Raw genomic sequence first — 72,089 nt, forward strand, 5'->3', positions numbered from 1 at the left:
TGAAAAATGAATTAGGAGCCAGATTTCCAGTCTTTCCTCACCCTAAGTGAAGGGAATATGGTTCAGATGGATGATGTGCTAAGAGTAGAAGGTGCTTAGTTTATGTTAAGAAGATGCTAAGAGGAAAATGGGGTGTGATTTAAGGGTTGAGGGAAATGGGTAAAATCCTGTGGTGAGACGAGCACCCCAAAAATATTTAGTAAGCCAAATAAAACAGTACTGAAAGTTTCTGCATTAATTGAGGTCAAAATATCCTTGGCCAAGTGTTACAGTAATGGGGATGAAATCCTGCCTCCATCGAAGTCAATGGCAAAACTCCTAGTGACTTCAATAGGGCTAGAATGTCGCACGAGGTGCCTAAGGTGGCATTAAACATTAAATAAAGTGGTCTGATTTTCAAAAGTGCTGAGCACCCAGCAACTCCTGTTGATTTCCAGCAGACCCACTGATTCTTGGCTGCTTGGCCTCTTTGGTCCACAGGCAGACAGCATAGATTACAGCAGCTGAAGAACAGTCTGGCGCCAGGGTTGGGGAAAGCATGAGGGTGACTTGAAGACATTTTCCCATCCTTCCTTCTAGTTGTGCTTAGTGTAGCTTGGTGCAATCCAGGATTTAGGCCAATTGTTTAAATTTTGCAAAAAAGTGCTAATTGCACACAAAAACAATTGTACTATATTGTTTGGAAATCAAAAGTGATTGAATGAATAGCTTTGTGTATGGCGAAATGTTACCATTTAACAAAGGCAATACAAAGATTGTTCTTAACACTTTCCTTTCAAATCTTCCTTAAAAACCTAAAATACATCATTATGCATAAAAAGCACTATGACAATCTTATTACAAGAGAGTTATTTTTGAATTGTGTGACTGGCTTGTAAAAAGCAGAATTACATCTGCAAGTACCATGATTGTTTAGGGCACTGGTTCCTAACCCTTTTCTGGTTCAAGTTCCCTATGCGACATATTGACACCTTCCTCTGTATCCACTCAGATGGCTACCACTACATCTGCTTTTTCTATCAATTTCCTTTCTCTCACGTCCTTTTCTGTCATTTCTATTTTCAGTCTTTTCCTATGGGCTTCCCCCCTTTATTTTTCTGCTTTCTATTATTTTATTTTGTTTTCTCCTCCACATTGGTGGTTCCTCATCCATTCCCTTATTGTCTAGAAGATGCCTGCAGTGCTGCTCATTGCTTTTCACAGTGCATGTCCTTTAATGGGAAAGTTTGTATGTTTCATTATTAATGGGACAATCTTAATCTTTCATTAGATAGCTGGATGGCTCAGACAGGGTTTCATGCCACCTGGAATGTCTTAGATTTCATTTATTCATTCAAATATTCAGGATTTTTATAACGGCAAGATGTATTATGCCCATGCAGAATGTTTTGTATATTTTTGTTTCATTCTTATCATGAAGAGAGTGTGTTTTGTGCCACCCAGCTGAACTACAGTGTAAGTCCTCTAGGAATGATAGAGATGCCACAGTTCCTGTACACTTTAGATGTAGTCTTTGTTTCTGCCTCCAGAAGGAAATGTGCACTAGAAAACCAAAGGCAGGCAGGACAGGGCAACGGTGCTGGAACAATTTTTATAGTGGAGGTGCTGAGAGTCATTGAACCGAACTGTAAACCCTGTGTGTAATGGAAACAACACCCTGCACTCCTAGTTCCAGCACCTATGGGAAAGGGTAGGTGCTGGCTGCTGCTACAGAATATGTGAAGTTTGTTGGCTCATTTCTGTACATAGCTCCTGTTCATAATAAAGGGTTCATCTTAGAATCATAGAGTTGGAAGGGGCCTCAGGAGGTCATCTAGTCCAACCCCCTGCTCAAAGCAGGACTAACCTCAGCTAAATAATCCCAGCGAGGGTTTTGTCAAGCTGCATCTTAAAAACCTCTAAAGATGGAAATTCCACCACCTCCCTAGGTAACCCATTCCAGTGCTTCACCACTCTCCTAGTGAAAATTTTTTTCCTAATGTCCAACCTAGACCTCCCCCCTGCAACTTGAGACCGTTGCTCCTTGTTCTGTCATCTGCCACCATTGAGAACAGCCTAGCTCCATCCTCCCTGGAACCCCCTTTCAGGTAGTTAAAGGCTGCTATCAAATCCCCCTCATTCTTCTCTTCTGCAGACTAAACAAGCCTACTTCCCTCAGCCTCTCCTCATAAGTCTTGTGCTCCAGCCTCCTAATCATTTTTGTTGCCCTCCGCGGGACTCTCTCCATCTTCTCCACATCCTTTTTGTAGTGGGGAGCCCAAAACTGGAGACAATACTCCAAATGCAGCCTCACCAATGCCAAATAGAGGGGAATAATCACTTCCCTCCATCTGCTGGCAATGCTCCTACTGATGCAGCCCAATATGCTATTAGCCTTCTCGGCAATCAGGGCACACTGCTGACTCATATCCAGCTTCTTATCCACTGTTACCCCCAAGTCCTTTTCTGCAGAACTGCTGTCTAGCTCATCGGTCCCCAGTCTGTAGCTGTGCACGGGATTCTTCCGTCCTAAGTGCAGGACTCTACACTTGTCCTTGTTGAAAACCAGTCTTAAAACCAGTCCGCTCATCATTAAGATACTACACCTACATCACCCTTAAAGGCCACTGGGACTGGGCTCCATGCACTTTTGCGATTCACCTGAGGCTACAGAACAGAGGGTGGGTCGGTAGGCTGAGTAATGGTCATGCACTAGAGTGCACTGAAGGAGGAGAAGGCAGATAAGTGTTATGGATCTGTCCCCAGTTTTGCCCATAGTTACAGACATGTGGCTGCAGGGTATTGGATGGGGGTGGATCTCAGTTTAAACAGCTTTCCCCATTTATACCATTTCTCTCTCCTGCAGTTGCATCTCCCTTGGACTAGGTTGTGTCTACAGTATCCTTAGTGCTCTGCCTGGGACAGTGCAGCACCATGTGGCCCATAGTTTTTTAATAACATGCTTACACATTCTCCAACACCACAGTAGAATCATACACCTCAAAGCTGGGCCCAACATTTTTTTAAAATGTCCCTTAAAAGTACAGTAGCATGCAGTAAGTTTTAGAACACCCGACAGTGAACTTAAGAGCATAGAATATCACTACTTGCACCTAAGTTCTGTTTCCACAGCTAAGACAGCTACTTGTTTCAGATATGTCTAAGGCAGGCTCTGCAGCTGAGTTATTTTAGCACTATTCTGCATGTTTATGGTCTGTCAGTGAGCATAGGCTAAGGCTCATTTCTACCCTCTGCTGAGCATCCTGGCCCTACTCTAGAAGAAAAACACCTTCCCACATACTTTAAGTTAATAACCTTGAAGTCAATGGCCCAGCATCTCAAAAAGGTAGTTAGGTGCCTAACTCCCATTGAAATCACAGGAAATTAGGTACATAAACACCTTCTGAGGATCAGGAGAACCATAACTACTCAGGTGCTCAAAGTTAAAGGCTTTTCTACATGGTAGGGTAATGTGCTGTATGGGAGGGATTTCTAAGAGTGTGAATCAGACCAGGTGGCATCTGCTGGTGTGCTTAAACAACGTGGTTTGAAACAGTTTCACGTTAAAGCACACTAGGGAACCCTTAGTGCACACCAGCAGGGCCCACACAGACCAATTACTACACAACATGATAGTGCGCTTTAGAAGTCATCACACCCTTGCAGAGCACATTACCCCCATCTGTAGACACGTGTTTAAGTATGTCACTGGATTGGGCCTAGCGTGTTCAACAGGACTGAATTGCTAGTGACTTTATCTGTTTGCTAAGCATTGGCTGTACTTTGTTCCTCCTTGACTGTATAAAAAAAAAAAGGCCTGAGCAGAAGACCGATTCATCAAAAGGACAGATAAAGAGAAAAATAGCTTACTCCAGGTTGTTTTTTTTAAGACTTTGTTATAGAAAAATCCTCTTTCATTTCTGAAAATTTGTTATAGTAGCAGGAATCTTGCTTTGCCCTTGATCATATTTCCTGAAAAGCATGTTTTTGTGCTGCTTTTATTTGTCTCCTTGTCATGGTAACAAATCTTGACAGCAGAAAACTCTCTGAAGGAAACTGATAGTGGTATTCATTCTCCACTTCAGTAATTTTTCTTCTACTGAGCAAAGGAGAGGGCACCTAACTGCTTTAGGCATGCAGATGGTATACATGCAATTTACCTTGCCTAGACTTGCCATATGGTTGAAGAATTCAAAGCACAAAGGAATTGAGCTATGCATTACTTTAAAAAAAAAGAAAGACTGCAATTAGGTTACACTTTCTAGAACTAAACATCCCTGTCACTCTATTTCATCCACAATTCATTTCTACTGAAAAGATGGATGGCATTTTAAGATGAATCTCCCACAAAAAATTCCAGCCCCTCTATCTGTTTCCATGCACAGAATTGAGAGAGGTTAAGAGAAAGCCAGAGGAAGAAAGAAAAGAGGCTTTGTCAAGGCAAGCTTTGTAGGGAAGATAATATAGCACGTATGTATTTTTCAGCACTTAGTAGCAGTATCAGCTGCCATCAGTATTCAGGTTGTCTGTACTGGCTGAAATCACTTATACAAAAGTCCTGCCCACTTTATGCTGCTAGAATCCTAAATTACATATTGTTCTAAATGTTAAATATTGGAGGCCCCAATGCATGCCTAAATTGCACGTACAAACTGGGTAAGTGTGCATAGAGACTGCTTCTTAGGAATCTTACTTACCGTATTTGCTGAGTTGCCTGTGGAATTGTGATGATGATTACACATGCAATCATAGGGGCATTTGTGAACTGGCTCACTATCTTTTTGGAAGGTACTTTAGTACTTTGTGCTATTCATGAATAAATTCAAACCATTTAAAAGTTTGATTCTCCTTATTTACTACTTTCCTGGAGCCATACCTTCTTGGTATTGCAGTCTCATCACAAGCTAAGCAGTTTCAGGGTGGGTCCTTGTTTGGATGGAAGATAAGTCAGTTCCCAGCTGATGTTCTATTATGCTGTTAGGGACCTCCACGCTGCTGGAGCTGTATTTTTCAGTGAGATTTAACACCAGGGTTTTGAATACTTGTGGTAATTAAAGAAGCTGTAACCTGTTTTGCAATAGGGCTATAAGCCCTAGCACCTTGGGCAAAATCCAGTTTGGGTTATAGCATTCTACTTAATTAATTTCCACTATAGTTTTAACTGGATACAGTAATATATTCAAGTGAAGCAGGACAGTGTATTGCTGCTGGGTACTGTTAAAAGAGCTACTATTTCACTGTAGAGGTGGCTGGTTCACTGGTTTGTATAGCAATACTTCTGTATAGCTTTGTTACCAAGTTACTGTGGAAGCTCTAAACCTGGAGCCAGCTTCCTAGCCCTTTCTATGGCTTCAAGTGCAACTCTAGAAGTGTAAAGGGTCAATAAAGACAGCTTAATGGGCTTTCTTTGGATTCCACTGGGTCAAATAGGAGTCTTGGCAAGTTCAAAGGAACAATGGTTGGAGTGACACTATGTTCATTGATTCCCAGCTGCTAGAATGACCACTCGGAGCCATAGGCAGCTGGGTGCTATTTAGGCTTCTGGCTATAAATTGCATTGGGAGTCACGACAGCCTCAAAAACGAAAGAAAACTACACACCACACACACAAAGCTCAAGGCTAGGGAGGCACAAAGATGGGACAGAGCCACCTTTGCCTGTCCATCTCTTGTCCAGTGTAGAATCCAGGTGGAACAGAGAATCTGGACCTTCCCTCTATGAGAGAGATTGTAACTGACCCTTATGCAGGTGCTTGGGGAGGGAAGCTGCAATACAGAGCAGTGTTTACTTTCTGCAATGTATTCTGATTTTACTAGATGGCACTGGAGAGCAGTTTTATTTTGGCCTAGGTAAAATGGGTGAGATCTGTTGTGTACAAGATATGGACTGGTTACAGATATTCCACCCCAGGCAGCGATACATGAAGATGTGTTCTCTTTAAGACACTTCAGTGCACTGCCAGCTATGTCTGTTCCTAGCTCATATGATGGGTGTTATGCCTGGTGCCACCTCATGGTTAACTAGAGTTCAGTTTAGCATACCATTAAACAGGGAGATATAAGTTTTACATTTCTACCAGTTACAGAATTTACACCATCATGCTATTTTTAAAGTTCAGAATGCATCAGTCTGTTAAATGTTGCTGAAGTGCACTGTTTTTCTAATTACACAACCCAAATGCATAACAACTTGGTCATCCCTTAGTTGCAACGACTAGAATCTTCTTCAGACTAGAATCTGGAATCTTCGAGTCATCTTGTTCTGAATCTGCCCTCTACAGAGTTTGCTCTGTTGACTGTTCTTTCTGTGGAACAAACTGAAAGGTCGGTGGTTTCTGGTGAACTCTCCACAATTGGTCTCAATGGCATATCATCCAGGCAATGAATTCTTTTTCTTTACAACAACTAGAGTTCTCCATCCTTTTTTCTAGAGCCAGCCATTCTCTGAGTGAGATATGTTATAGAAGTGTCTGTAAGTTTTTTACCTTTTTAAAGGTTCTGGCCACTGTCTTCATGTCTGGAGACTTTGGAGATAGAATTACAGTTCTGACTTTGGAAAAGAATCTGACTGTATCTAGTTGCTGCTGTTGCTCTTCTGAGCTACAGCTCTTCCTGCTGTAGGATTTTCTTGGCTGTCTGTACAGCTCTCTCAGCCTCTCCATTCACTTTTGGGTAATGTGGGCTTCTGATATATGATCAGAATCTTATTTTGTTTGGAATGACTTACTCTGTTGTGGTGAAATGTGGTCTGTAATCTGTCAGTTGTTCTGGAATATCTGAATGAGCAAAAATGCACTGCAGTTTCTTTATAACACTGCCACATGTTATGTCTTTTGAGTACATTATATCTATATACCTGGAAAAAATAGTCCATGACAGTCAGGTAATGATGGCTCTGAATTTGCATAAGTTTGCAGATAGTCTCTTTCAAGGTCTTCTATGTGGTTCAGAGTGGTCTCTTACGGCTATTTGTACTGGATCTTCTTTCAGAAGTCCAGTGTCAAATACTCAGTTCTTCCACCCCTTTCACTAGGCCCATCATGGGTGACATGCTGTAGCTAAGAAGGTTGTTGGTCTTTGATCACATGCATTCTGAGTGCAAAGCTTTTGTCTTTGAAAGTTGTTTCTGTGGTTAAACTGGCCCAGGCAGTTCAGAATACCCACAGGGCTAACCAAGGCTGTGTCAGGTGATTTCAGCTTTGCAGGTCAAAGGTGATTTTAAGTCCCTTCTGATACTGTAAGGGGAAATTTTGATGGACCAATAAAAGGGCTAGGGTATGTATAACACTGATAGTGTAATATTTATTATCATACTTGTTGTTAACAGCAGCCAAAATCGCTAGGTCTTTTTGCAGGCCTGAGCAGCCTCAGCATGACTAAGTCAGGAGTAGAGGGGAGCCTTTTGCTCAACCTTTTTCTGCATACCCTCTCCCAACCCCACCGATGAAGTATCTGGTGGATGTGCTGGGATCTGTGTTTCAGCAGAAAAGCAAGAAGCTTATCTATAGTTACTTTCTGGGAGATGTTTGTCAGGCTTTAAGGCACACGGATTTTGCATGAATACATCTGGCTAATTAGTGATCTGAGGAAACCTCTTGATTAACTTTTGAAACTGCTTGCCCAACAAGTTTTTTTTGAGCTGTCATTGTCTACTAATAAGGATAAATAAGGGGGGAGAGGTTTGGACTCTTGGGGGGATCTCTTTCTGGACACAGTTTGGGGTCCCCACTAGCAGCTGGCTAATCAGAAGGCTGCCACTGTACCACTTGAGAGCCACCCCAAATTTTGGTAATTGAGGGTTGGGGATGTTTTTCTAACCTGTTGTGAACATGGGTAAGGGCTTGAGACTAAATAAAGTCTAGCTTTTAAGTGAGACCACTCTTGTGTTACACTGTTTGTGCCAGTCCATCTATCCGCTGGACAGCCATATCTCTACTGATTTATTTCCTGACACCACGTTGCACGGAGTAAGGTTACCAAGAGCTTTGGTACAACTGTCTTGTCTGCTCCTGAGTCAATTTTAAACCCAATAGTCTTACCATGAATATTCAGTTTCACTCTCCAGGCAGGCTCTGTGTTATCTGTCAACTGTTTATAGCAATCAGGGAACAGATTACCTTTTTGCAGCTGCTTACTGCCATATGTCCATATTTTGTGCTTTTATGACATCTTTGTGCCTTTGTCTGCACATATCGTTCTTAAGCTATGAATTTTTTCAACTCTTGTCCATTTAGTCTGAAAGGTGTTGAAGTTAGCTTGGAAGCTTTCTCTTTGCCTCATGAGTTTTATGATGACTTTTAGCACGCATGCTGTGTCTGTTTACTGCTTCTAAGCTAGATTCTAGTTTTTTAGGTTTATTTTGCTGCTTCACAAATTCAGACTGCATTGCTATTTGGGTAGCAGCAGTGTGTAGGGTTAAGTGTTTTTAACTGTAGTTGCTGTGAAAGACTTATCTAATATTTTCATGTTTTACAGTTCCCTTTTTCCCCAACAAAATCAGTTTTCAGCCAATGCATGTAAATTTTTGATAAAAGATTCAACAGATTCCCCTGGTTCCTGAATTCATAAAAATGTCCTTTCACAAGCCACACTTAAAGTATAATATATGCATCAAACATAACTAGAATTCTATCATAGCTATCTTTGTGACTGTCACTAGAAAAGGCAAATGATTTAAATATACGCTCTGCCTTCTTCCCCATAACATAAATTAAAAATACCTGGATGTCTCCAGTTTTCTAATGGAGTTTAGTGGCAATGTGAACTCTTGCAAAATGCTGCATCCACTCTGTCTGTTCTGAAGGTCTGGAAAAGCTTGAGTTGTCTGGGACACTGAAGAGTGGCATATTGGTGAGATCCTGCAGTCTCTGTTGATTTTTTCTTCCTTCTATTTGCAACCTTTGTTGCTGCTTTCCTTCTGCTTCGGTTGTCCTCTGGCACCAGTTAGGCTTCTTTTTTCTTCTGACCCCACATCATACACCACATTTGTACTGATTTCAAAACTTCCAGCCTAGAGAGAGAGAGCTGAGGATGTGTCTTAATACACTTTAATGCACTGTTAGCTATAACTGTTCTCAGCTCAGATAACGTACAGTAGACCATCAAAGTTACAAATATCAGAGTTACTAACACAGTCAACCATACACCTAATCTGGAACTGGAAGTATGCAATCAGACAGCAGCAGAGATCAAAAAAAGAGCAAATATAGTACAGTACTATGTTAAATGTAAACTACTAAAAAAAGAGGTAAAGCAGCATTTTTCCTCTGTATAGTAAAGTTTCAAAGCTGTATTGAGTCAATGTTCAGTTGTAAACTTTGGAAAGAACAACCATAATGATTTGTCCAAAGTTACAAGCAACCTCCATTCCTGAGGTGTTTGTAACTCTGAGGTTCTACTGAATGTTACACATGGTGCCACCTAGTGGCTAAATATATTATACTACAGTTTAACCTTCCATTACAGGATCCATAAAAAAACGAGAGTCCTGTAGCACTTTAAAGACTAACAAATTTAATTTCTGCAGGCATAAGCTTTCATGGGCTGCAACCCACTTCGTCCGATGGAAGAAATAGAAATCACATAGGGGGTATATATATACACATCCAAGCGTAAGGAACAACAATGTGGATGGTAGGTGTTAGCAAAGTCAGTTCAGTTAGAGTAGATGAGGCCTATTCACAACCATTGATTAGAAGGTGAGAATGTGTGAACAGTGACAATTACTTCTTGTAATGAGAGAACCATTCCAAGTCCTTATTCAGACCCAGTTTGATTGGGTCAAGTTTGCATCTGAGTTTCAGCTCTGCAGTTTCTCGCTAAAGTCTGTTTTTGAAGTTTTTTGTAGAAGTATGGCAACTTTCAAGTCAGCTACAGAGTGTCCTGGGAGATTGAAGTGCTCTCCGACTGGTTTATGGATGTTACCATTTTTTATGTCTGATTTGTGTCTATTTATTCTTTTGCGTAGTGACAGTCCGGTTTGGCCAATGTACATGGCAGAGGGGCATTGCTGGCACATGATGGCATATATTACATTAGTAGATGTGCATGTGAATGAGCTCCTTATGGTATGGCTGATGTGGTTAGGACCTGTGATGGTGTCACTAGAGTTGATGTGCGGGCAGAGCTGGCAATGGGGTTTGTTGCAGGATAGGTTCCTGGGTTAGTGTTCTTATTGTATGGTGTATGGTTGCTGGTGAGTATTTGTTTCAGGTTGAGGGGCTGTCTGTAAGCAAGGATAGGTCTGCCTCCCATGGCTTGAGCCATGTCTCCAGTTTTCTAATGGAGTTTAGGGATCATCTGCTAGGATAGGCTGTAGATCCTTAATGATGTGTTGGAGAGATTTTAGCTGGGGGCTGTAGGTGATGGCCAATGATGTTCTGTTTTCTTTGTTGGGTCTATCCTGTAGTAGGTGACTTCTGGGTACCCGTCTGGCTCTGTCAATTTGTTTCTTCACCTCTCCAGGTGGGTATTGTAGTTTTAAGAATGTTTTATGGAGATCCTGTAGGTGTTTGTCTCTATCTGCGGGATCGGAGCAACATCGCTCTTGACCTTTAACCCTTTAACCCTTTTCCCTTCACATTGGTTTAGAGAGGTCATTTAAAAAAGCATCAAACCCAGCAAAATAGTCATATACTTAGATATTTTGTTACCATTTACCTGGACTCAGGCTAACTGCACTTATCTCCTCTCCCCCTAAGCCATCACCATTAATAGATTTTTATTCATATGTTTTATAGATATGTCTGAATTTCTAAACATGAGTAAAGACTTGCTTTTTCTGGGAATTTTCCGAAAATGAATGTTCTGGGTGATTTAAGGTCTCAGTCACAACTTATCTTCGAAGTACTCAATGGCCTGGGCTCATCATATCTACCAGATTATCCTAGAGTTTGGATAAAGACCCTGGCCAACAACTTTGCTCCTCTGGCCCAATGGGTAAAACTCATCTATGAGGGAGATAGAACTTTCAAAGGGGCTGGTCTGAGACTGAAACCAAATCCCACAAGAATTAGGGACCACCACAAAACCTCTCCATATTGTTCTCTAAGTGCAAGGTGAACTTCTTCAACCTGCCTTCTCTAATATTAACGCACAGCAACATGTACATAAACACCCTACTAAAACAAAAACCAACCAACCAAGAACACACTCCACTGCATACACAATTCTCCCTCTGGAGAAAGTACAAACTACACACGATGGACATTAGCCATGTTGTTTAATGCACTACTGAAAGGCACTCCAGCACAGATCAACAGAAGGACTTGGGAGGCAGCTGAGTAGGAGTTTTGAGGATCTTGGAACCTAATTCTGTAGGTTCCTAAATTTGTGTGTTAAAGTCCTCTAGGTGCTTAACGTTCTGCAAGCACATCATGCCTCAGTCTATGTCCCTGAGCACCTATCATTCCTAAACCCGAGTGGGATCATCAAATCAGGAAAAACTAGGCATTGCATCACCTATCTTGCCTGGAGGCCCCAACCCCATAGGTATGCTCAGAGCACACCTAGCTTCACACAAAGCCAGGAGAAAAGTTATGAAGGAGACCTTATTCACTCATTGATTGGGGAACTCAGCCAGGATTTGGGTCATCCTGTTTCAATTACCCCTCTGCCTAATGAGAAGGGATCTGAACAGCGATCTCCCAGGTGAGTGTCCTAACCACTGGACTATGGAGTAAATTTCTGGCCCAATGAATATTTATTTATATATAATGGAACAGCTTCAACAGGCAAGATTGAATATCCCATAATCCAGGAGTTAGATCATTCTCCTCTAGTCCCATGTGCAGAGGGCCAGTTGTGTGCATCAAAGAACGTATCCCTAAAAATGAGGCTATGAGATTTAGTTATACAAAAACCTGATCAATAGCACATTTTCAGCAGATACAGGCTGAGGCTGGCTTGTGAAAAAAAGCCTAGGTGTCAGTTTACACTTGCAGTTATGTGCTAAATACCTGCACAAGTGCAGATGCATGCAAATAATTTTAAAAAGGCTGTCTTCAGCCTCCACTTACTGAAAGTGTAGTTTGCAGAGATTCAAGTTAGCAGGTAGATATCAATTATCTGTCCCCAAAAACGCTAATTTTCTTCTAATTTATCATGTGGATGTCTGGCACAGTTCAGCAAGCAGTTATTCAGTAATCAGTAGTTGAAAGCTTGTGTAGTCACAGGGTGGAATTAAGTCGTGTGTGCAAAAAAAGCTGAGAATTTAATAATTGGACATTCACAGACTGAATCCCAGTGATGATTCAACCTGGTGATATTCTGAACAAAGCTCTCAGTCATGCTTGTAGCTTTCTTCATTACTTCACACAGATTCAAAAGACATTCTAGGCTTCAGAGCAACAGTCCAAGAACCGTGTTATATAGATGGAGAAATATTGATTATTATATGGGTGGAGAAATATTGAAGTATTGGCTTCCTGCTGAAGAACTACTATGGACTCTGAAAATCCTTCACAAATCCTGACAGCCAAAATAAGTGCTGGGAATTGTAGTTAGATATGTCCTCTCAACTCCATGTATGCATACACAAATGACTGAATTTGATTAGCCAAATAAAATCAGTCAATCAAATTGGGGCTCTACACCCCACCAATAAATAAGTTCTCTCTCCCAGCCTCCTCCTCCCCCAAAAGTCACCTGTAACTGCCACCACTACTCCTCTACTATTACTGAAAGTGAGCGGGTAGATGCAGTCTGCTCTGTTTAATTGGTGTGGTATATTCCCCCTTACCCCTCATTAGCAGCCACTACTGGCTACAATTTGAATAATTAAGCTTGCCCATGCATTTTACATTGCCTGTGCCAATCTGCATACCTCAACATCTGTTATGTTTTAAAGTTAGATGCACAGCTGTCATGAGAAGAGATGAAATACACAATTACGCATCCCAAAAACTTCAACCAAATTTACACATACAAATTCTTTTAGGTAGCTTTGAAAATCCAAACCATAGGCATTTGGATGCCCACTTTCCATGAATAGGAATTAGGTATTCCAATAGCCTATCTGGCTTTGAAAAAAGTTACAGCCTACTTACTTTTCTTACTGAAGAGTAGTTTTGTGCATGATTATTTCCCAATTCCCTTTCTTGCTTACTTTAAAAAATAAATAAATAAATAAACACAGTGCGTGGCAGGGGATTTGGATAATCTATTGAAGACAGTGTGATGTGAGGTCTCATATATAGAAGCAATATTGAAAAATCTGGATTATCCAAGGGGATGTTCAAATGACATTTAGAGGAAGCAGCACACTTAAAACTGGTGAGGACTAGAGTCACAAAGGGAACTTAAACTCAGCAGCCACAGTCTGTGTAATCTAGTGCTACAAGATGCCATTGATGACATGATCTTAGCAGGATTCAAAAGAGTTTGCACACTTATGACTAATGGGAATATCTAGAGTTTCATTAGAGAGGATTACAAACAAAGTCTGAACGGAATATAAAACCTCATGTTTTAGGGCATAAGGCAACCCCCAGCAGAGAGATGGGAAAGAGTCTTACCCTTGCGCAGGATTCTTGGTAGTAAAGGGATCATCTGTGTTATCCTGAGTATTAGGGGATGAAAAGATGATCTGGCCATCCCTATTTCTCAGTTGCTGGTAGGAGGTGTCCTCCCCGCCCCTTCCTGCCCATCATTCACACACCCTGATGCAGCCTAGTGACAAGGCTTTAAACTAGGTTCGCTGTGGGACAGGGACCTAAGTGGGGAAGTGGGGCACCAGGAGAAAGTGCAAGGAGGAGAGTGTAACAGGGGAGGCCTCCTGATTCGTACTGAGAAAGTAGGGCAATTGGCTAGTTATCTTAGATGCCTGTACGCGAATGCAAGAAGCCTAGGAAACAAGCAGGAAGAATTGGAAGTCCTGGAACAGTCAAGGAACTGTGATGTGATTGGAATAACCGAGACTTGGTGGGATAACTAACACAACTGGAGCACTGTCATGGATGGATGTAAACTGTTCAGAAAGGACAGGCAGGGAAGAAAAGGTAGAGGAGTTGCACTGTATGTAAGAGAGCACTATGACTGCTCAGACCCCGAGTATGAAACTGGAGAAAAGTCTGCTGAGTGTCTCTGGGTTAAGTTTGGAGCTGAGAGCAACAAGGGTGATGTCGTAGTGGGCGTCTGTTATAGACAACCAGACCAGGAGGATGAGGTAGATGGGGCTTTCTTCAGACAACTAGTGAAAGTTTCCAGGTCACAGAACCTGGTTCTCATGGGGGACTTCAATCACCCTGACATCTGCTGGGAGAGCAATACAGCAGAGCACAGACAACCCAGGAAGTTTCTGGAGAGTGTTGCGGACAATGTCCTGGTGCAAGTGTTGGAGGAACCTACTAGGGGCTGTGCTCCTTTTGACCTGCTGCTCACAAACAGGGAAGATTTGGTAGGGGAAGTAGAAGTGGGTGGCAACCTGGGCAGCAGTGACATGAGATGGTCGAGTTCAGGATCCTGACAAAAGGAAGGAAGGAGAACAGCAGGATACGGACCATGGACTTCAGAAAAGCAGACTTTTACTCCTTCAGGCAGTTGATGGACAGAATCCCCTGGGAGGCTAATATGAGGGGGAAAGGAGTCCGAGAGAGCTGGCTGTATTTTAAAGAAACCTTACTGAGGGTGCAGGAACAAACCATTCTGATGTGCAGAACGAATAGAAAATATTGCAAGTGACAGCTTGACTTAACAAAGAAATCTTTAGTGAGCTTAAACATAAAAAGGAAGCATACAAGAAGTGGAAGCTTGGTCAGATGACTAGGGAGGAGTATAAAAATACTGCTTGAGCATGCAGGAGTGAAATCAGGAAGGCCAAATCACTATTGGAATTGCAGCTAGCAAGGAATGTGAAGGGGAACAAGAAGGGTTTCCACAGGAATGTTAGTAACAAGAAGGTCAGGGAAAGTGTGAGTCCCTTACAGAATGGAGGAGGCAACCTAGTGACAGAGGATGTGGAGAAAACTGAAGTACTCAATGCCTTTTTTGCCTCTGTCTTCACAAACAAGGTCAGCTCCCAGACTACTGCATTGGGCAGCACAGAATGGGGAGGAGTTGAGCAGCCCTCAGTGATGAAAGAACAGGTTCTGTACTATTTAGAAAGACTGGACATGCACATGTGGTGGAATGCAATGCATCTGAGGGTGCTGAGGGAGTTGACTGATGTGATTGCAGAGCCATTGGACTTTATCTTTGAAATCTCGTGGCGATTGGGGGAGGTTCCAGATGATTAGAAAAAAGCAAATATAGTGCCCATCTTCAAAAAAGGGAAGGAGGAGGATCCAGGGAGACCGGTCAGCCTCAACTCAGTCCATGGAAAAATCATGGAGCAGGTCCTCAAGGAATCTATTTTGAGGCACTTGGAAGAGAGGAAGGTGATCAGAACAGTCAGTGTGGATTCACCAAGGGCAAGTCATGTCTGATCAACCTGATTGCCTTCTATGACGAGATGACTGGCTCTGTGGATGTGGGGAAAGTGGTGTACATGATATACCTTAACTTTAGCAAAGGTTTTGATACAGTCTCCCACAGTATTTTTATCAGCAAGTTAAAGAAGTATGGATTGGATGAATGGACTATAAGATGGATAGAAAGCTGGCTAGATTATCGGGCACAATGGGTAGTGATCAACAGCTTGATGTCTAGTTGGCAGTTGGTAACAAGCGGAGTGCCCCAGGGGTCGGTCCTTGAGCTGGTTTAGTTCAACATCTTCATTAATGATCTGGAGTATGGGGTGGATTGCACTCTCAGCAAGTTTGCAGATGACACTAAGCTGTGGGGAGTGGTAGATACATTTGAGGGCAAGGTTAGCATACAGAGTGACAGACAAATTGGAGGATTGGACTAAAAGAAATCTGATGAGGTTCAACAAGGACAAGTGCAGAATCCTGCACTTAGGATGGAAGAATCCCATGCACAGCTACAGACTGGGGACCGACTGGCTAGGCAGCAGTTTGGCAAAAAAGGACCTGGGGGTTACAGTGGATAAGAAGATGGATATGAGTCAACAGTGTGCCCTTACTGCCAAGAAGGCTAACAGCATATTTGGCTGCATTAGGAGAAGCATTGCCAGCAGATTGAGAGAAGTGATTATTCCCCTCTATTCGGCACTGGTGAGGCCTCATTTGGAGTACTTGTGTCCAGTTTTGGGCCTTCCACTACAGAAAGGATTTGGACAAATTGGAAAGAGTCCAATGGAGGGCAACAAAAATTATTAGGGAGTTGGAACACATGACTTATGAGGAGAGGCTGAGGGAACTGGGCTTGTTTAGTCTTCAGTAGAAAAGAATGAGTGGTGATTTGATAGCAGTCTTTAACTACCTGAAAGGGGGTTCCAGGGAGGATGGAACTAGGCTGTTCTCAGTGGTAGTAAATTGCAGAACTAGGAGAAATGGTCTCAAGTTGCATTGTGGGAGATCTAGGTTGGATATTAGGAATGGGTTACGTAGGGAGGTGCTATAGTCTCCATCCTTACAGGTTTTTAAGGTGCAGCATGACAAAGCTCTGGCTAGGATGGTTTAGTTGGGGTTGGTCCTGCTTTGAGCAGGACATTGGACTAGATGATCTCCTGAAGTCCCTTCCAATCCTAATCTTCTATGATTCTATGAATAAAGCAGCATGTTCCCAACCTGCAGTTCATTGAGGAGAGAGTTATGTTTGTTGCACTGAGTGGTTGCTTTACAAAAAGCCTGTAACTGCTTACTGTAGAATTTCTTCCACCTTCCTCTGAAGAATCTGTTACTGGCCTATGTCAGGCATGATACTGGACAGTGGGAACACAGGAATTGTGTTAAAAATGTGTAAGTTAAGCGTGAACAAAAAATACTAATGTACAATTCATGCATGTATAAATATGGTCTGGCTGAAGATATCTGGGTGCACAAATTATGATTGTGATTATATGATTTTCTATACTCCATTATACACATAGAAAAAACTAGATGCATGAGGGGAGCTACTGATTTTTAAGTCCAATTAAATCAAACTACTGGTTGAAATCAACTGTTCAAACAGCATGCAATAACCCACTGTCATGCTATGCAAATATTATATTTCTGACTGCAGGGGCAAGAATTTCTTAATAGGACTGGTTAAATAAAAGATGAATCATTCTATTTATGTGGCTCTCCAATTTAATCACAAAAGAGATCACAGACACAGATGGTACCTTGCTTCTAGCTGGACACTCATCCTGGTGCATTAATTACTGCCTCACCTAGCCCCTGGACAAAGTGAAAGTTAGAGTGATGCATGTACAACACAAAGAATACCTATAGAAAAGAATCACAATAAAAGATTAGTGAACTGGAGCTAAAGACTCTCTTTCTGTGTAAAGACTCAGCAGGCTTTGACGTCAGAAGATCAATTGCTGAGTAAAAAGCTTATAGTTATGGAAAGACTTTATTAGTCTCTGCTAGGTGACAGCAGACAAATCACAGCAACATCATTCTTTGAAAGGTAGAACTTGTCTTTAGATGAATGGTTATAATGAAACCATGGGTACTACAGTTCTCTGAAAATATCCATTCACATAGCAGGGCTCCTTTGTGGCTTGCTTGCTCATGCACAGACATGACTTATGTAGCACTCCTCATGACAAATACAATATCATAACTGATCAAGAGTCGGTCACAACATCTCACATAACTGGCTTCTACTATGCTAAAGGATTTTGATAAATAAATGAGTAGAAGTATTTGCAAAATCCTTTAAAATCAAAGCCTGGGTATATGAAGCAAGCAGGTTAAAGTCCATCTGAGAACCATAGAAGTGTTTACAAGGGATTTTATTAACATGTTTGCGTTCAGAAATTGTTCTCCTTGTCTCTAACCATAAACCTAGGCATTCATCTTGCAAACATTTGTAACCACACTATGGAAGTCAGAGGGACTGCTTACGTGCTAAAGTTAAGCTTATGCACATATGTCTGTAGGATCAACATCTTACTCTGTAAATTCCTTAAGGCAGGGAGGATCTTTGTTGTTAAACATATGTGCAGTATCGCCCTAGTCACTGACTGAGACCTCTGTTTTAGGTATTTATGCAGCTACTGTTACCATAGATGTGAGGGCTTCAACATTTAATATAATTTATTTATCCTCATAAATTACTTGTCAGGTAAAGTACTGCTATCCCCATATTACGGATGGGGGAACTGAGGCTCAGATTCTTGAATATATTTAAGCACCAAAGTGACTTGCACAAGGTCACAAAGGATGTCTAAGAAGCCAGGAACTGAACCTGTGTCTCAGGAATCCAAGGCTAGTACGCCAACCATTGGACTATTCTCTCCCTTGGTAAGACTGCCAGAGATCATAACACTACTTTGTAATACTCATTCAAAATTTCCAAATAAAATTAGCATGATGTATGTCACAATTTGCCAAAAATCACACACACCAAGTCACGCACAAGTAGAATATGAGTCATTAAATAAACCCTAAACATAAAGTTTTCCTCATCTGTTTTTTCTATAGATACCCATGGTAACAAACGGTAAGTACTCCTCCTTCCTGAAATGTTCACCTTTGGGGCTTTTTTCTGGATGAAGTTATTTGAGAGCTAATGAATAAAGTCCACATTTTTAGACTATACAAAGAATTTGATATGCCATTCTCTATAAAAATAATGGATAAGAATATTTCCTAGTGTAAGTGGTCCATTACGTTCAGAGGATTGATAATGGGATATAGAGCCATAGGCTATGGCTACAGCACCCAAGATTATGCTATGGCATATAAAGTAAGAATATTAAAAAACATTACAGAACCAATGAGCACAAGAGAAAGACTGTTCACAACAGGAAGACTCCATGCTTCAGTGTTCACAGATGGTAGATGTGACATTATCAGTGAGGAACCAGCTGAGAAAGCTCATTAGCAGGGATGCTGGCTAGTAACTGGGGGCAGATGTTATTTCATAGGCCAAAAGGAGCAAAGTGGTAAATTATTTTTGTGTGTATATCCTCCATTCTCCTTTGTTTGCCCCCCTCGCTTATTTTTTTTTTTTTTTTAGAGACAGCTGTAATCTTTCTGCCGCAATACCCCTCTCTCCCCCTCCTGGCAGATACACAAGAATGGAGCTGTGTCAGCCAAATTGTTCCTTAAATTTCAATGAGACTGAGAAAAATCTGCTCCCATATCAGACCATTCGGGGTGCACTGCATGGATGTTACTGTGAACCCTATCAGCATAGAAAGATATCAGGTAGAATAGAGACCGTGACCCTGCCCCAGCGAAGGAAGTCACAAATTGCCTAAATGAAGTATTCCATAACCATGATTAAGGGTAACAGGATGTACTGGTCTCTGTAAGCTTATGAGAAACATCCAAGGTTAACAGTACCACATTCCCCATGACATGGTGGGTGCAGTTGATGAGGGAGAGGAATGGGCCTTTGGGTGGTTGTATAGTAGAGAAATTCTGGCTGCTAACTCTGCTTAAGGCCCAAGACTGGGGTTACAAGTGCAGGATGGGCTGGAACTACTATCCCCCTTCAACCCGATGAGACTCCAGGGACATGTTGTTCAACAGCCAGCTGTATTCCTGGTATTCCAGAGGTAAGGTATGCTGGAAGAAGGTGTTCTATAAATCCGGTCTACTCCTAGATGAAGGAAAGACTTATAATCATAGAATCATAGAATATTAGAGTTGGAAGGGACCTCAGGAGGTCATCTGGTCCAACCCCCTGCTCAAAGCAGGACTAACCTCAGCTAAATCACCCAGCCAGGGCTTTGTCAAGCCGCAGCTTAAAAACCTCTAAAGGTGGAGATTCCGCCACCTCCCTAGGTAACCCATTCCAGTGCTTCATCACCCTCCTAGTGAAAAACTTTTTCCTAATATCCAACCTAGACCTCCCCCATTGCAACTTGAGACCATTGCTCCTTGTTCTGTCATCTACTACCACTGAGAACAGTCCAGTTCCATCCTCCCTGGAATCCCCTTTCAGGTAGTTAAAGGCTGATATCAAATCCCCCCCCTCATTCTTCTCTTCTGCAGACTAAACAAACCTAGTTCCCTCAGTCTCTCCTCACAAGTCTTGTGCTCCAGCCCCCTAATCATTTTTTTTGCCCTCCGTTGGACTCTCTCCAACTTCTCCACATCCTTTTTGTAGTGGGGGGCCCAAAACTGGAGACAATACTCCAAATGTGGTCTCAACAATGCCGAATAGAGGGGAATAATCACTTCCCTCGATCTGCTGGCAATGCTCCTACTAATGCAGCCCAATATGCTATTAGCCTTCTTGGCAAGCAGGGCACACTGCTGGCTCATATCCAGCTTCTCATCCACTGTTACCCCCAGGTCCTTTTCTGCAGAACTGCTGCCTAGCTCGTCGATCCCCAGTCTGTAGCTGTGCATCGGATTCTTCTGTCCTAAATTCTGTCCGTGCTTCTAATCTCCAAATCCCTCTGCCCTGACTGGTTTTACAACTCCTCCCACTTTAGCATTGTCTGTGCATTTCAGCATTTCCTCCCTCTTACAGATCATTAAGAAAGATATGTAATAAGACAAGACTTTACCGGCTCTTATTAGACCTCGTCAAAAAAAATAAAGAGTTTGTAAAATTTTCTGAAGTTCTCTTTTTCACAGTGGTTCTAAGTGGTCCTATTTTACCTTTTAAAAAATCCTTGGTTTTCAGTAAAAGCATACTCAAACACAGTTTCCATGAAGTTTTCAGTAAAAATTCCAATTAAAATGTGTGAATATTTTTTTTAAAATCCCAAACTATTTTGCATTACATCTTTTTTTTAAAAAAGACCTTTTTTGACAAAAGAATTCCAAGAGTTTTAGCCAGCTTTCATCCTCAATATCTTTCTAGATATCTGGCTTCAGCCTGAGGCATCAATTACAAATATCCTTTGTGAATGTGCCTTTAGATCAACAATTCTCAGATTGTAGTTCATGGGCAGCTTGTCATCTACAGAGAACTGAATGCTAAAAGGGTGCTGGCTCATTACTAGCAGCTGCTAATTAAAAGGCAGCTATCACATTCCTTTCCTAGTATCACTTTTTCTACATGAACAATGGCTGTACTTGCTCCAGCAAGGCTTTGCGATAGCTAGTGGGAAGATGGACAATCTTTCTATTAAGTTGTGTCCATGTTATAGAGATGTTTGAAATTGCCTTTTACCTACTTCTCAGTCTACAAAGCCTATTTCTAATCCAGGATTAATATTTCAAGTAAAATTTGGAGTCATAATAGAAATGACTTATTAAAATTTAAATAGAGGAAATTTGTTGCATTTTCTATGTTCTTTCAGTTTGTAATCTATTAAAGCAAAATGCAGTCAGATTTATCTATGAAGATTTATCCTGGATAAACTCATCTCAGGTACTTATATGGCCCCCATCACCATAGTATCTAAGCATTTCATAACGTTTAATGTATATAGGTAAGCTGAGGCAGGACCAAGTATGGGGAGATGGACTAGAGACCTTCTCAAGGTCCCTTCCACTTCTACATTTTTGTGATTTCTATTTATCCACACAACACTCCTGTCATGTAGTGAAGCATTTTACCCCTATTTTACTACTGGGCAACTGAGGCCCAGATCCTCAAAGTTATTTAGGCATCTAACTCCTATTGAAATCCCTGAGACTCTCCCAAGGTCACAAAGGAAGTCTGTAGTAGAGCAGGTAATTGAACCTGCGTCCTAGGCTAACATGCTAACCACTGATTAGATTATCCTTCTTCTCCTAGCTCCTGGTTCTGTTACCCTCCAGGTGCTTAGTTCTCTTTCTCAATATTTGTTCCATATTTCCCATAAATCACCCCTAGTGAAATTAGGTGCTTATGGGATTATAACTGACAAGTTACTTAAGTTCCTCTCTTTGAAAATTGATACTACATTTTGCCTTTTGCACTATTTGGTACCTCCTCAGTCATCCCAGGGCGTATTTATTCACAGATATATGCTATCACTTCAAAAGCCACTAGGGTGGAAGACAGCAACTTGCTAACAGTACACAGCAGCACTAATCATGAAATGCATAGTATCCAGCTGCAGATACAGTGGACATTTTGAGATATGCAAAATATAATTACTGGTTCTGGAACCAATTCTGGTTCAAGTACTCTGGAGAGGATGCCCACTGCACTGGTGGAGGGTGCCACATTAGGTGCCGAATGAGTAAACAATATCAGTTTTAATTCTCACCTGAAAGGAGGCCAATGTGATGAAGAAGGTGTGATCTATCTCCACACGAGGGCTCAGTTCTGTATTGATTCAGAGGCAAACAGATACTCACGCAATGGTTACAAGCACAATATAAAATCCTAGATGGGTAGACTGCCACTTATTGAAAAAAGATTCAGCACCACCATTCCCTGAGGCACCTACATGTATGTGTTTCTTAGAGCAGTGGTTTTCATCTTGTGGTCTGTGTACCCTTGAGGATCGGCAGACTATGTTTAAGATTTCCAAAGAGTTCTGCACCTCCATTCAAAATTTTTTAGGAGTCTGCAGATGAATAAAGGTTGAAAACCACTGCCCTAGAGGTTTCCCCATCCAATTTATGTTGGGAGAAATGGGGTCACAGCACAAAATGCTAGGACTGCAGGCCAAATATATAGTACCATCACATATATGCATATCAGTGCAACTCACTTTAGTGAAGCGTAGTGTCTATAGCTTCTAAATTTCACAGATGGGCAGACAGGAAAAACATGATTTAAGACTTCTGAGTTGGTGAATAAAACAAACTCTACTCTTCTGAACGTGACAACCAACATTGTATGGGAAGTATTGTCAAGGTAATTGTAGCTGGCAGGTGTGGCCTCCCTCTGAGATTGACGGAGAGGGAGAGTCAAACCCCTCCTCCCCCCCTGGGGGCGAGAACCCAGAAAGACAACACCTGTCCAGAAGCAGGTAGGTGGGGCTAGGCCTTTAAAACCCAGGCCTGCTTGCTCAGTCAGGGGCCAGCGGCCAAGGGAGAAGGACGCCTCTCCCTTGGTGCTTGAGCCTAGGGCTGTGCCCAGCGTCCACCCAGAGGAGAAGCTGCTGGATCTACCCATGGCGTGGGGCCCTGTGGATCTGGAGGAGTTGCCTGAACCGTACAACCCGGAGGAAGGCCTGCCTAAGCTGCCGACTGCATGGGACCCTGAAGACCTGCCCAAGCTACCTACTTCCTGGGGGCCTGAGGATTTAGAGGAACTGCTTTCCGCAGAGGACCCTGCACAGTTTCAGGACCTGCTGCCGATTGACGGTGAAGGACTCGTGGGACTCCCGCATGCCTTCTACCCCAGCGACCCAGAGGGAGACAACTAGCCCCAGGTACTGTAGGGAGAGGGTGGGAGGAAGGAGCCCAGGGAAGCCGAGTACGCTGCGGCTGAGCTGACCCTCGCTGTGAGTCAGTGCATTTTGGCCGGAGTCCTGCTGACCTAGTGATGGGACACCCCATCACTGACAGGGCCCTGGGCTGGGACTCAGTGGAGACGGGTGGGCTGCATCCCCCTTCCTCCTTCTCTCACTCTGACCTGGGGTCAATGCCGGCTGAGCGCCAGAACCTGTCCCTTACTGCCTACCCTGCCCCTTAATTTGGACTCCCCAAAGGGCGTAGGCGCCAGGAGGTGTGGCCTCCCTCTGAGATTGATGCAGAGGAAGAGCCACCGGCACCACCCCCCTACAGGGGATCTTCTACAGTAATATACTAACACCAATTCAAATCTATGTTAGTGCAATGAGGTTTTTTGATATGGTATATTAAAAGTAATTTTGCTTGGGTAAGTGCAGCAACAGATATTGCCTGAGTGAAATTACAGACACTGAATTGTAATGAAAAGGAAGTTTTAGCCATACTCTTTGGTGATGATTTGAGACTTACAAACTAAGTTGTGTGTCGTGTGTTCAAAGAAAGCTGGCTAAGCTGTGCTACATCCATGTTTATGGTTGACAGTCTCAGAAATTTAAAATGCTGGTTGTATTTCATGAGTGTTTTTTAACAACAGCGGGGGCTAATTCATGTGCCTAGTTTTATAGGACAGCCATTTACATAAGATTACTGGTAGCAATAACAAGAATAAAACAAAAATCAGTCTTTCTTCTGACTATGCTTTTGCCAGAAAGGACTATGGTGCCCCTGAGAATGTTAGAGAGAAAAAATGGAGCGAGAGATACTGTACAGTGGTAAATTTAGCTTTTATAACAAAAGCCAGAGCAACTGTTTAAAGGACTGACTAAAAATGATTGCTTAGTGGAGGTGATGTTCTAACAGAGATGGAATACATTTGTTTGGAGATTTTTAGAATAGGGAGGTTGCCTAATAATGATGGTGTTGTGGTAATCCATATAGTCCATCAAAATGAATACAGCACTGGTGTCTTACAGACATCAATATAGATCCTGTAGATTGAGTATAATCTGCAGAGATATATCAAGTGCCATAACCCTTTTATAGCCAAAAAAAGGCTAGAGGACAGGAAATTAAATTCATGAATCTCAGCTGTATAACACAGGCTTTGATGTTCCTGGCAAAGGCCAGGTGGTAGGGAAAAATGGTCTCAAGCGCAGAAAAATAGAAACCCAGATATAAAAATTCTGGATGAAATTTGCCTTTGTGCAGAAGTCCAGCACAAGTTTTCGGTACAGCTTCACTCCTTCTTAAACTCTGAAGGTTTAGCCAATGCATTATCCTGGTGCTGACCCTATGCATAGGTGTGAAATTTCATCCCCAGTGCAGGAATCTTTCCTCTTTTCATATTGTGGAGGGAAGTTGATTGAGAAAATGGCTACTCAGCCCTGCAATCCTGCTGTATCCTCACAACTATTTGGAGGAACTATTGGAGGAACAGTTAGGAGTGTGGATGGGCTCCCCAGTCATCTGTTCCCAGGCTCTGGATGAGGGATGGAATGCAAGCCATATGAGCAAAGGCTGAAGGAACTGGGTATGTTTCGTTTGGAAAAGAGGAGATTAAATGGGGACATAACAGTCTTCAAATACTTGAAAGGCTTCCATTAAAAAGGATGGAGAAGAGTTGTTCTCTCTTGCCACACAAGGGGGTCTATAAAGGCAGCCCTTCAATCAGGCAGTGGCACAGCTGCAGTGGCACAGGAGCCAGCAAACAGGGCTGAAAACGGGAGCGTTGGGGAGGTGTTGTGTCGCATTCTGGTATTGATGGGGTGCTTGTTGGGGATTGTTTCGGTGGGTTTTTTTGTTTTTGTGTCTCACTGACAGGAAATAGGGGAAAGGCTATGACAGATACAGAGGCAGTAGTGGTAGTCACTCAAGCAGTGGAAGAAACAATGAAGATGACTGGATGTGGAAGCTGCTGGATTTAAACAATCCTGGAGGTGGTACCTCAAAAGAGCTTCGTTTATATGAAGTACTGCCTCATAGAGCTGATGGAAGAGAAGATTTGAGGGTTGGAGATGCAGGTGGAAACTCTGGCTGAGTTTAGAAGGGGGTTTGAGCAGATGATGGAGCAAAGGAATGAGGAGGCTGAAGGGAAAACCCCAGACTTGCAGATGAAAGCAGGACCAATGAACTCTGAAGGCAGATTGAGGATGAGGAAAGTGGCCAGTGGAAGCATGTGACAGCGAGAATCCAGCAGAGGAAAAGACAGGCGAGTGAAAGAGAAATACTGCTCAGAAACAGGTTTGGGGAGTTGGAAAATGAAGAAGGGGCACGGCAGGTGGTTACTGAAGGTGAGAGGGCAAGAAAGAAGAGAAGAGCAGCTAGTCCTATACAAAGAGTGGATGAGCCAGTGGAGATACCTCCAAATAAGAGCCCCAGGAGGATACGGGAACGATTGCAGAGGATTGCAAAGGAGAATAGTGGACGAGATGACTTGCAGCCAGAAAGAACAGGGGATAGCTGGAGAATCGCGCCATTACCAGAAAAGGCAGGTCTACGTGATTGGGGACTCTCTCCTGAGAAGAACAAAAGTCCTGTAACCAGAGCTGATCCAGAGAACAGAAGGTGTGCTGTCTGCCCTGTGCTAAGATATGGGATGTGGACCTGAGGATGAAGAGGATCCTAACAGGAGTGGGAAAGAATCCACTGATTGTCCTTCATGTGCGTACAAATGATACAGCTAGATTCTTGCTGGAACGTATCAAAGGAGACTATACCAGGCTGGGGAAGACTCTTAAGGAAATGGAGGCTCAAGTGATCTTCAGTGGGATTCTGCCTGTTCCCATAGGAGGACAACAAAGGCGTGACAAGATTCTGATGATCAACAGATGGCTCAAGCAGTGGTGCTATAAGGAGGGATTTGGGATGTATGGTCACTGGGAGGCATTCATGGACAGAGGACCGTTCTCTTGGAATGGACTTCACCTGAGTAGGGAGGGAAATGCTCTTCTAGGATGGAGGCTGGAACAACTGATTAAGAGAGCTTTAAACTAGGGAGTTGGGGGAGATGGTTGGGAGATGCCCAGGTAATCTCCACGCCTGATTTTAGCATTGAGAGGGAGGAAAATGAAGTAAGAAAGGACACAGCAGTGGGGAGCAGCATGGACATTAAGAGGAAGTGTAGTGTGGATACCAGTCTAGTAGGTGATATTGGCAGTATAATGACTGTGCCAAATCAGGTAAGGAATGTGAGCGAAGCCAAACCGCAAAAATTAAGATGTTTATATACCAATGCAAGGAGCCTGGGTAACAAAATGGAGGAAATAGAGCTACTGGTAGAGGAAGTGGAACCAGATATTATAGGGATAACAAATATGGTGGAATAGTAGTCATGGCTGGTGTACAAGTATTGAAGGTATGTGCTGTTTAGGAAAAACAGATAAAGGCAAAGGTGATGGAGTAGCACTGTATATCAATAATGAGGTAGACTGTAAAGAAATTAGAAGTGACAGAGCCTGTCAAGGTAAAAATCACACTAGGGAAGAAAACTACTAGAGTTTCCCCTGGGATAGTGTTTGGAATGTACTACAGACCACCGGGATCTGATTTGGACATGAATAGAGACCTCTTTAAGCTTAAAAGCCTTAAAGAGTAAAGAGTAAAGAAGTAAAGTCTACTGGGAACTACGTGATTATGGGAGATTTTAATTTCCTAGATATAAACTAGAAGATTTAAGGCTGTATCTTCATAAATTCAGAATGAGTGGTAGTGAACCAGATCAGCGTGGTGAGTGAAAGTGCATTAGTATCTAACTAATCATGCTGCTCACAGCTGGCTTTTATCCACATACATTTCTTCTTTGTTCATGAGGAAACTCATCTTAATACCCACAGATGATAACTATACGTTATCAGTCAGAAGTTGAAAGGACGTATCTCTTTGATTTATCAATAAAATAATTAAAGAACCTGAGTAAGAGAGATTCTTTTCCCAGTTGCTCTTTCCATTTTCCTTTGTTTTGAATTTAAAAGGCCCTGCACAAATTTGTCTCCTCTAATGATTCATATTTTGATGTAGACGGACAGTTAATATTTTTTCATGAAGGTACAGAAGCCTTTTTTCTTCTTTGTTGTGTTGGTTCCTAGCTGTCATAAATGGTTCCATTTCCATTGCTTCCACTGATTATGGACTCTCATTGGGTGTAATTTATTTCTTTCATTTTCCCCTTTTGACCATGGACAGAGGCAGCAGGGAACTTTTTAAAAGATGGGGGTGTGAAAAAGAAATTTCACAAACTTCTGTGCAAATCTTAAAAGCAATCCAAATGCTTTTTTTTCAGGTTATGAAAAAGTTTGAATACATTTTAAAATGTTATCTTTCAATTCTGCGTTCGTGAGATCTATGTAGCTCTGACCTAGACATGACAGTGGTGAGTGCTCTAAAGATACATTAACCAGGGCTCAAATACAGATGCAGCAATACTACCTCTTTCAAGCTACCATCTTGTGACCGAGAACTCTTATTTAAAGAGACTCACAAATGTATTTAGTCTCTCAAATTCCATTGATTTCAATTTTTTAAAATATTTTTTCCCCCATCCCCTTCCTTTACTTGCAGGTACTCTACAAGAAAGAGCTCACAATGGGAGGAAAACATCATCAACACCATTGCTAGCTCTTCCTCTGCCTGCACCTGTGCGGGTCCTGACCAGACAGATATCCAGAGAAGTTTCCACCCGACCCTGGTTCTGACTTGCTGGGAATGTGCCCTACATGTCCCCACCAACAAAGGCCAGGTAGGGGGAATCACCTGGTATGAAAGGTGCCTAGTGGAGGTTGACAGGAAACAGATAAGAGAGCTGCAGGAGGAGGTGGCTCATCTGTGTAGCATCCAGGAGCATGAGGACTTCGACAGGATGCACATGGAGATGTCCGGGCTGGAGAATGCTAACAACTGCAGCTGCTACAGCAGTGCCAGAGGAGGAAGGAGAATTGGCTGCTCTTTGGGGAGGAGACTGGCTGCTGGCCACCTCAGGCAGTAGACCGTGCTCTACCCCAACCCAGGTTCCCTGTCCATTGTGGCCAAGAATGAGTATTCTGTACTGAAAATGGGATGTGAGGGGAAGGCCACAATGGCTGAAGAAAAGGAACCACCTGCTCCCAGGACTGGGAGGTTCATGATCACTGCACTCAAGAGGTGGCAGCATAGGGTGCTGATGGTCTGGGCTCCTGTCATGACTAGGATGTGGGCAATCAGACCTACTAGTTGGAGCAAGAGCTGAGAGTCAGGCCAAGTCAGGTAGCAGGAGGTCAGACTCTGAGACAGGCCAGAGGCAGACGAGAATCAGGCATCAGGAGGTAGGCAGGGTCAGATTACTGGAAGTTTGGGGTCAGGTGCCAGGCTACAGACAGCAATCAAATAGCAAAGTCAAGGCCAAACCAGGGCCAGAAACTGGAGTCTAGGATCTATCAAAAGTAGGGTCTGGAGCAGAGAGAGGCAGGCAGTTTGGGTTGTTGTTCAGACAGCTCCACTTCAGGCTTCCTGGTTTAAGTACTGGTACTGGCCAATCAGTGTGCTGTGATGAGCTGCCACTCAGCTCCTGATAGGTGGTTCTTCCTGCTAAGCCCAGGACCACTGACTTCTCCCATGGGAGTCCAGCCTAAGACTCCAATGACAATGTGAAAGCATCAGCATCCCCCCCTTTCATCTGCCTGCCGGCGCTAGCCCTGCAGGTTCTAACAGCTCCCTTCTGAGGGGAATGGAGGCATCCATCTGCCAAACTGACATGATGTCCCAAGATGTGTGCTGTCTGCATGGAGTCTACATCTGAGACTTAATGGAAGGGTTGCCAAATCTCATTCATCCCTCTGATCATTACTCTCGGTATGAACCTGAGGAGATCAGCAATCACTACGGGCTCTGGGAGGGAGGGTGAAGAAGGCAGGGAATGCAGGTTGTATTCTTGTCCATCTTCCAGGTTGAGGATAAAGGTCCAGGCAGGGACATGTGGATCCTGGAGATGAATGCAAGGCTGCATAGATGGTGTAGAAGGGAGGGTTTCAGCTTTCTTGACCAGGTGTTGTTCTGGGAAGATCTGCTGGGAAGATGTGGGGTCCAACTGACCAGCAATGGGAAGAGCATCTTCACTCACTCACTTGCCAAACTAGCAAGGGGGGCTTTAAATTAGGCACAAAGGGGGTAAGTGACAAAAGCTTGTATGTAGGTATAAAAAAGGCAACCTTAAAAGAGGACTAGGTGTTAGGTGGGAGGGTGGAGGGGAGATAGAAAATTATAACAGGGTCATAGGAGCAACAAGTGGGGGAATGTTCTCAACATGTTAGATGTCTATACACAAATACAAGGAGTATGGGGAATAAACAGGAAGAACTGGAAGTATTAGAACAGTGATTCTCAACCTTTCCAGAGTACTGTATCCCTTTCAGGAGTCTGATTTGTCTTTGCATACCCCCAAGTTTCATCTCACTTAAAAACTACTTGCTTACAAAATAAGACATAAAAATACAGAAGTGTCACAGTGCATTATCACTGAAAAGTTGCTTACTTTCTCATTTTGACCATATAATTATAAAAGAAATCAATTAGAATATCAATATTGTACTCACATTTCAGTGTCTGGTATATAGAGCAGTATAAGCAAGTCATTGTCTGCATGAAATTTTAGTTTGTACTGACTTTGCTGGTGCTTTTTATGTTGCCTGTCGTAAAACTAGGCAAATATCTAGATGAGTTGATATATGTCTTGGAAGATGTCTGCGTACCCCCAGGAGCACGCATATCCCTGGTTGAGAATCACTGTACTGGAACATAAGCTAAATTATTATTCAATGGGCATCACAGAGACTTGGTGGGATACATCTCATGAGTGGAATATTGATATAGAGGGACATCGCTTGTTTAGGGCAGAGAGGGGAGGGGAAAAAGGGAGGAGGTGTTGCATTATACATTAAGAATATACATATTTGTTCTGAGGTCCAGAAGGAGGTGAGAGGCAGACCAGTTCAGTGTCTCTGGGTAAAGATAAAAAGAGGAAAAAGTAGAGGTGACATTAAAGGGGTTTACTATAGATCACCAAATCAGGAAGAGGGGGTAGATGAGGCATTTCTAAAACAAACAAATAACAGAAATATTTCTAAAACAAACAAAACACAAAGCCTGGTAGTAATGTGGGACTTTAAATCAACAGGCATCTGTTGGAAAAGTAATACAACAAAAGAAAGACAAAGTGAAAGGAATAATGGGAAAGGTCAGTAAAGGAGTTGCCTTTCTAGTTAGAGGTTGGCGTTAATGCCAGCTATCAATCTAAATAGATACATGGCCTTTTCTCTTTTTTCATTAATATGAAGCCTACACAGATCTCAAAAGAATTGGGTAGGATTTTATTAAAAATGCAAAAATGCTGTAAAAATTAAAGTTCAGTTGATGGAATCTGCAGAGAGATACAGCAATGCCTAGATACTCATGAACTGTCAAGTCTCCTGGTAGAACCAATAATCCAAAAAGTAATCCTAAAGTTCAAGGATTAAAATGAGGCTTTGTGTCAGAGTTTTAGAAGAAGATCAATGTAACTGCACGTGTGACACAAGAACCTTATACTGCCAGCTGGAAAGAGGGTACTGAGGGGATATAGGAATCACCTGATCCTTGTATGTACATTCTGGCTCACCAAAGTAAGACAGAAGAAGTCTCAAATGAAAGCTGGTGTCGCACTGGTGATCAATAGCATTGTGAAATGTATACTATATGTATACTACATAAGCAGTTATGTACTGAAAATATGTTCTTAAAGTCTGTGTATGAGGGTTGGTTACCAGCAAAGGTCTTCTGTCAAATGAGATATTTAGCCATCTCTCTGTTTACATGTAAATTGAATATGGTGCTGTTCACAGTGGGTCTCCCATCACCAGTCTGAACTGAATTTGAATGAAGGATTGTGGAAAAGAACTTCAGACAGAAACTATCAGGACAAGAAACCCCAGTAAGGAGAAAGAACTTTATCCTGAGGTGCACTTCAAAGGTTTTCTCTGCTATATTTGGGGGGCAAAGAAGACATGCTGTTATCCTTCACCTAGGAAATAAATGGACAGCAGGTTTGCTTCATGAAAGTGGGATCTCAACCAGACTTGGTTGAAAATACTGAAGAGAACTTTGGATGAGATAAGCTTCTTTCCACAAGAAGTTATCCTATTCGTTAAACTCAGTATCTAGAAAGCATGTTGTTGTTTTGTTTTATATGTAACCATTTGTTTCCAATATTCTTACCTGAATTTCTATTCTTTGATAATACATGTATACTGTTTTTCACTATATCTATCTCACTGCTTGGTGTAAACCGAAGTGCTGGTGCTGAATAGACTCTTAACAAGTTGGTGTGTACTGTTCCTTTAGGAAGAGCACACCCGGTAATACTGTGAGTGCACAGAGAATAAGGGGCTGGACATTGCAGAGGTTTGTGTGCATAGAGAGAGAGCAAGGCCTGCAGTGCTTGTAGTGTCAGAGCCTGGTATTTTCAGGGAGCTGATCCATGGCAGACGCACACAAGACTGCTTCACATTAAGTGCAGGTGGTGGTGAGGTGCCTTGCAATCCTGGGCACTGGTGGGGAGTGTCGCAGCAGGAAAAATCTTCTTCACAAGAGAATTGGAAGAGTTGGAGTAGAAGTTCTGGCAGGTAGCTATGATGCTACGTAGGCAGTTAATTACAATTGCAACGTGACCCATTGAGAATTTATTCTAAACAAATATGGCTTATAGGACATAGCGTATAAGACCAGAAGAAGGATCATCTGACCTCCTGTATATCACAGGCCTCCAGCACCACCCAGCACCCATACGCTAAACCCAACAACTGAAATTAGATCAAAATATTACGGCATACAGGAGAATAGACGTATGTGCCACAGGCAGAAAATAGGAGGGACCGAGGTGCACCAATGCCTGAGGCCCCCACAATGGCATGAAAATGATTAAGTGAAATATACCCACATAATCCTGGAACATGACTCACACCCACATGCTGCAGAGGAAGTTGAAAAGCCAATCTGACTTGGGGGAAAACTTCTTCCTAACCCTACATATGGCGTTCAGTTAGACCCTGAGCATGTGAACAAGAAAGTCAGCCAAGCATCTGAGAGGGAGATTGCTCAGTGCCACCTCAGAGCCTAGCCCTCCCCGTCCAATATCCCGTTTCCATCTGTGGCCATCCCTGATGCTTCAGAGGAAGGAGATACCTCCTCCCCAGTCCCCAAATACTTTGGGGAGGGGGGAAATTCCTTTATACAAGAAACCCTAAAGCATGAGCTGATAAAATATGCATGGTAACACTGTGAAGTTATAAGATTCCCCTGTATGGTGTTATTAACATATGTTCCAAATCCCACAGCTCTGCAGAGGCAGAATTCAGGTCTGTCCTAAAAAAAAGGAAGGAATGTATGTTTGCCTTAATTTGTATTTAAGCAGTAAGCAGAATCATCAAGCTGAGAGGGAAACAAAGGAAATTCAAACAGGTGAAAAAACAAGCAGGGAATATCCTTCCACATAGACTTTGTGGCCTGGGTCTCAGCTGGAAATGTTTTTCAAGAGAAGGACTTGAACTATAAGAAGGAGGGACAAGCACTCTCCTCTCTCTTCCTGTCTATCGCATTCACTGCACCTGCAGAGACAAAGGAAGCAGCCATTAGCTTCGGGCATCCTGAGCTAGAGAGTTTATCAGTAAGACTGCTGAAAGCATGTGGTGAGAAGACCTTGCTTTGAATCTTAAGTAGTTTGTTAAGTTGGGCACCAGTAAGTGTTTTATCTTTATTTTTCTTGTAACTATTTCTGACTTTTATGCGTCATTACTTGTGCTCACTTAAAATCTCTCTTTGTACTTAATAAACTTGTTTTATTGTTTTATCTAATCCAGTGTGTTCAAGTTGAAGTGTCTGTGTAACTCCATGTGGGGTACCAATTTGGGTGCATATTATTTGCTTAAAAGAATAATGGATTTAACATATCCATCCAGGAGTGGACTGGGCAGTACAGGAATCCATTTCTGGGGGAAGATCTGGGACTGGGGTTGTGTTGGTGCCACCCCGCAGTATAACCAAGGCTGGTAAAAACCAAGGTGTGGCTGGCTGATTGAAGCATACACACAGATGTAGCTGGGTGTGATTTATGTGCTCGAGGCTGTTTTTGAACAGTCCAGGTTGGAGCCTCCAGTAGCAAGACATTGTGCCCAGTTTACAGGGCAGGGATGACACAGCTAGTCATTAGTCTGGATTGTACCCTGATCTGTCACAAGCGCTAGTTAACCTTCAAAGAAGTTTAAAATTCTTCTATAAATTGTTTATTAAAAATACTTTTTAAAATTAATTTTTATTTTAGAGACAGTTGTAGAATAGTAAGATTCATGAAGAAGCAACCTTCAATACCTTTCTTAGGCTATATGTCTAGGACATGAGCTAAATCAATTTTCCAGTGATACCTTCACAGGAGATTGGGATGTGCCTAGTGGTTGGAACAGGAATCTGTAGCCAGGAATAGGAGCCCAGGGCCAGACCTGAAGACCGAGGCTAGATGCCAGAGCCAGGAACTGGAGCCAAGCATCAGAGACAAAGTCACAAGTCAGGAATCAGAACTGAGGGTCAGAGCCAGATTACCTGGAATGAGGAGAGGCTAACTCCAAGTCAGAAGCAGGCCTAGCACAGGACCTATCACAGTCATGGGCAAATGCTTTGAGCAGCCACTGAACTACGACTGCTGCTGGGGTAAAGGGCTGGCCCACTGACTTGTCCAACCAATCAAGCAGGAAGTTCCAACAGGAAATCTGACTGATGTGGGCCACTGACAGCCTAACGAGCACAGGAGACTGAATGGGGCAGCTGCAGGGCCTTCTTCCTGACACACTATGACCTTCAAGATCATTTAATCGTAGCTCAGATCAGAATATTTTCCTGCAAATAATATTTTCACAGGACAAAAATAAAAGAGACACATCAGTCTCTTGTCATGAAAGTGAGTGAAGAAAACTTATGTAGTTGATGATTGTCACATTGCTTGACTCTTTGTTCTGTACAATGGTCTAATAAAGTCCAGGAAGGGTTTACAGTGGGGAGGAAGCAACTGTTCTTTGGAAAGATATTTATGATTCCTACCTTACCCTTTGGCTTCCTTTAATCAATATTCAGATTTCTCATGAACTTCTCTATTTTTCTAATGGGTAGAATCTACAGCTTGTATTGACATGAGTTACCCCACTGAGATCATTTGGAAGATTCATGTCAGAAGATAAATTTTAGCTGCAAGGTCAAACTGTAATACTTTCAGAAAATGCATAGCGGGTCATCGACAAAACTTGTATATAAGCACCTGAGTTATCCTACGTGATCAGTATAAATGTAAGCCAGTGGTTTAGTTTTGGTTATTCTATTCACACACTTTTCCCCACTTGAGTCCAAACCAAATGCAGACACTAAAGTAGTCTTCCATGCCTGTCCATTTGATCATATCTTTCTCTGCTTTACTGGCTCCCCATGTGCTATCCCATCAAATCTCTTTACTGACTCCCACCACAGGTAAGGTTGTCACCACCTTTGAAGTTCTTCATAACTCTGTCCCAGGCTCTGAGTCCAAACCAAATGCAGACACTGTGTACCGGAGGAAGTAGTCTTCCATGCCTGTCCATTTGATCATATGATTTCTCTGCTTGCCATTACTGGCTGGAGGAAGACCCCCCATATGCTATCCCATCAAATCCCTGTTTAGCATGTTGTGGCTGACTGACTCCATGGCAAACCACTTTGCCCACTCCACAGGTAAGGTTGTCACCAGTGCTTGGCTCCTCTGAACCTGCCTGAAGTTCTTCATAACTCTGCCTCCCTCTGCTCGAGCTACTGACTGCTTTGGCCTGCCCTGCCCTGCCCTGCTCGAGGGACGGGGGCTACTGACTACCTTTGCCTGCCCTGCCCTGCCTGAGGGCTGGGGGCATCAGACTGCTTGCTAGACTGCCTGTTGGAAGACTGGGGCTATAGATTCCTTATCAGCCCTGCCCTACGTGAGGGCTGGAGGGCTACAGACTGTGAGGGAAGCCCGCCCTGCTGGGGGCCAGGGCTAAAGATTTGTAATCGGCACCATTTATTGCCCTAAACCAACCTTTGACCTGAGGACCACCCTGGCTGGACCTTGCCACCAGCCTACACCCTCCATGCACACCTCTCTTGTCTGGCTTCACACCATCCCTTCTGTTCCATAAACAAATACTATATAGTTTATTAGTGCTCTATTATAGAGTCGCCATATAATTGTATGGAACAAGCGTAAGGAATGGAAACGGCGTCTGCTCTGACAATACCAGTAGTTCTGATCTGTAACAGAAGGAGGCGCCCTAAGGTTTACATGCAAAATTTTTGGTGACTTAGTAGCATAAGTTATGCTAGACAGGGCAGGTTAATTAATAAATGAGAGGGTATCTATTTTCAATTCAAATTGCTAAAATTATTTGGATTGTTGCTGAGATGAATATTTCTTGGAGGAGAGTTAGTTTATCAAATCTAGTAAGAACATAATTAATTTGTACATATTTATTAAATTGGAAATAGCAAATGTATCTTGTAGATAATTTGACACTTCTATGGAAATGATTCAGAAACTATAAACATACAGTACCACCAATATATAGCCACTGCCAGGGTAGAGAGCTGCTAATAAATGTACTATACAATAGTAGCATGATCAGAAATTTGGGATGAGATTGTAGAGGAAAAACATTACTTTTCTGAAAATGTGATAGGAGCCTTTATAGTTTCATATGGCACATGGGACCTCAGTTATTAAGATTTTATCTGAAAGATTACAGACAATATTTTTTTAACTACCTCAGAAGGTTGGCAAGGGAGGGGACAGTCAACTCTGCTGGGACTTGTAGCAATGGTTCGAGGTGGCCTATTAATTCCAAACCTGTTGCTTAGGGCACTAAGCTATGTCCTCTACCTCAGATCTCTAAGTGAGAATATAGAGCCTTTGATGATATGTCATTCAGAATACACGTCCTAAGGGATATATCCCTTAGATAACGGAAATCTTTACTCTGTCAGATTTTCCATAGCCTTTCATCCTTTCATATTAGTTTTGTAGATGGTTAATAAAAGGAAAACTGTGGCAGAGTCAGGTTCTGCAGCAAGAGAGCAAGTCTACAGAAATTCCAGGAAAAAGCAAAACAAAACTCTCCTTGGAGTTTCCAGTTTCTTCACAGGGTCTATTGTTCAACCAAATGAATAAAACCCCAGCAAAGTCTCTGCCCCCAGTAGCTGAACAATCCTCTTCCTTCATGTAAGAAGAGTACAGTCCTTTTAAAGAGGGTCTGAGTCCCAGTATGCTCAGCTGCACCTGACTGCTTCAGATTTGGGGAGGCACTCTCAGCTGACACACTGAACCCCTGCTGGGATTTAGGTCCTCCCATTGCTTTCTAGCTCAGTAGGCTCACTTGATTATGGGCAGTAGGGCTGCCAGTTTTGGTTGGACGTAGTCCTGGAGATTTCATTACATAATAATCTTTAAATTAATCTTTAATTTCTGGAAACTCCAGGACAATCCTGGAGGGCTAGCAACCCTAGTAGGCAGCATTGTGTTGGAGCAGTGGTTCTCAACCTTTGCAGACCACTGTCCCCCTTTCAGGATTCTGATTTCTCTTGTACACCCCAAGTTTCACCTCATTTAAAAGGTGCTTGCTGACAAAACCAGACATAAAAATACAAAAGTGTTGCAGTGTGCTATTACTGAAAAATTGCTTCCTTGCTCATTTTGTCTATATGAAATTTTAGTTTGTACTGACTTTGCTAGTGCTTTTTATGTAGCCTGTTGTAAAACTAGGCAGATATCTAGATGAGTTGATCTACTCCTTGGAAGACTTCTGTGTATCCCTAAGGGTACTCGTATCCCTTGTTGAGAACCACTGTGTTGGAGGAATGTCACGGCTCGTAACCCCCTGAAGAGGGCACCAAATGTCCTGTACTGCCTATTACAGGGACATTCAACACTCCACATAACAGCCAGCTTATGTTTTTTAAAATTTGTGCTCTGGGTTGAAGAGCTTTGGTGAAGGGTTTTGTGCTGTTATGGGCTTTAAAAAATGGCACTACAACCTATATCTGTAACAGAAGGTACAGCTCTGAGTGTGAGCAACAGAACCACCAGAAACTTCAGGGATTTGTTTCATATTCACTGGGCATATGTCTAAAAAGTCAGAACAGATGTTTAATATTTCACTATCTCTGATTCATTGCACATATTTTTAGGCTCTGTTCAGTTGTCACTAGATTACTGAGATTGGTGACATGATAGATATAATCTGACTGTTCCACTAATTGAAGGCGATAGGAGTCTTAGGCTGTCAGCATTACTCAAATCTTTTTTATCAGTTGTGCTTCAAGACTTTTTCTTCTGCTTTTATCATGTAAATGATGTGAAGGAACGTGATTTGAAAATAAAAAGAATGAGGGCTCGTCTAAAATCATACAGGGCCTGGCATTGCAATGAATGGCGTTTAGGGCTAGAATGACAAGGGGCTCTCTGGTGTTAAAATGTCTAACTTTTAGTTAGCCTGCATGATAGTGGAATTTGTTTTCCTGAGTTACGCACCTAAGATAGCCTGGAGCAAATTCGGAGGAGAAGGGTGTGATGCAGGCCCTACCCCTACAAGGTCATTCCCTACAAGGGAATGACTTGCCTATCTCCACTCAGGATTCACAGTTGTGAACCTTCTCCTGGAGTTAGGTGTGCAAACCAGCTCAGACCTTTATCAAGTAAAACAGTAACAGTAGCACTGCTGCAGCTTTTTCACCCAGCTGCCCAGAGCACTCCCCTGGGCTATGTGAGACCTGCATTTAAATCCCTTCTTTGCCTGAAGGGATTGAACACAGATCTCATGGAAGTGGCCTCATGCCGGGGCTATAGGGTATTTTGGAGTTAGTCTCTCCTGCTGAAGCACTTCCACTTTGTATGAAATACTGAATAGTCGTTGGGCTAGAGAGAGAGTGACTCTCTAGCTTGGTGGTTCATATACTCACCTGAGAGTGGGGATAACCAGATTCCAATTCCTGCTCCAATTAATATTTAGTTATTTCTATGAAGAAGAACACTTTCAACATGAGAGATTGGGATAGCCCTACCCCACTCTTATTTTATACAGAAAAGCTAAGTTCACATCCCGGCTCCATATCAGGCAGGGGAGGGATGTGAACCACATCCCAGGAGAGTAAACTAAAGGGGTGGTAGAGCTGCCATCACCTCCTATTCTAGACATAGTTTGTGTGGGAGTAGGAGTGGTCTGAACAGGTCAGGCTCCACAGATGAGATAGGTGAGGCAGTGCCTCATTTGTGTATCCCCCTGAAATTTAGGCATCGATCTGTGCTCTGGTGTTGGGACTCAGGCAGCTTTGGGCATGCCCAGCAGCAAAAATGTAGGCGCCTCAGGCATTTTACCTGTGGTAATTTGGAAATTCAGTTGCCTTTAGGGTTAGACAGCACTTAGCGAGGTAATTTCATGAATGTCAGTGACACCGAAAGAGGCTCTTAGGTGCCCAAATTCCCCCTTGTGAACGTAGCCATCAAAGTCTAATCATTTGCCTGGATTCAGGCAAAACTCCCACAGCAGTCATCAGCATTTATTCTGGACCTCTGCAAGATGTGCAGGATCTAGTCTCTATTGTGACTGAGGAAGGAGATGTGCGTACACACACACACACTTTGTCTGTACATGCATGTTTTTCAGAACACGTGTTTATGTGAAAAGCTTTTTCATTCTATTCTACAGAATCCTATTTTTCAGCATTTTTCATCCTATTCTACAGCATTTTAATTTAATTGATTTTAATGTCAGAGGTGGATAATTCCATCCATAATGCACATTGTTTATAAGACACATTACCCCATAAAATGCAAGCATAATGTAATCAACACCATTTATTGTCAGGTGAATTTGTTTTAAAATCACAGCATTACATAATAGGGCCTCATTCTGCAAGCTAATACCTGTGGTTTGACTCCTGCACTGAGCCTTATTGCATTGAATAGGGCTCTAGGTGGGTGCAGGGAGCTCACCCATATGTATGAGCTTACAGGATCAGAGCCTATTATATTACTTGTGCTTTACATACAGTAGTCTCCTGTATTGGCTTCAATCCCTTTAACTTCAGTTGGCTTTGCCAGTATAAAATGAGAGCACAATTTGGCCTTTTAATTCTGGGCCATATTATGTCAGTTTTCAAGCAGAATTTCCTTTTAAAATCAGAAGGGAGTTTTGCCTAAACCTGAAATGCCCCTTCATATCCTTCCCTTTTCATGCACTAAAGTATTTGTACCTGATTGCTTAATAGCTTTAAATCCAATACTATTTTATACTCATTACTGTGACAGGCATACTGACAACAGACTTAGTGGTATGAGAATGCACTAAAATTTCAGGAATAAGAAAAAAGGAAAACATAAAAAGAGCAATCAAAGGAAAGAAAGAGAAGCAACAAACAATAGCCAGCTACTAAATAATCATCTTAAAACTACAGCAGTCTCTCTCTGCCAAATTTAAAGTGCCAGCTCCAGAAAGGCATGCAGGGAAAAAAGTTCCTATAAAAGGGCAGCTTTAATGCGAGGAAAGTCAATGGGGCAAGTTAATGATCAAGAATCAGTCATAGGTTGTGGAAGGAAGGGGCTGGTATTCTGTAAGGAATTTTATTATTGCGGTATAGTATGTACTAGTCTTTCACTGGTGATAGGGGATATACACTATTGTAACCCTAAGCCATGTAAGGTGAGTGGATCCTGGAGGCAGGGCTCCCACTTGGGGAGGGGGAAGGGTATGCTTTACCGAGGCCCGGAGGCCCTGGGCGGACCGGCCTAGGCTGCAACCCCCATGGGTATGTGTGTGTGAGAGAGGGATCCTGTGTTACAAGTTTGTACTGGGCCTGAAAATATTATGCTTGGGCCCTGCCTGGAAGTAAAGTTCATTGTCTGACCAGCATTTCAGAGATAGGATGAATCCTACATAATACAAGAGCTAGGGCTTTCAGTAAAACAACAAATATCATAAGAGAGTGATATAATTATGAGAGGTGGCAGCATTATAATTAAATCTGAAATGTCCTCCAGAATGAATTTTTTTCCCCCCAAGGTCATGTGTTTTACATACATACAAGAACACGTTTTCAATCTGAATTACTATTTTACATAAAGGAAAAGGCATGCATTTCTGCCACCTGCGGTGCTAGAAACTTTAATATTATTAAAAGTAGAGATTCTTATAGAATCACTTGACTATAGGTGATAGGACTTCAAAAAAACTCAGCAAATATCACGAGACCTTTGATTAAATTACAAAAGTCGATTAACAATGCTATGAGACAGCACCATGTGTATGTGTCTTGCTCTGCAACAGGTTGAATCTGAACTGAAACTGCTTTGCCAATTTGCTGAGAAGTCCTCTATGTTGTAAACAGAATCCTTAGGGAATTAAAAATGCAGAAAGCAGGCATAACAGTTGTAGGACTACATGCATTACAGTACATATAGCTACTGATTAATGTTACTTCATATTAGATATGAGTGATAACTAAAACCTAGACACTTGTACTACAGGAAAAATTCAGATTCAGATTTAAATCCAGCCGTTGCAGGCTGCCCCTTCGCTTTATGTGATGAAGAGAAAACAAACACTTTCCAAATCCAAGAGAGATTGGATAAATTTGGATCTGAGTGTGAATCTGAGTGTGGATCTTTGTAGCTCAAGACCAGCTCTACTTCATACTAGTTTTGGGAAACCTTAAACAAATTTAGAGTTTCACTTCAGTTTGGACAAGTTCCTAAAAGTTTATCCAAACTTCGTGAGTCCGTAAAACTGAGCTAGAGATTTACTGGTAATAGGCTTTTCCACAAAATGTGGAATAGCTTACATAGCTCAAAAGCTTATACCTTCCATCAGCAGAAGTTGGTCCAATAAAAGACTTACCTTGTTACCCCAATAACTTCTTGGTCAATCAGGCCAGAAATATCAAAAAACAGTCTCTCATGGTATTTTGGCACTACTGCTTCAGGACAGAACCTAGAAATGCAGAGATGAGTTAAAAAAAAAAAAAAAAAAAAAAAAAAAAAAAGCTGCAGGACTGGACCTTTAAAATGACTACAGTGAAGAAAACCGATTTGCAAGTATGTTAATAACTGACAACTTGAATTTGATTTGCTGCTGTTTCTTTTGTGCAAATATTCATCTGACTGCTGGTACTCATGAAAACATTTGTGAATCCCCACAAACTTCAGGATTTCCCATCAGAAAGGCAATATTTTATTTGTTCATTATCAATAATGCCATATGACAAATGACATGCCAAAAATAACCAATAGCAAACAACTGGTAATCTGAAAACTAATGATTCAAACCATTATTTATGGTATTGCTCATGTCAAACAGTAGGAGTGAAGTACTTAAAAAAGGTATCAGGACTCTATTGTATCATACACTGAAATAGCACAAGGATAGTCCTTACCAGAGAGAGATTATGATCTAGGCTTTAGACAATACATAAACAGACAAAGTAGAGACCCCCAGACTTGAAGAAGAGTTCTGTGTAAGCTCGAAAGTTTGTCTCTCACAAGGTTGGCCCAATAAAATATTACCTCACCCACCCTGTCTCTTTAATATAGTGAGACTGACATGGCTATAATACTGCATAAATAAAAACAAGTAAATAACAGCAGTGAATAAAATGATTAAAAAGCCTCCTCTCATTTACATTTGTGTCATTAGATTATTACAAGATCCTATGGCTTCCTTTCCTCAAGCATGCAGAAGGGATTATTGTGGTCCAAAAAATTCTCAAGATTTCATAAACTTCTTTCCATATTGATACCACTATAAATAAGAAACCTCTAATTTTATTTTTCAAATTATCTCCATGAGTTACAATGTCTGAAGAAACATCTGGTTCCAGAACTAAAAGATTTTCTCCTCAGACCTTGGATTTTCTGAACATAAGTACAAGTTATGGACTTCATAGAATTCACTTGCATCATAGGTAAGAACAGTTCTCTCCGCTGCAGGAATGAATTACTGAGTGACATTCTATAGCCTGTGTTATACAGAATGTCAAATATTTAGCACAAAGGGGTCTGTTTCATGCCTGGGGATCCTAGCTGCAATGGTGATGATATGAAAGCAGCTAGAGTGGTGCTCAATACACTGAATTAAATTAATAGATTCATTAAACACATCTGGACTCCTTCAAACAATGAACTAAAACCTGTTGTCTTACTTGAGGGCAGTCATACACGAGCCAATTCTACTCACTGGTGTAAGCCATGAGCAACTTGATTGAACTCAATAGAGTTAAAATAGTGCAAAAGCAATGTGAAAGGAGAATCAGGCCCAGTGACTTAATTAGGACAACACAAGTGAGTAAAGGTTGCAGGATCAGCTCCCATGTCCTTAATTAAAATATACTCCATAAGCAGCAAACATTTTGCACAAGTGCTGTTATATGCATTGCCCTTTCATGTAATTTATGTTTTGTTACATAAACCATTTCTGTTGTATACTTTCTGGATTTATTTTTATTACATTTATAATCATAAGTTTAATTTAATTTTAAAAGAGCAAAAAAAGTGTAATGTTTTGTTGCGCCCTGTGGGAAACTGCAGATGTGCTGATCCTGCTAATAGAAAACAAATTGCCACAGGAAATCTCCACCCTGCTGACTTGGTTGCTGCTTTGCTTATACCAGCCCATTCTCTTTCTAACATCCTAATGGTGAGGTTACAGTGAAAGAAGTGATTGTGTTTAAACAGTCTTATCTGACTTATTGGAGTGACTAATGACCCAATTTTCCCCAAGCTGATTATTGTCAAACAGGAGTTTAGAAACCGAACATGGACTCATGAAGTTTCCATTTGAAGGGAGGAAGGATTTGAGACCCTTTTCCTTATACATGGAATGTGAAGGGTGTTTACTCCCCTGAAATCCATCCATCTCCCAAGATGTGCTAGAGGGCAGGATAATTTTTAAGAGGACTACTCCCTCTGTGTTACTGCCTCATCTTCTGCCCCTATGGTAGAATGGCTCCTGCAGGGCCTGTGCTTCCTGAATTGTTACTACTCCCATGCTCACCCTCCTCTCCCATTGTCAACAGGGTTGCTTGATTTTGCAAAGCAAGAAGCAGAGAAAGTCAACCTGGAGGGGATCAACTCTCACAGTCTTAGCACATAAACAAACAAACAAACAAAAGTGTGGTCTTTCAAAGTAAATTGGGTTCAGCCAAAACAGGTTGGGTGATGGGGAAGCTAGGATGGTAAACCAGACCTTTATCAGAAACATGTTGTTTGTCATTTGAGATCAAAGATGACCATGGCATCACTGATTGGTTTAGTTTCTGTGAATGCATCAGGGGCTGATCAGGCCAATTTGAGCTTTGAACTGTCTGTGGCACACTGAATAAGAAATGCTGCTGTGCATTACTTGATTAAGAGAGATTAACAGCTCTCCAGCCTTGGCAGTCCCTCACAATGCTTTGCCAGTGACAAGCAGCAAACCACTCCAGGTGCTGTTATCACTCGGCCACCTGCATGAAGAGCCACACCCAGCTAAATGCATGAATACTCTCATGAACTATCCACAGGGAAACACTAGCAGATCTCCCAATCCTCCAGCCTTGCAGCCCAGGAGTATACCGCCTTGCACTTCTCCAGGCCGTCTCTTGAGCAGTGCAAATGTATTAATTAATTAACCATTTCATAAAAGGAAAGTGGACATGCACCAGCCTTTGTAACCTGAGCAGATTCCCCAAATACGTCAGACAAACTCACTGGTTAAGATAAAACATTAACTACAGAAAGTTAGATTTTTTTAAGAGGTAGGCATAAAAAGATCAGAGATAGTTACCAAAGAAAATAAGTAGTAAGCACTCAGTCTAAGGGTATGTCTATATTGACAGCGGCAAAATCGCTGCCGTCAATTGACCTATCTGGATCGATTAAGCAGTCAGTGAAAACCCGCTCAACCAATTCAGAAGTCGATGCTGGTAAACCATCTCCTCAAGTGGTGCAGTGCAGTGAAGATGCCGCACAGAAGGAAAGCACAGCGGTTGTGTGACTGCCGCCGAATCGCCAAGTAAGTGTAGACCAGGGCTAAATCCCAAACCTTATTAGACTTACCAGTATTTGGATCAAGCAGTTTCTCTCACCCCACTGGATGTTGCAGCTAGGTTACAGTCTGTAATACACAGGCTTTCCCTTTATGCCTGCGGCCAGTCTCCTCAGTTCAAGTCTTTGTTTTCCCATATTTTGACAGAACAATGGATTTCAGCAGATCATAACCTTTCATATGATATCTTACATAGTATGCTCTGTATGAGATATCACAGCCATATATGAATGATAAATATGGGGGTTCTGGGGCACTACTTTAAGGTACAGTGTGTCACAACTTCCCTCATGTTTCTCTATCTTATACAGATATTATTCTTATGTTACAGTAATGCTTAAAGGGCCCCAATTAAGATCATAGCACTGCTGTTTTTAAATTGGGTTTTGCTCCATTATTGTAGACTAAAACTCTGAATCCTCCTCCTATATGAGTAATTTTGCATGCTGCCCATGAAATGCCACAATGCCCCTTCATTATCATTTTACTTTATTTCCTTTTATGCCTGGAGGAAATAGACCAGATTCTAATCTGATCTACATCATTGTGAATTTAAATAACTCCATTTAACTGAGTGGGATTACCCTGAATTTTCACTGTTGTACATGAGAGCAGACACTGGACCAAACTGTCCATAGAACATGAAGTCCACTCTTAAAATACTTTAACCCCCCAAGTCTAAATCAATGTGGAACATTAGCTACAATAAAATACATCAGACTAAAATCCATAAAGTGTCTGTCTCAAAATATTGTACTTAAAAGAATGTAGTGCAAGCCCATAAAAATAACTTTAAACTATTGTAAAATGATATGGAAAATAAATCAACCCAAACCCTCTATGGAAAACCCTTTTACTGAAATACAGCAAATGGCTAAATAAATTGGTTGCTACTAAAAAGGTTTGACTTGAATTGAGGACACTGAACTACTCCAGCTCATGGATGAGGGTTTAGCTGGGGATGTAGTAAAAACCCACCAAGACAGTAAATGAGATATTCACAAAGCATATTGAAAAAAAAAAGAAATTCATCAATACTAGCAATTGAAATGCAGCAGCTTTGATTAGCGCATCTTCCATCAGAAGACTGTCTTGGCCATTATTTCGGATAACAAGCATTTATTTTGGTCACCTTGGATGCAAAGTAATGTTAGGAAAGTATGGAGCATTGAATTTCAATTCCCACAGCAAGAAAGAGTTGCCCTTCTCTTCCATTGAACCAATGTCGCTTAGAGATTACATTGAACTTTTGCGTGTAGCAAACACATCTCCATCTTTGAAAGTGTGAAATTGTTCACCTCCTTGTCATTTTGAAACCAATGTATTCCTTAAAAGTATTGCTTAAAATAATTCTCTCAAAAATGAATCCAGATGGAAACAGATAATACACTTCCAAAGACATAGGTTATTGCATAGCAGTAACCATTTCATATCATCTAGCAATATAAACTGATGAAAATCTCATACATACGGTACATACAATTCTACATGTATAAAAGTATGAACTCCTGTGATAACTTATTGTACCACAAGAAAGGTGAAAGTGGTTTGTCTGGTCCTTTTAGTAGCTATAACTCTTATAGTACAGTATATACCAAAGAAGATTACACAATTTAGACACATTTACATCCCCCCAGAGTTAGCTATTTAGTAATGCACCCAAATTGTCACATTGTTATATTCAGTACAGCTTTTTTGTGAGTGAAAAGGAGAATCCAGCAAAGTATTTAAAACGTGCATATGCATACACACATGTTCGCACACACACAGAAAAAGCCTCCAAAACAAACATTACCCCCCACAAAAAACAAACTGCTGTAGCCTTTGATTAAATTAGAGAGCAAATTGCATAAATCAATAATAACAGGTGGCTACATAAGATTATTATTAAAGTTGAGATTGCTGAGTCACACAAAGAGATGGGACTTTATGCAATACTCAGATACGAGCAAGAAAATATAATTGCAGTAATAGGAAAGCAAGAAAATATAACAGAACTATCCACTGCATTGTTCATACTCAGTCTTATGGAGATTATCAGAAGTGAAGAAGGAAAACACAGTAAGCAGAGAACTTCATAAGAGGGAAGTGAGGATGCAGTTTACAGCATCCTGTCTTCCTGATGTGCCCAACTAGGAGTTGAACACACCATTCTTTTATGCATCTTAACCGTATGCCTCCTCATATCTGGAATGATATCTGCTCTGATCTCGGCCCTTTGTCCATGTTCGTTATTCTGGGAGGCTATACTTAAGGTTCCTACTATTATCGTAAGCTGTTTGCATCAATACATTTCGCAATGGTTTTGATACATTAATTCGGTTATGCTCCAAGCTTAAAATACCAAAAGCCCCTAAAACTTCGTTATTCAGGCATAAACTGTTCTTTTGCCATTTATTTGTCTCTCATAAAATTCATCTTGCTAAATCTTATAATGTAAGTCAAACACTCATGCTAGGTACCAGGCCCCATAGGCCTCAGTCTTATTGCAAAGCCTATTTATACCTAAGTGTACTAAAAATACTGATGAAAATAGGCTAGGACAGCTCTTGAATGCAGGGTATTCTCCAAATCTTAAAGCAGATTAGAATCCAATAAATTTCAAAATTCAAGAAATATCAAGATTTTAGTTAAATATTCTGAGGAATGTAGGCTTCTTGCAGATCCATTGTTGTGTTTCCCCACCTCTGAGATATAGGCTGGAAATAGAACTAGAGAATCTGCTCCTAGTTATAAATAGTCAGATTTCATAAAGAAATTTTCATTGATGAGCAAAGCAACACTTGGGAAAATACGGATTTTTGATCGCTAAATGCCAACATGATCTTCCAAACCAAATTAAGCTTGTGTTCTTCAGACCTACAGATAGTATGCTGGGAGCCATGTAAGTACCTAGATAGATAATTTATTCTATATTATATGAAATAAGATGTGTGTGCTTTTTTGTGATGTTGAAGAGCAAATTGAACATCTACATATTTAAAGATCATTTGAAAGGCTTTTAATAAGTGTGACCCAAGAACTTCTTAATGCCAGATGGCCAGGAGGGGCGGAGAAGTCACAGGATACTCATCAGTCTGATATATACATTCTACCTCACTGGAATATGTCACGAGGTCTCATATGAAAGCCAGTGTCAAGCTAGTCATCAATATCACTGTGAAATGCATATATGGATGTTGTGTAAGGATTTACGTGCATGTGCTGAAAATATGTTCTTGACGGCTGTATCAAGATATTTGTCATGAGCAAAGGTGAAAAACAAGTTTTCCATCAGACAAAAGATGTTTATCCAGCTATCTGTTTACATGTAACTTGAGTTTTGTCTTGATCACAATGGGTCTCCTATCACCAGTCTGAACTAGGGGAGGTGGCCTGTTCCTCCCTGCCAGTCTCAAAGGGAGACCATGCCCCCTCTCGGCCACGCCTCTGGCCAGGCAGGGCAGGCCAGCAGTCTATCGTCCCGTGAAGCTTTACAGGCTGGGTGAAGCTGTCATCTCAGGGGTGAGGTGGCATGGGGGGGAGAGGTTTGTGGGCCCTCCTGATTCCCCCGAATCACAGCCAAGTGCCCCAACAGAGGCAGTGTGTTCTGTCACTGAGTCAGTGGGACTCCAGCCAAAACTCACTGACAGGTGCTCAAGCGTGAGCCCAATCAGACTTAGGTTGGCTATCCCTGAGCTACTTCCTCTACACCTGTGCCCACGTACCTGTGGCCAGGGTCATCATCCACCTCCTCGGGATACATTGCTAGTGGCAGACCAAGCAAGCCCTCGCTGTTGGGGTTGTCCCACTGCTCAGGCAGGTCAGGCGAGTCTTCAAAGCAGCTGAAGTTCTCACCAGTTTCTCCCTCCAGCTGTGGGCAGGGGACATCCTCCTTCTCCAGCAGCTGGGCCCTGAATTAGTTGTAAGGCCTGTCCTTTATACTTCCTGTTCCTGTTCTGGCTCCGCCCTTCTGCTTCTGGCATGGTGTGCATGGCTTCCCTGGCTCCGCCTGCCAGGGGTTCAGTGGCAGTCCTTCCCTGTCAGTTTTGGGGGGAGGCCATTCCCCCTCACTACAGCAGGTGAAGGATTATGAGGACTTCGGAAAAAAAAACTAAAAGGAAGAGAAAAGCAGCAGAGGGGGACCCTATTTGAAGGTGTACATCAAAGGTTTGTTTAAATATATTGGAGCGGGGGGAGGAAGAGGAGATGCCTGGGCACCCTTCACTGAGGAAGTAAATGGACAGCAATTTTGTTTAATGAAAAAGGCATCTCAGCCAGGATTGGCTGAAAATTCTGGAGAGAACTTTGGTGAGATACACTTCTTTAGATAAGAGAGTAATTTGTTAATTAAGGTCAGACTTTAGAGCATGTTATGATTTTATTTTATATATAACCATTTGTTTCCAATATTTTTATTCATTCTCACTTGAATTTGTATTCTTTGTTAATAAATGGTTTCATTATAAATATATCTCAGTGCTGTGGTGTTAAGCAAAGTGCTGGTTCTGAGTTGAATCTCATAAGCTGGTGTGTACTTTTCCTTTAGGAACAGCAGGCCTGGAAATACTGTAAGTGCTCAGTGAATAAGGGGCTGGACACTGCAGGGAATGCTCCAACCATCTGGAGTTTGGTGTGTACCTAATTCTACCTATTCAGAGAAAGCAAGGACTGTGGTGGCCTGGAAAGCAGTGCTTGTGCTGCCAGGGGCTGGTGGGTTGAGGGAGCTGATCCACAGCAGGCACACAGAAGACTGTTTCACACAAAGCTAGGATGACCAGATGGTGAGTGTGAAAAATTGGGAAAAGAGGTGGGGGCAGTAGGCACCTATATAAGACAAAGACCTGAATTTCGTGACTGTCTGTAGGAAGGCGCAGTGGCCTTCCTCGGAGCCGGGGCCCGCGGAAGGGCCGCAGGCACCCAAACAGACTCTAGACTTGCCGGCAGCCCAGTCTGCCCGGCAACCAGGCCGCTGGGCCCCGATAGGTCCTGCCGGGCGGCCAACCCGACAACAGGGGGGCGGAGCTTTAGGGAGGGCGGCAGCCATAAAGAGCAGGCCCTGCAGCTGCCAGAAGCAAGAAGGCTTGGAGGCAGGCACTGCCTCAGCGGCTGCGGATCCACAGCTAAGGCAGGTCTCCACAGGCCCACAGCGGCTGGGAGCCACCTGAACCAGAGAGCTGGGAATTCCGCCCAGAAGCTGGTCCGGACCTGGAAGAACTGCCAGACGCCCAACCCCAGGAGGCGGGATCCGACCTGGAGGAGTTGCCGGAGGCTGTACCCCCAACCCAGCGATCTGGAGGAGCTGGCTGAGGAGCTTCCCAGTCTACCCCCCGTGGACGCCGAAGGACTGACTGGCCTACCCCGGGCGGTGTACCCCGATGACCCCGAGGAGCCGACGGACACAGGTACCGGGGAACCTGGGGAGGAAGGAGCCCAGGGACAGCCAGAGGCGTGGCTGTAGGTAACACCCAGTCGGCGTGTTGTATGAGTACCCGTGCCACTGCTAGGGCCCTGGGCTGGGACGCAGTGGAGTTGGGTGGGCCTGCATCCCCCTCCCCTCCCCCTGATCCTTGCCAATGAATTAGCCTCTGCTGCTAAACTCGAGCCACGGCTCCTTGCTTGCCCGCCCTGCCCTACTCCTTGCTTGCCCGCCCTGCCGGAAAACTCCTTGCTCGCCCGCCCTTGAGACATTCCCCTGTGTTGTAGGAAGGCACAGTGGCCTTCCTCTGTGTCCTACACCTATAAAATTGAGACATCTGGTCACCCTCCACTAAGGACAGGTGGTGATGTATACCCCTGGGCTGTACCACATTAAGATGTAAAGGAGGATCAAATTTCTCATTTAAGTAAAGAGAAAGAACTATCATGATTTGCTGCCCCTTTCTATAAGACTCAGAATTGTCAGGTGGTAGTTTCTGGAAAGTTTTCGAAAGTCTGGACTTCTCCATGAAATACATTACAGTCTTTGCTCAAACTCCTGTGAAAGTTTTATTCTTCTCCAGCTCATTCTACAAACCTAACATGTTATCACAAACTTTCTTGGCATAAGTATATAGCTGTTCTATTTTTTCCTTGATAGCAAAAGACAAGTCATCTTTTCTTAGTTCATAATGGCACCAAAGATATTGTATTGATTACAAGAAATGGTCAAGGAATAGTGTGGATCTGAATTACATTTTAATTAGGTATTAGCTCAAATTAATACCTGAAGCTCTTCTGTAGAAGATCCTGCTTCTGTAATTGTAGAACTAGATAATATAGCCAGTTATAATGATAAAATAAAGATATTTCCACAAAAAGTAAATTTAGAACAAAAATTCTGTTATTTAGGCTCTGTTCTCCTGCTGAATTACAAATAGTTCATGAATTAACATTTCTCCAATAAGCCTGCTTCTTCAGTTTTGGAATGAATTTAAGATCTATCCTATGTTTGTCTTTGTGGAGATAGGGGTAAAGGGGGAAGATCAATAAGGTCCAATTGAAAAGATCAGTAAGGTCCAATTGAAAGTGAATTAAGAGAACTCTCAATAGATAGAAACCCAAAATATATTCATTGAGGCCTAAGAAAACTTAGGGCTTGTCTACACTTAAAATGCTGCAACTGCACCAGTGCAGTTGCATCACTGTAGCTCTTCAGTGAAGATGATACCTATGCCAAATGGGATCAATTCTCCCATTGACAAAGGTACTTCACCTACTCGAGAGGTGGTAGCTAGGTTGACAGTAGAATTCTCCCATTGACCTAATGCTGTCTACAGAGGGGTGGGGGATTAGATAGGTTGAACTGTGTCGTTCAGCTATGTGGATTTTTTCGCATCCCTGAGCAACATAGTAATACCAGATTAATTTCCTAGTGTAGACCAGGCCTTAGTGTGTGTAATCAATAGGCTCAGCCTTGACAAGTTGCCTCTGCACCTATACTCGGCTTACTCACTGGGAAGAATTCACAGTACTTCACTCCCTGGCAGATACAGACATCAAGGAGATACTTGAGGTTTATTTTGTCAGTAGGAAGCTTATTTCATTTTTTAAAAGAAGTATTACAGAATTCTAGGGTAGCACAGCTTCTTACAACAGCAAAACCATGAGTACCAGGGTGCAATTTGTTCTAAAGCCTTTTCAAGAAGACATAGCAGATGACTTTCCTTCAACTATCCTTTTTTTGCCTAGTTTGAAACTTTTTATCTGCAATCTGCTCTGGACACCATAACAAGCCTGAGATGCAGCTATCACGTACTCAGACTTTCACTCTTCATGGATGAACATCCAACCAATTTGAAAACTCATCCAAGTCTGAAAATGCACAGTGTGGAATTCCAAATAAAATGAAAACTTTTTTTAAAAATGTTGTTTATTGCTATTTAGGTAGGAAGGTCTGATTCTGCAAGATGCTGACCTCCTCCACTTCCCCTGAGTTCAGTCAGAGTTTAGAATGCTCAGCACCTTACTGGAAGCATCAACAGCAAAAAGTCCATCAGCTGGAAACTCCTTGTATGGCTCAATCGCATGACTGGTTTAGTATCTGCTACTCACAGATAAGCAAGAATGAATTTTGTTAAAAGTCCAGCCACTAGCACAAAGACTTGAGGTCTGGTTTAAATGAATAATAATATTGCTAAGGGGCTGCTGCTCTGATTCACAGATGGCTCTGCCCAGCACTTCCTGAGAGCTGGAGGAGATCTATATAGCCATGTATCCCTTTTTGAAAAACTTAGTTGCACTGTTCCTTTTACCAATCTACCTGAGATTTCATCTCCGAGTCCAGATATTCCAGAGAGGGGAAGTGGTGATGAATAAATGCAGATCTCCCTTCTTGAAGTGCATAGAACTTACAGCTTCTGCTATGAGTTCAATGGTTCCATGTCCATTCTGGTGCCATTCCTAACCTCCATCAGGAGACATGGCCCAGGAATCTCCCAGGGAGTATCTTGTCTGGTTTAAGGGGTCTGGAAAGTCTCACTGTTCACTGAGCCGTGCCCATTGTCACAGGCATACATATTTTAGTGGACCTGTAACCATTGACCATGGGCATTATCACTGTGCTTCGTTGGCAATGAACCTGACTGGGTTCCTTTGCTACTGAACTTGAGTCTGCGGTATTACTGGGAGGTTCAATCAAGATCAGCTGTGCTGGCTATCTGGCCAGAACCAAGCAGTCAACACCTGACACCAGGAGTCACTGGGTGATTCCTACTATATTTAATGTTTTTTGTTTGATTTGTTTTTGTTTTAAAAGTCAACATGTATAATAAAAGCATTAAGCAGCCCAGGTATCTGCCCTGAACTCAGCATGTCTGATGAATGCCTGACTCATCCAGCTTGTTTGCAGTGTCACGGTACAGGTGGATATCCTGGCTGCTCTGACCAAAAACATGCAGGATGCTGCACTCTGGCCAGACATTGATTAAAACACTTGTGTACTCCCCTGCTCTCAGAGCTGTAGTCGTTTCCACCAATATAACTCAACTGTCCACATGGCAGAAGAATGCTGGCGAGACGTGGCCAGTGTAACAGACTACTACTGTTGCATACATGGGGAAATGGACCTTTATAAATTACGCAAGAGTCAGTGTAGGCTGGCGGATCAATCCAGCAGGGGCGTTGCAGCCCTTCCTCAAGCCCAGGCTCCAAGGAAGGCCACACCTCCTTGCTACAGGGGGAAAGTAGTGGGTTCGGTCGTAGCTCAAGCCTGGGCCGGGTCCCCCGATGGGGTGGGGCTGGCAAAGGGAGTCCATGGCCCCCAGGCGGGGCCGGGCTGGCAAAGGGAGTCCATAGACCCCGGCCCCCGGGCAGGGCTGGCAAAGGGAGTCCATAGCCCCCGGCCCCCGAGTGGGGCAGGGCTGGAAAAGGAGTCTGTATCCCCTGCAGCAGCAGGCCAGCAGGAGCCCAGCACTCTGAGGGTGGCTAGGCAAGGGAGGGGGAGGGGGATGCAGGCTGTACTCCACCAAGACGGAGGGTTCGTGCTTTGAGATCCTGGTAGCGAGAAAAGAGCAGTCGGGCGAGCCAGTGCCCACAAGATTTGTTTATTTAAGCTGCTAGCAATACAATTCAGGTGCTTACCAAAATGAGAGAGGGAAGCCCCATTTTCCCTTAAGTGTGCTGCCCCAGGAGCGGACCTGCCACATGGCACCCTCACAGGCCGTGGGTCCACGGAGAGCTTCACAGCAGTGTGTCATTCCTTACCTTGATATAACCCTTTCCCCCATCCTGACAATTGGCCTATTGGTTACTTTTTAATGTGTTAAGGGATTGGTTGGTGGCACCTGTTGTTCTTTTTACTATTGGTGTTTTTTTCAGTGCCCAATCTGCTATAAGCTGTGCATACTTGTTTATGTCTTTAGCTGCTTCAAACCAGTTTTGTGGTTAGCATACTTCTGCTTTATCTTGAGCTCATATCTAGGTCATCTGGCCCTAGCCTTGCCACTTATGCTGTATTCACGTCACAATGTCTTCCAGGCCCTACACAGCCCACCCGACTCCAATGTGTCCCAGCCCAGGGCCCTACCAGTGGCAAAGGGTTCTGCCACTGTGTCAGCGGGGCTCCAGCCGCAACGTGCTGACATTGGTCCAAGTGCAAGCTCAGCCAGACCTTAGTCAGCTGCCCCTGGAATACTTCCTCCCACTGTGCCCCTGGGTACCTGGAGCCTGGGGTTGCTCTCAGCTTCCCTGGGATATGTGGCTAGTGGGAGTCTTGCCAGTCCCTCACCATCATCTGGCACCATCATCCTCGGGACTGTCAGCGGATGGCAGCTCCTCCAGGTTACAAGGCCCTGGTAGTCCTTCTGGCCCCCAGGGCTCAGGCCACTCTGGTGGGTCCCAGGCAACAGGCAGCTCTTCTAGGTCATTGCTGGCATCTGGGAGCCTTCCTCAGTCAGCAGTCTCCGGAAGCCCTTCCCAGTCACTAAGGCCTGGTAGGTTCTCAAGGCTCCGGCCAGTGGAGGGCTCGCGCTGCCCTGCTGCAGGGCCAGTGTTGGGCTCAGGCCGCCACCCAGGTGAAAGAGTGTCCTTCTGTGGCAGCCACTTTCCCCCGACTGAGCTGCTGGGTGGGCCTTTTATATTCCCGCCTCCTGCTTGGGCCTGCCTTCTGTTTCCGGAGTCTGAGCCCTGCAGTTCCTGGATTTGTCCAGCAGTGGTGTTGCGGCCCTTCCTTGGGCCCAGGAAGGCAACACCTCCTTGCTACAGTCGGGAAGAAGTGGGTATAGTGCATTGTGGGAATGGGAGTTGAGGGCTATTGGACTTAAAGTTCTGGTACCTTCTCTTTATCCCCATCAACACTGTAAGATGGGCCAGTTATGGGGCTGTACCACACCTAACACAAGCACCTATCCGTATCCCTCAGGTCAGCTAGTTATTATGGCATCTACTTACCCTGAGACACGTGCTTCAGGGGTTTGAGTGTGGACAATAGGAGGGTTTGTGCCTGGACATGTATAGAGATCCTAATATAGACAGACCCCTGAGGAAGAGAAGGCGGCCCAATGGAGATTTAAGAGATGACAGACTCAAAAGTTACCTCCTACTAACTGCAGCATGAATGCATTTTAATAGTTTCTCCTATTTTGCTTGACTAGAACTAGTGTACTAATTGTCCTCCATTCCAATAGGGTGGAGGTTTGTGTGTGTACTTACTTCATAAAAACAGGCTTTTTCTTCCTAGTCTAGGCAAACAGAAGCTTTATTGGGAGTCTTAGAGGCTTAGTAGATTTTATCTTTTTAGGCAGGAGGTGGATTAATTTTTTTTTCTTTTGTTTGTTCATATGGGTCAAAAGTGGAGAAAGATGCAAAATAAACCACTAGAACTTATTCTGAGATTTAACTTTATTAACAAAGAAGTGCATTTCTCATTAGAGTTCTTCCATAGAGATGCCAAAATCTCCTTTACATCTTGTTGCTTATCTTTCTGTGAATTCTTTAAGGGCAGATATGTCTACAGAGATTATTATTTTTACTGTGTCCCACAATAAGCTAGGCACTTGACACAACAAGATTTAGTTCCACCTTCTGTGAGTTCATAATCCAATTTGAGAAGTGACACAATGAGTAAAGGTAAGAAAGAAAGATGAAGGCCAAGGAAGGACAAAACTGATTTCTCTGAGTATTGTTTTAATAGCCATAAGAAGAATGGAGGAGGGGTCTAAATTCAAGTTAGAAATGGGAAACAATATTTTGTGTTTCATTCTCCCCCATGACTGTCTGGCAGCCTCTCCATCTTCAGCAGATAATGCTGCACTTCATCCTTCTCCTCATGTTGGTGCTCCTTTCTAGTCTCTCATACTGCTGCTCCAACTCTGCTCTCTTTTGCTCCCAGCCTGCAAGCTGCTAGGTTCACATATACTCTGTCTCTCTCCAGCTGCAGCCTCTCCTGCTCCATTTGTTGGGCTGACCCAAACTCTATTGCTGTGATATACTCAGTCTAGACAGAACATTTTGCGGTCTGTCAGCCTCTTCTTGGTTTCCAGGAGGTTGGTTCCAAGATTCAACCCATCTGTTGCACCTTCTTCCAACAGGCTGAAGTTTCTCTGGACCATCATTTCTTGACTGCTCATTAGAATACAGCATATTGATTAGCTGTGTCTTTGTTCGATCCTCGGTGTTGAATTGTCAGGAATCAGGGCCTGCAGAAAAGCCAGTCTCTGGACAACCTAATGAGTGCAGCTGGTCTGCAGTAGTAGCTCCTGTTTGTTCCTAGTCTTGCTCACACCTTATTCCAGTCCCACTTCTTCCTGGCTCTTGCATTGGACCCAGCCCTGTTCCTGCCTTGAACCCAGCCTTGCCTCACTCCAGGTAACCAAGTTCTGACCTTCAGCTCTGATTCCTGACTTTAAAATCTTTCCCAGATTAGACAAACTGACAAATTACCAAAGTGTTCTGTATCCATTTCTTTGTAAAGCCTACATTTCTTTTTAGGTGTCTCTGTTGGATATCCTGGCTCATCACATTTCCTACACAGCCTTGCATGTCAGCAAAAATATAAATATCCTCTCTTACTCCCCCAGCATAAAGTTTGCTAGCAGAGGACAGAAGCCTTCAGAACCAATTCTAAATTTGGTTCATTAGTCTCTCTCCATTCCAGATTTTATCAACACCTTACATCGACCCTTGCTGTACAGCAATAAGATATCTAAGTACAGGAATTACTACACTTGGCCATAGCATTAAATGTTCATCATTCAGATTGGATTGAAATGTGCTGTGGTACTAATTACTCAATATTTCCTTCACATGAGTATTGTACTTCAAATCTGCCTGAAAGGGCCTGAATCCATCAGCAACTTACACATAAACTAGACCGTACCGAGTGATTTATTAGCATCTTAATTTACATCCAATGTTAAATAATATATAATTTCTTGAAGACAATATAAATGGTAGGCCAGCTCATGTAATCACTTTCAGGAAATAGGCTGCCAATCAGCAGACATTAAGTTCTTTTAAAGCATGCATATTTTAAAAAACTCGGACCAGTTCCCCAACAGAACTCTCCAATCAGAGCCCAAATAGTAATCTCCACCTAACATGCCAGAGTACACCCAACACAGCACTCCAATCGCCATCAACCCAGTACCTCTGCCCAGTGCCACTCACTATAGTCTGTACCCAGCACTCTCACCATTTATCAAATGTGCACCCATCATGGGAAGAGAGTTTCACAAGCGCTCAATGTTTGTTGAATGTTGCCCCCATTCTAGTCAATGGTATAACTCCCATTGATTTCAGTGGGAACAGCAGTAGGCCAATGACGAGCGCTTTTAAAAAACCCACCCATAATTTCTCTATACATTGATTATCTTTAATTCTGTTATGATTTTTAAATGTAAGCAGCCACAAAAGTATATGGGGACCAGCTGCAAGAGCATAGAATGCGCTGTCTGTCTTTAGCACCGTGCTTATTCTGCTCCTATTTATTCTGTGGTTGGAGGAAAAAACCTAACACCAATCTCCTAGCAGCAAGAGAATAAGTTTTCTGAATAAGAATACATTTTTAAGGCCTGATAGCACATCCATATCAGTGGGTTTTGCAGGTTGCTTAATGAGGAGGGAAAACCTTCCCTGCTGCTGAAAAATGAGTAGCAGAGTGAGAGAGTAGTAAGTTTACTGGCTAGTAAATTAGAGTGAACAGAGAGAAAAGGGTTTGTGAATTCAAACCTGAAGGTAAGGTTGACATCCTTCATTTGTAGGCATATTCAACTAAATATTGATGCAGAAAACCATTCTCCACAGAATTTTAGGCAAGGAAAAGGAAGACGACCCCAAACTCCCACGTTAGGAGATCCAATGTCAGGGCTTCTTTCATAGATGAATATCCCTGAGCAGAACACTTTTTACCACCCCATTTAAATATTAAAAGAAACAACCCACCAGATGATCATGCAGTAGATATAGCCTCATACTAGCTTGTCAGAGTGCTGCACATTTACAACAGTCAAGACTTGAACCAGGCCCCTTGTTCAGCTGTTCTTCCAGTCAAGCCAAAAGAAATCCTTTGCTTGGCTGCATCATCAGGAAATGTGCTTAGCTTATCACATCTGTAAAGCACACTCTCCATATCTTACAAATGGGCAGGTGGAGTAGCTGCAACAGGGTGTTCTACTCAGTGCTCCGCAGCGCCTTCTTGTGGCTCATCTGGGGAATTACCTCTGCTACTTCCTCTGACACCTTCTCCTGTAGTTACTCAGCCCATCATGCCCCTCACCTACTCCATGGCCACTCACGCGCCAGGAGCTGCAGCAGTTTCCTCTTCATAGCTTAGCCCTCTATCTAAGTCACATTAAAGTTCTATTCCTGAGAAGTCATCAAAGTCTGCTTCCAGACTGTTCCAACTGGTTTCACATGGGTTGTCCCCAGTGTGTCACTCCAGCAGTGATTTGGAGGGTAACCAAGGGCCACCCTCTATACCTGGTTCCAGTCCAGGGACTCTCAGCTCAGCAGCTCTGGGTTTTCAGTCTCCCAGCCCCTGCTGCGCCTTCCCTGGATTGCTTCCTACTCTGTCTTTACAGCTTCCTGCTCTTCCCTCCATGTATCAAGGAATATAACTACAGGAAGCCCCCTTGCAGCCAGCCAACTCTCTTTATAGATCAGATCCAGCTCCTCCCCCAGCTGGACTTAATCAGCAATTAGGCCCTAGCACTCCCTGGGTTTCCCACAGGTGCAGCCTAAGATTAATTGACCTAATTTACCCCTTCACATTTTGTGGACACCCCATCACCGGTAACTGAAAAATGAGGACAAGTCCTTCTTACAGTTTTTAAAAATGAGGACAAAACTTAACTAAATGCTTAATTGAAAGCATGCACAAACCTTAACTTATTGTCTGCATCTTGTATTTTTTCCCCTGCCTGGCAACCTCTAACAGCTTTTTGTTGCTGAGGAATTCTGAAAACATGTCCTTGCACTCAGCATTTTCAAAACTGCAGCAAATCTGTAGTTTGGCTTTTATTGTGTCCACTTCCAATCAATTTCTTTCACTTTGCCATGTGGAATTCATTAATGAAAATACTTTTTCAGTATATGCGTTGTTACATGGGATGGAAAATATGTATATGTATCTATTTTTTCCAAATTCTTGAAGTTTCCATTTCCACTTGGATTTGTCATCTTGAAAATCTCATGGTATTTGTTTAACACATATGCAGTCTTGAAATTCAGGAGATGAAATTACTTTTTTGATTTGACAAAATTCTTCATCTAACTCAATATATTTATCAATATTGCTTCTATAAATGCATCAAAAGACCACTGTTTTGTCAATGATAAGACAGATAGTTTCTTGTGCACATTATTTTCAGTAAAATCATATCTGTTTTGTAAATATGCTTGAGTTTGCTGATAAAAAAAGCAGAAAATCTGTTTCACACTTTCTTCATTTATTTTCACTGAGATTCTTCAGTTTGGAGCTCACAGTGTAACCATAACATTTGTCATTTATTCTGCATTCTAGTTTTTTTTCTAAGTTGGACATCAATTTGAACAATGAAGTAACAGTGAACAAGTCTGACTCCGGAGCTTCAGTACTGTCTGTGAATATTTTTAGATCTTAACTCAAGAAGAAACAGTACAATTCAGCAATTTCATTCTTGTTTTCTTCACCTCCAAAACTACCCCATATTACTTATCTTCCCCCAAAGATTGGATGTGATTTATAAGACCTTCCCAACACATTGCTAGATGGTAAATAGCAGGTAAAGTGATGGCCAATGTGTGACTATATGACATAGAATGTTACTGTATTCTACTCTTGCAAACTTGTAAAACTCTTTAAGTTGTTGAACTCTCAGTGAGTGAATGCTAAAATGTCTGTAAACTTTTAAAAGTAGATTTTCTATCTCAATGTTTAGTGTAGTCATACCAAATCTTGTGCTATTGTGTATGACGTGAGCTAAACAATTGGCAGCAAGAAGGTCATTCTCTCAATTTTTGGAAAACTCTTAAATTTAGAATAATTAACATTCTCATTGTCTCCTGTGTATGCTGACACGTTCAATAATTTTAGATGAATTTAATTAAAAAATTCATTAATCTTATTGACTGTGTTGGTAGTGATTGCTTGAGAAATTTCATAATAGTCTTCGTAAAAGTCTAAGAAGAAATATAGAATGCCTGTAACACAATGGAAATACCTTTAAAAATTGGGAGCATTTCATGGAACATTTGGAGGCATCTGTGGCTATTGAATAGTAAACTTTATTCTCTTTAGGGCAATCTGTATGCTTAGGAACAGAATAGGGGACTAGCACATTTGTACAAAGTTCTTTTGATTTACATTTTCCATAGGATACAAGTTCAGCAATTGCAGAATCACTGAAAATAGGTCAATCAACTTTTACTTCAATCAGAGTGGTGGTGTTTAACAGCATGAAATATTTTCATGAGTTGTGCTGCAGTAACTCTGTTGTCAAGGACGGTACATGAACTTTTGAAAAAAACTTTGAATGTTTGAACATTTTGTAACATCTCTTGCATTTGATTTATAGTCGGCAGTTTCAGAGTGATGTATTATATTACCTTTACCACAAATTGAAACATCAGTGTCACACTTACAGTAGCTGCAAAATGCTGTTATCTCCTTTCCTGCTTCTTTTAATTAATTTAAATTTATCTTCTCACGTGACTGAGAAACCTAGTTTTTCTTTTCAGCATGGTGATTGCTGTGAAAATCATAATTTTTACATCTAACTGTCCTTCCTGTTACTTGTTGCAAGAACAAGATTCATGGAATGATGGGATCATGAGAATACTGGCAGGAACCACATCAAATGCATGGGGATTGTGAACAGTGACACCACATCCTGAAGTACAAAATATACTTGGTATGTACTTGGTATAAAACTGACAGTGTCCACTAAATTTTTATATGTGGAACTCCCATGGAGTTCCCAGCTCTTGCAGCCCTCATGGGAAGTTCAAGTACAGTGGGTCCCACTGGCATTGCCCAACAATCTCAGGGAGCTCAAGTGTGGTGGCCACCATAGCACAATAGATCCAGCTGGGTTGAACATAAAGAAGGAAATAGAAGGGACTGGGAGCCCTTGAAGCGTAGGGCCAATGAGCAAGGCTTCTGGTTGGAGTGATGGGAAAGGAGCCAATGTCTGACTAGGACTGCTCCTCCCCGAGCAGGAGGGGATGGGGAGTGAGAGAGAAACCTAGAGTCAGAATGACCCTGAGCTGGGGAGAGAGAGAAGGTCTAGCCAGACACCCCTGAGCTGGAAAAAAAAAGACTATTCCCTCGCTGGAGTAGAAAGGAGGCACCAGGCACTATTCATAGAAGAACCCAGGGCCCTAGTTCCAGTGAGGGAAGGGCTTAGCCATCTTCAGGGGAGAGGTTGATTATGGTTTGGGTTTTTTTTGAGTTTTTATTAATCATTTTCTAAATTACAAAATCAAAAGTATCAAAAAGAGAATGTTAAAGCATCTTCCTCAATATGCGAGGACAGAGGACCAGTATGTCAAAAGAAGGACTGTCATGGTCAATTATTCTCAGCAAACAGATGATGAGAAGCAGATAAGACATCTGGGTGGACAAATGGAAGCACGCTGGGGTTCAGGAAGAACTATCTAGAGCAGTGGTTCCCAAACATTTTGGCTTGAGGGCTACAAATATCATTTTTACAACCCTGAAGGGCCACCAAACTCATAAAAAAGCATATTGACGGATACACCATTAAGGACTACAAACCACTACTGATTTAAAGTAAACACTTTGATGCTACTGTGCTCATTTTTACATTCACTATTTTACACCTACAGATTACCCACACTATGTCACACACTCACAGACAAAGCACGAGTGTAGATGAGTGACTGTCACTACACACTGAAGCACATGGCCTGGCAGCTAAGTCACGGTGGGTGGCCTAAGTGCAGGCCAAACCAGAAGGGACGGATTTTTAAGAGTCCTGCCCCTCCTCAAGCATGGTGGGTCCTGACTGCAGCCCTCCTCCATTTCCCCACAGCAGCCAGACAGAAGGAGTTCAGTGAGGAGGCTGCATCATTGCTGATCTCCCATCCCTCTGGCTGCAGCAGGAAAACCACGTGTCCTGTAGCCCTGTGCACGCCACCTGGGTCCCTAGGCAGTGGCTCCTTTCTGCAGCCAGGGGGATGGGAGATCACTGCTCCTCTCCCTCTGGCTCCAGCAGGGACCCCAGCACCTATGGACCCAGGAGGAGCTCTTTGCCATGCTTCCTGCTACAGCGAGGGGGAAGGGAGTGCTGATCTCCCATCCCCTTGGCTGTAGCAAGGAGCCTGCACCAGTCTTTTAGCCAAGGGCAACGCGCTGCGCCTGGGTCCTTAGGCAGCGGCTCCCTTCTGCAGCCAGCGGGAGGGGAGCAGCCAGCCATTTTGAAAGACCCCCGGGCCGCAGGTTGGGAACCACTGATCTAGAGGCAAGATCAGTGTAAGAGGACTGTTGGCCCATACATGGGTTTTTTTGGTTGGCCCTCTCCCAGTACCAAGAGAAAGGGGAAGGTCTATAGAGAAGTCAGGATATTGGGACTGACAAGGCCTCTGGCCATTCAGAGAGCTTCAGACCAGAAGCTTTGGGAAGTAGCCAGCACGCCCAGTTAGTCTGATTGACCAGACAGCTGGGCCGGTCAGGGATCCCTAGCTCAGGTCTCAGCCGCTGTGTATGCTGGGGGAAGGAAAGAGCAGCTTCAGGTAGGGTGAGGAGCTGTGATTGGGAGCCTGGAGGAGAAGAGCAGCATTGGAGACCGGAGGGGAGCTTGTAAAGACCCAGTGACTTGTAAGAGAGCCAGTGAGCAGAGCAGCAGGGAGGATCAGTGAGGAGACATTTTCAGGTAAAAGAACCAGCAGGGAGGGGGACATGCTGTGGGAGTCCAGTGATAGCCCCCACCATACTGCCATGAGACCAGCCGTGCAGGGAAGCCATAACTAGCACCAGCCTGGAGCAGTTCCTAGCAGTCCCTGAATCCAGGGAGAAGATGGCAAGTCCTATCTTCAGCTGCTTCTGCAGAGGCTTTTTTGGTCCTGACCTGTGTGAGCCGTACACAGCTCCGGACAAAGGTGGCTCCACCTTGCAGTAGCAGAGACGTCCAGAGCTCATAAGAAAAGGATTTTTTTCTTTCTCTCCTTTTGCGCTGACCCTGAACTATGGGGCTAGGAGGTGAGCAGGCTGCTCTCTCTGGTGTGTATTTGGCCAGTGTATTAACCCACTTGGGAGGTGGGTCTTCTTCATTCACTAAAGCCTTCTGGGGAACAACATTTTGTGACCTTTCAAATCAGGGTCTCTGTTGTAGAGGAAGATTTTGGGCTACTACCCCATTTAGGGGTATTTTACTTATTGGGAATCTCTCTATTACCTCGGTGGGAGCGCTTCACCTCAAAAATAGAGGGTGCTTCTCAGGTAAGAGGAGCAACCAGGGAGGAGATACACTGATGAGAGGGTGAAGCGATTTGCAAGCTCCTTCACCATAGTCTTCATTGTTCAGGCTCAGTCCTGGGGTCTCACGAGCAGCTGTGATGTCCCTCCAGAAGAAGGATAATTGGGATGCAGCCTGAAACCCAATCCCAGAGTGTTCTGGGCACCCAGTAAGCAAGGCCCTGCTGATTTAGACTCGCTAGATAGATCAGGGGAAGAAAGTACCCTAGAGTTACTAGTGTCCCACCCCTTCCTACAGGTGGGCAACCACACCTCAGCCTGTTCTTCTGGGTATTGCCATGGACAGTGAGAGACAGGTTGCTTCTTGTCCCAGTGAGATAACTTAGGGTGGGATAGGGGCCCATTTTACAATTTCGCTACCCCTAACCCTGGTTCAGCAGAAAGACCTAAAAGGATTGAGAATAAAGATCTAGACTTAATCCTGAGCAATGCTGAATTTTGCTCAGGATTTAGCTCCAGAACTTTTGTGGTTTCAATAAAACCTTTCTGAAATGTTCATCTTTCTCTAACATTAGTTCATCCATCCCTAATATTTACGTGCTTTCTAACTCTCCACACCATTGTGCTAGCAACTTAATTTTGAAAGTAGTATATTTTCTAAATATATTAATAGTAATGACAGTTAAAAACAATCAAAGAAACAAAAATAACCAAATACAAAATAACTTTAGATTAACTACAGAGGTTTTTAGATTTTTTTATGTCCTTTCTTTCATGAAATGTAGTTCTTGTAATTTAAGCAGTTTGAAGTGAAATAACACCAACTAAATTCACATAGAACATTTTTCTAAGAAGAGAAACATGATAAATTCAAGCTACAAAGTAATCATGTACAGGGAACAGACTGGGGATGAATAATATTCCACCTGAACTTCATCTTAAATCTGTTGTATCTGATTTAAAAGGAAATTGCTTGATGTGCCAAAAGTTCCATCTTGCAAAATTAATCTGTAGAAAAACAATGACCAACCATGACTGACTAGAAGTAATAGACCAAGTTTTATCACTTGTTTACTGTGTGCTATGATTCAGCCTCAACACTATGTGACTTTTCATCTGTGGTTAACAATTATTAACTACGGTATGTTCTGGGCCAATAAGTGATCCAGACTCCTAATTCTCACAGAAAGTAGATTACTATTACTTGGACTTCTGTCCTCCCATTCATTTTCAAGTGAATTGTTGTCTGTGCCTGGGCTTCTTCAAGTAACTTCAGATAAATATTTTCTTTGTTTGTCATTCTGAGTGGGTTATTTCCCCACTATCTTATAATTTGCATTAGAATAGATGTTGGGCTAATCACTTGCCCCCCAAAACAGCAGAATCAGATGTTTTATTCAAACATACAAATGGTGAAAATCTTTATTTCTGAAAATTAAATATCAGAGAAAAAGATCTCTTTACACAGCTGCCATTCAGTTGTGCAGGCAGCTCGCTTTCTGTTTGTGAGGTTAATAATAGTGTGTTTGCCCATGACATGCTGCAAGATGCTTTAAATGTGGAATGGGAAAGCTTACAAGAGGTAAAGTGAAAATAATGTTAAGACCTCAAATCAGGAATAGTAATTATCTCTACATGCAAACTAATGTTAATATTTTCATTGAGACTTATCGTATGCAGTAATATATTCTCCCTACGCTAAACTAATAATGGGCCTGCACTGCAGAATTCAGATCCAAACTTTGATGAGTTTGATGAGTGTGATGAGTATTCTGCATCCAGGGTTTTTGTTCAGACTCATTAATGAAGCAGGGCCTAGTCTGAAGTTTGGATTTGGATCCAAATTTCCACCAGGTTTGGGAGCTCATAGACTCAGACTCATAGACCTTAAGGTCAGAAGGGACCATTATGATCATCTAGTCTGACTTCCTGCACAATGCAGACCACACAACCTCACCCACCCACCTGTAATAGACCCCTAAGCTCTGACTAAGTTATTGAAGTCCCCAAATCCCATGCCCCATGCTGCAGAGGAAGGTGAAAACCCCCCAGGGCCTCTGCCAATCTGCCCTGGGGGAAATTTCCTTCCTGACCCCAAATATGGCGATCAGCTAAATCCTGAGCATGTGGGCAAGAATCACCAGCCAGACACCAGGGAAAGAATTCTCTGTAGTAACTCAGAACCCACCCCATCTAACGTCCCATCAAAGACCATTGGGCATATTTACTGGTAGTAGACAAAGATCAGTCAACTGCCAAATTAGGCTGTCCCATCATACCATCCCTTCCATAAATTTTCCCCCCCTTCCTTGGGATACTGGGTTCAGATAGTTTCTGCAACTTTGAGTTTGGGGTGCTGGTGGGAATGGGAATTGGTGAGATAGGAGCAGGGTAGAAATGTTTTTCTTCTGGTCTAATTTAAACAAATAAGAGAGAGAAAGAAAAGAAATTACTACTACATATAGTACTAGCACCAGACCCTCAGCTGCTGTAAAACAGCATAGCTCCACCGACTTCAATGCAGATGTACCAATATACACTAGAGGAGGATCTAGCCAGTACTCTATATTATAAAGCATTTATTATATGACGTCTAGATGGTAAAGATAGAGTTAGAAAGTTGATGGTAGTTTTGAATTTGCAAGGACTATAAAACAGCTCTAATTTTGTAGGTGATCATAAAGGACTCTTAAAAGGAGTCATCAAAACACTGAGGTCTGGTTAAATGAAAATTCCATAATTAGCTACAACAGCTCAAAAAGAAAACCACAAGATTAGAGCTGAGCTGGCTGTTAGAAGTTTATACTTTTTTAGGTTGTGCACTGGTATAATGACTGATGGTTTTAATTTCAAACTTCAAAATGTATAATAAGGCACTTTTTCCATGAGGATAGCTTGTTCCTTAGTTATTTTACACAGGCCAGCGGAAATGGTGGCAATATTAAGTGAAGATCTCTGACCCTTTCAACTAGAATTTATGACATTATTAATTATTAAGGTTGATTCACTGGAAGACTTTCAGACAGTGGTTTATGTCAGTGCCAACATTCATAGCTAATTTAGTCACGTTGTAATATTAATTGCAAAAATACAGACAGAAGACACTGAGACAAAAAACCTAGACTTGGTTAAACACAAAGACAGTAGGATTAAAGCAATTTTAAGTGGTGTCAGTTTAAATGATTACATTGCCTAACTCCCTCTTACTGTATAAAGTGTAACCTATTTCTTATCTTCTCCATAAATGCCGAAAGTCCTAAATCATAGCGTCCTTGAGTATGAATGGAAAGCTGCAGCAGTAACCAATAATAATGGCATTTCAGCCTATGTATTGCCTCTCTTTGCCTTTGTTTCTATAGGTTAATATTTTTCTATGCTTAATATACAATATTGTAGAATACATTCAATATTGGCTTACTTAAAGTGCCCTTCCACTGTAAATTACTGTAAAAATGCATTGTGGGGTTTCATATTGTGGCGGGGTGCGCCTGTTCCGCCCTGTGGATCCTGTGCTTCACCGGCTACACCAGTGGTGCGGCTGGGAGGGGAGTGAAGGGTGGGGGGGGGGGACCCGGTCCCGCCCTCCGCCCTGGGCCCCCGACCCAGGGACCCTGTGAGGAGTGGTCTCACCCTGCTCAGTCCCTGAGACCGACTACCTTCCCTGGGTCGCCTGTCCGTGGCCCCCCCGGCCTGTAGCCTGTTCCCTGGTACCAGCGTGAGGGGTTGTTCAGCCTTCCCCGACTGGAGCCTCTCCGCCTCGGTGTGGTAGCAGCAGTGGATGATAGTCCCAAGCCCTGCAGCTATTGCTGCAGCAGGGCAGGGCAGCTCTTCTCCGCTTCACTTCACTTCGCTCTGTGTTGCTTTGCTTTTCTCTGCCTCACCTCCTCTCCTCTGGCTGAACTCCCTTCAGCCCATCTGGCCTGCCTGAAGTGGAGGCTTTTATCTGCTGGGGCAGCTTCTTTGATAGGCTCCAGGTGGCCTAATTGGCCCAATTGTCTTGAATTAGCCCCAGCTGGGTTACCCAGGGAAGAGGGCTTTATGGAGCCTGGGGCTAATATACATGCTCTCCAGCACTCTTTCATAGCCATGCGGTCTGGCCCTGTCACAATATTTATTGTACCTCAATAATTTTCATATACAGTCTGCTCAGTTACCAAGTACAAAGACTTTATTTTTTTCCCTAGCTGTCAACTCCACAAATTCAGCCTGTGATCTGAAATCAAACTTAAGACTTTTCTTTCCTGCATTTCATCACCAGTAATAAAGGTTGAACAGGCCAAAATAAGGCCCTCAGTGATATCAATGCAGCCCCATTCCCTTCTGGTTATGTCTTGACTGTGTTGGCTCTTTAGGGGTGTTATGTCAGGCACTGCTGCTCACAGCTGCCTGCAGGTTCTGGATACCAGGTGAGGAATAAACACGCCCACACCAGGTAGGTACACATCTTTAATCATGGCTTACGCTTCAAAATCCCCCGGCAACCCGCTTCACAGCTCGCATTAGAGTCTCCCGTGGCTGTTTGGAGCGTAAGCCGTGATTAAAGATAAGTGTACCTACCTGGTGTGGGAGTGTTTTTATTCCTCACCTGGTATCCAGAACCTGCAGGCAGCTGTGAGCAGCAGTGCCTGGCATAACAATTGGCGTCACGAACAGGATACTGGGGAAGGAAGCATGCCCTTGTTTGGGACAAAGGCACTAGGTGGGGGGGTGTCAGCCGCATCCCTGGGTGGCCCAATTCTGGAATGTGGTCACCCGTGGCTGAACAGGTCGGTTGGTGGGCTGCGCCGACCGCATGGCTGGAGCTCGAGAATGTGGGGGCCATTATGCCAGTTGAACTGGCAAAGGCCATGGATGAGTTCTGGCTGGAAAATAGAGGGTGGACGGAGTGGATGGCAGCGGGGGAGCTGGGATGTCTCCTACTGACCGTGCTCCGCGCCCTGGAGGACCGACTCCGTAAACGGAGGAGGGGGGGTGCAGCGCTCTGGGCGGACCTGGATGCCACAAGGAAAAGCCCCAGTTAACCACAGCCATTGTGAATCCCTGATTAAAGGGTTAAAGAATATGTTGTTGTCAGTCTGGAATTTAAATTGATTTTACAAGGTTAATTGGTTGCTTTCCCCCACATACACACTTGTACTTCTGTTTTTCTGAGCATGTTATCAGAAGGAATTTTGGACAGTACTTAACCCTTTGGATACTTTCAGGCTTCATAAAATGCAATAGCTTTTAAAAACCAAAGTTATGGCTGTGAAAAAATCAGCTGGGCACAGAAAAGTATGGAAATAATCCCTTTGTTTTGTTTGCACTTAGCAAGAAAATTTGTAAAAGAAAGAGGTGTTTTAAGCAATGATTTGCCATCCCCAAAGGGGAGTAGAAACATGTTTTTTTTTTTTTGTATTTTAGGATTTTAGGAAATGTGGGCAGCCTAATGTGGTGCTGTTAGAATACTGGAAAGAATTTAAGCAAAAAAAAAAAAAAGAGGGGGGAGGCGGGGACGGAGGAGGGGGAATCCACACCATCGGCCCCGCCTCCCAAACGAGCCTAAGCAATTCTTGTACCTGGGGTTGACTCAATGAAAGACCCCAAGCCCGCTGGCATGAAGGGGTGGCGGGTCCTCCCCTCAGGCATTGCGGTATGAGCTTACACCATAGGGCACTGGTGCTCTTATGTACTGCTGACTATTTATTGGAGAAAAGGGAGAAACCCCACGTGGGTGATGGCCCTCGTGGACACGGGGGCTGAAATGATGCTGGTCCATGGGAACCCCAGCCGGTTCCCGGGGTGGCAGGTTGTAGTAGACGGATATAGGGGAGCCCAAATAGAGGCTAAGCCAGTTTGATTGTGGCTTGCCAGGGGTGGTGGGCTCCCCCACCTGTGTTGTCCTGGTGTTTACGATCCTGGAGTATATTGTAGGAATAGCTCTCCTGTTTGAAAAAAAAGTGAATATAAATTGGGGAAGGGTTAGTTTTGGGCGGAATGTGGGCATCAGGGCCGTGAAGATGGTCCTGAGGGGGCACACCAAATGAACCCCATTGGTAGTACTTCCCCCCCTTCTCCCGTGCACACCCCCCAGTATTGGTTGCCCGGGGGACATAAGAAATTAGAGAAGACTGTTGCAGAGCTGTTGTGGGTAGGGATCTTACGTCCTGCCACCAGCCCATACAATAGTCCAGTGTGGCCCGTGCATAAGCTCGATGGGTCTTGGAGAATGACAGTGGATTATCGGAACCTGAACAAGCATGTGCAGCTGTCCCTGATATCATTACCGTTGTGGAGCAAATGGCTCAAGAGGCGGGGCAGTGGCACGCCGTGATAGACTTGGCTAATGTGTTCTTTTCCATTCCCCTGGCCCCGGAGAGCCAAGCCATGGACTGGCATCTTGGGACTTGGAAAAGGCCCCCTCACCCCCCCCGCAATGGAGGGAATGAGGCGTTTCCACTACATAGATGACATCCTGTTGACAGGGGATGACCCAGAGGGGGTCCGACAGACCCTGGAGCAGACCGTGCACCACCTGCGAAAGAGGGGGTGGGAGATTAACCCCAAGAATGTACAGGGCCCAGCTCGAGAAGCAACATTCCTGGGCATAATCCAGCAGAGGCCCCAACAAGTGATCCCTAAAAAAGTTTTAAAAACTGTGGCGGACCTAAAGGCTCTCACATCAATACAGGAGGCACAAGCCTTCACAGGCCTGCTGGGCTTCTGGTGCCCATTCATCCCACATTTAGATCTGCTGTTACGGCCCATTTATCATGTCACGAAAAAGAAAGCTGTATTTGAGTGGGGACCTGCGCAGCAGACTGCCTTTGAAGCAGCCAAGGAGGCACTCCTCCAGTATGAAGCATTAGGACCCCTCGTGGAGGGTTGGCCGTTTAAATTAGATGTGCTGGTTCAGGACGGGGTAGCCTCCTTGAGTCTTTGGCAGTCTTAAGTACCTATAGGATTTTGGTCCAACAAGTTGGGGGGCACAGCGGATCGTTACATCCCGTTAGAGCAACAGATAGCCGCTGTGTATCAGGCCCTCCTAGAAACTGAGAGACTGACCAAGGCAGCCCCTTCAGCCGTGAGTACACAGGTACCCATTGCGGGGTGGGTGAACGATCGAGGCCTGGGAGCACGTACAGGGGTGGCACAGAGCCAAACACTTTTCAAGTGGAAACTTAATCTGCAAGAGAGGGCCCACCTTAGGGGGGAAGCGTCATCCGACACTCAGCAGCGTCTGATGGGAGGCGTTCAGTTTGAAGCTGATACTGAGCAAGCTGCAGTCCCCGGCTCTGTGCTAGAGAAAGCCCCCATCGGAGAGGCCCCCCGCTTGAACTTCTCTCGGAGGCGGAGCAGGCTAAAGCCTGGTTCACTGACAGCTCTGCTGCCTATGAGAAGGGGGAGTGCCACTGGCGTGCTGTCGCATACCGACCAGGAGAGGACACCATCATTTATGTGGAAGGGACCAGAGGATCCAGCCAGTATGCACAGTTAAAAGCTGTTGAACTAGCTGTACTGGATGAAGAACACATCTATACAGACAGCTGGGCCGTCTATAAGGGTCTGACCCAATGAAGCCTGCTGTGGCAGGCATACCAATGGACAATTCAGGGACAACCAGTCTGGGGTGGGGGAGAGCTCTGGGAAGGACTGTGGCAAGCAGCACAATAGAAACAGACTTTTATTGGACATGTCAATGCCCACCAAAAGGGGGGCCGGTCAGCCCACCTGGCTAATCAAGAAGCTGATCAGCTGACAGCAGTAAGGATGCTTGAGCCAGTTGCGGAGACTCTGGTCCACTGGGCACACGAACAAGGAGGCCACAGAGGAATGGAGGCCACCACGCAGTGGGCCCATCAGCGAGGCATCCCAACAAACCGGGATGTGATTCAGACAGTGCTGGAGAACTGCCCAGTGTGCACAACTGTGCGAATACAACCTTGGATGAAGCACCCCACTGGGTCCCTAAAGCAAGGGACCCGTCTGGGCCAAGTATGGCAAGTGGAGTTCATCGGACCACTACCAGTGGAAAATTATAAACAGTATGCCTTGACCATGGTAGACACATTTTCTGGAGATCTGCAGGTATATCCAGCGGCAATGGCCGCCCAGCAAACCACCACAGACGGAGTGAGCCAGTTGATCAAGATGAATGGAACCCCAGAGGAGGTACAAAGTGACCAAGGCTCCCACTTTACTGGAAAGACAATACAACAGTGGACTGAAGATTTGAGAATCCAGTGGGTGCAGCACATACCGTATCACCCCCAAGCAGTGGGCCTGATTGAGTGATACAACGGCCCACTGAAGGAGCAAATAAAGAAGTTGACTCCAGCCTGCTCCTTGAAGGGGTGGAGAAAAGTTCTTGACCAAGCAGTGTTTATCTTGAATAATCAGCCAGTGCAGGACACCACACCTTACTAAAGACATGTGAACCCACCCGCAGTGCCCAAAGTGCGTGCACTGTGGGTGTGGCATGTGTCCCCCATGGCAACTTTGTCCATTTGAGTAACAGACGGCAGTGTAGAATTGGATTTAAGGAGATTTTGTTAACCCCGGGCTCAAGACACCTAATCCCCACAGGGTTGGGTATGGAACTCCCCCATGGGTGCTATGGGCACATAGCACCCCATTCAAGTTTGGCACTACAGGGCATTGTGGTGTTGGGTGGGGTGATTGACCCTGATTACAGAGGGGAAGTAAAGGTACTCTTACAAAATCTCGGTCCTGTGACAGTTACCATTCACCAGGGGGACCGAATAGCCCAGTTGATCTGTGAGCGTGCCCTGACCCCTGAGGTACTGGTGAGTGAATGTCCAGGGACCCCTACCAGAAGGGGACTCGGTGGCTT

Source organism: Emydura macquarii, unplaced genomic scaffold (assembly GCF_026122565.2).
Source record: "Emydura macquarii macquarii isolate MOO-44397 ecotype Brisbane River unplaced genomic scaffold, CSIRO-AGI_Emac_v2 contig_2863, whole genome shotgun sequence".
NCBI lineage: Eukaryota > Metazoa > Chordata > Testudines > Chelidae > Emydura > Emydura macquarii.